General features: G+C 28.9%; 5 protein-coding genes across 6 annotated transcripts; 3 read left to right on the forward strand and 2 right to left on the reverse strand.

Annotated features, from left to right (window-relative positions):
• The first annotated feature begins 512 nt into the window (after positions 1-512).
• Positions 513-5,043, forward strand: LOC132939083 (trehalase-like). Its single transcript, XM_061006101.1, has 9 exons — positions 513-605; positions 1,367-2,024; positions 2,124-2,248; positions 2,319-2,458; positions 2,543-2,709; positions 2,800-3,001; positions 3,236-3,432; positions 3,548-3,677; positions 4,708-5,043. The coding sequence occupies exons 2-9, from the start codon at positions 1,392-1,394 to the stop codon at positions 4,791-4,793; spliced, it is 1,680 nt and encodes a 559-aa protein (XP_060862084.1). The 5' UTR covers positions 513-605; positions 1,367-1,391; the 3' UTR covers positions 4,794-5,043.
• Positions 5,044-6,234: 1,191 nt separating this feature from the next.
• LOC132939082 (ubiquitin carboxyl-terminal hydrolase 43) lies at positions 6,235-14,379 on the reverse strand. The gene is made up of 12 exons (XM_061006100.1): positions 13,548-14,379; positions 11,452-11,746; positions 11,145-11,387; positions 10,260-10,398; positions 10,042-10,186; positions 9,687-9,977; positions 9,508-9,613; positions 9,106-9,284; positions 8,803-9,008; positions 8,528-8,740; positions 6,692-6,792; positions 6,235-6,627 (listed from the first exon to the last, which is right to left on the reverse strand). Exons 1-12 carry the CDS (start codon positions 14,006-14,008, stop codon positions 6,523-6,525), a joined length of 2,484 nt encoding a protein of 827 aa, XP_060862083.1. The 5' UTR covers positions 14,009-14,379; the 3' UTR covers positions 6,235-6,522.
• A 3,503-nt stretch (positions 14,380-17,882) lies between these two features.
• Positions 17,883-26,376, forward strand: LOC132938502 (trehalase-like). 2 transcript variants are annotated; one of them, XM_061005370.1, is made up of 9 exons: positions 17,883-18,118; positions 18,217-18,510; positions 22,463-23,117; positions 23,190-23,314; positions 23,408-23,544; positions 23,622-23,788; positions 24,687-24,888; positions 25,231-25,427; positions 25,591-26,376. In XM_061005370.1, the coding sequence occupies exons 2-9, from the start codon at positions 18,371-18,373 to the stop codon at positions 25,744-25,746; spliced, it is 1,779 nt and encodes a 592-aa protein (XP_060861353.1). In that variant the 5' UTR covers positions 17,883-18,118; positions 18,217-18,370; the 3' UTR covers positions 25,747-26,376. The 2 variants fall into 2 exon arrangements, with proteins under 2 accessions (XP_060861353.1, XP_060861354.1); XM_061005371.1 differs by having other exon boundaries at positions 25,231-25,443; positions 25,591-25,726.
• A 2,349-nt stretch (positions 26,377-28,725) lies between these two features.
• On the forward strand, positions 28,726-39,395 carry LOC132938289 (hepatocyte growth factor-regulated tyrosine kinase substrate). Its single transcript, XM_061005042.1, has 15 exons — positions 28,726-29,016; positions 29,101-29,185; positions 31,255-31,330; positions 31,405-31,593; positions 31,739-31,888; positions 31,970-32,094; positions 33,398-33,470; positions 34,987-35,085; positions 35,215-35,277; positions 35,352-35,483; positions 35,579-35,834; positions 36,266-36,450; positions 36,513-36,675; positions 38,574-38,666; positions 38,725-39,395. The coding sequence occupies exons 1-15, from the start codon at positions 28,986-28,988 to the stop codon at positions 39,237-39,239; spliced, it is 2,235 nt and encodes a 744-aa protein (XP_060861025.1). The 5' UTR covers positions 28,726-28,985; the 3' UTR covers positions 39,240-39,395.
• On the reverse strand, positions 39,304-53,935 carry LOC132938290 (uncharacterized). Its single transcript, XM_061005043.1, has 5 exons — positions 53,536-53,935; positions 40,260-40,347; positions 40,005-40,078; positions 39,781-39,934; positions 39,304-39,695 (listed from the first exon to the last, which is right to left on the reverse strand). Exons 1-5 carry the CDS (start codon positions 53,617-53,619, stop codon positions 39,595-39,597), a joined length of 501 nt encoding a protein of 166 aa, XP_060861026.1. The 5' UTR covers positions 53,620-53,935; the 3' UTR covers positions 39,304-39,594.
• Between the last annotated feature and the right edge of the window lie 722 nt (positions 53,936-54,657).

Genomic DNA, 54,657 nt, shown 5'->3' on the forward strand with positions numbered 1-54,657 from the left:
TGCGAAGACTGGAGGACTGGAACGGTGTATGCTTTCAATGCATTACAGCCAACATGCCTCAGGTATAGAATAATAATATTATATTAAATTGGTTCAATTTGTTGTAAGTAATATGTATTAAATTGGTACCTATTTAAAGTCACCATGTATTCGCGCGTTTCTTCGAAATAATATTTTTAATACTATTAATATTCACACACAAAAAATATTTGTAAAATACGCATATTATTGTCCATCGCCTAATCCTAATGAATACAAGTTAAATACTTCCCGCTGACAAGATGCATAAAAAACAACCGATATCGAGTTCAAGTACTTACTTAATATCAAAACGACTTACATTAATATTGTAAAAGTCGACATAATAATATTATCTATTAGTTTTATTACGCACCTAGGTACTTATATATAAATTAATCATAGAGTCCGAACATAATAGATACATAAATCTTAACTACTTTTTGGTTCAACTAAATAGTCGCTGGCAATTATTTAGTATTAGTGTGTTACCTATAGTTAGTTATACATAATTAGGTACTCCATGAATCCAGTGTTTGAAAAGAACGCGTTCATAGCATTCGCGTTCGTATTTAATGAAAGACTACGTGAGTGTCACTAATTTCTTATAAATAGTGTGAACGTCAACGAAATTCATATTTTTAGAGAACTTGAACGTTTTACAGGCAGTCCAAATTAAATTAATATTTTTTATCTAATTGTATTGTACACTTGTAACTTACATACAAATTAAAAATTAAAAAATGCGAATGATACTTTAAACCTTTATAAGTACCAATGTACCATGTGTTTTTTATAATTTGTTATAGACTCTATAGCAAACTATGAAAATATAAACATCAATCCACTGCGAGTCTGTGTGGTGACTGGTGCCTTATTTCTGTAGACAGTACCTAATTAATTTTTATGCGTGCATTTATTCAATTTTTTCTTTGAAAAAATAATGAATGATGTGAACGCGAACGAGTTTAATTTTTAAGTGAAATTTCTAAATACTGCACGAATCTTATAATAAGACAGCAATAATAATAATTAAACGTTTTTTAAAATGTTTATTTTGTATCGTAATTTTAATCTTACGCAGTACAAATATTTAGTTGAAGTATAATGGTACAATATTAATGTAAATCAAAAAAAAGTTTATTTGTTGTTTATTCATTTTACACCAGTAAACAATTAAAAATATTTAAACCCACAAATCAAAAAAAATATTTTAGGCAAACATTATTTAAACAGAATTATTTTTGCATTTTGGTCTTACAAAAATAAACTAATTATACTTGTATTTTGTATTTTATCTTATATGTATTGTACTTATATATCTATATTTTCGATTGTTTTAATAAAGCAAACTCTACTGTGAAAGTGAATTCATGCATGACGTACAATTAGCACGAATTTATCCAGATTCGAAAACGTTTGTGGATAAGAAACTGAAATGTACTGAGTCTGAAATTTTAACCGATTATAAAACACTAAAAGACGCTAACAGTGGTAACGTGCCTCCACTGACAGAGTTGGTCAAGTTCATTGACGAGCACTTAGAAGACGGCGACGAGTTGGAGGTATGGAATCCTCCCGACTTTCGCGAAAACCCATCGATCGCTAACAGGATCAGAGACCAGAAATACAAACAGTGGGCGTTGGGATTGAACCAGGTGTGGAAAACCCTAGCGAGGAAAGTCAAGGACGACGTGAGAATACATCCCGACCAGTACTCGCTGATATGGGTTCCAAACGGATTTTTCATACCCGGAGGCAGATTTAGAGAGCTTTATTATTGGGACACGTACTGGATTGTTAACGGACTTATGCTATGCGACATGAAGGACACAGCTCGTGGTGTCATCGACAATATCATATCGCTGGTGAATCAATTTGGTTTCATGCCGAATGGTGGGCGATCATACTACCTAAATAGATCGCAACCACCAATGCTCATATTAATGGCATTGAGTTACTATAAAGAAACCAACGACTTTGATTATATTAAAAAAATCCTTCCAGTAAGTTCTGGAAACATTAATAATATCTATATAAATATACGATTTGTAAAAGGCAATAACTGTACACCTATATATTATACACACCAAAAATCGTCTTAGGACTTGGAGAGTGAATTCCATTTTTGGACGGAAAATCGGATGGTGACTTTCGAGAAAGACGGTAAATCGTATAGAATGGCCAGATATAACGCACCATCGAGGGGACCACGACCAGAGTCATATAGGTTTGTATAAAATGAGAGATTGGTGGTGACAAAGATTACTATAAATAGGTACCTATTTATATCGATATAGAGAGGACTACGAAGTTGCTGAAAAGTTTGAAACTGAAAATGAGAAAGATGACATGTATACTAGGCTTAAGTCTGGTGCCGAATCTGGGTGGGACTATTCGAGTAGATGGTTTATAACTACTGACCAACATTCCGAACCGGGTTAGCACTCGCGTCTCATATACTATGAATATCAAATGTTTGAAATCACTAATGTAAAAAATATGTTTTAAAAAAAAAACACAGATCAACTATCGAATGTACATGTGCCAAGTATTGTACCAGTCGAATTAAATAGTATTCTAAACCAAAATGCACGCATATTGAGTACATGGTTTGGCAAGATAGGAAATAAATACAAATCCAATAAATATTGTACCGTCGCACAAGAATTTCTTAATGGCATACAAGAAGTTAGTAACTGTTATAGCAAAAGTATTTTTCTATCTATATAAATCAATAATTTATTATTATCTTCACGAAAAACCAAATTTCTACTGCAGGTCATGTGGAGATCGGACAGAGGTGCATGGTTTGACTGGGATTTAATGAACCATAAACATCGAGAATGTTTTTTTGTATCCAATATCGCGCCTTTGTGGACAGAAAGTTATAACATGCCAAAACATTTTGTGGCCAATGAAGTATTAAGATATTTAAGGGATGAAGGAATTATCGAACCAGATTTCAGCATAAGTTTTCATGGTACAAAATTGTAACACAATTTAAATTTATACCTACCTACTTATATTATTATGTTTAGCTAGGTATATATTACATATTAGGTAATATTCATTTGTGACCGTTATATTATTACTTAACGATTGTTTAATTTTTGAAATTTAAATCGAATATGAGTTTTTGTATACGCCCGATCATATTGTACAGAAGTTACTAAGTCAGGTAGACAGGTAATAATTTCACAATTTCTCCTTAAAGGTACACCTACGTCAATGTACGTATCGTCACAACAATGGGATTATCCAAATGCTTGGCCTCCTCTGCAAGCGTATATTATTCAAGGTCTGGACAGGACAGAACATAGCTGCGCACAACAAGTGGCCGCGAAAATGGCCGAGGTCTGGTTGAGCACTAATTACAAAGGATTTGCAGAAAAATCGACAATGTATGAAAAAGTAAGAATAACTCGCAAGATATTATTGTTATCTACGTACCTAATCTGTTAAATAATTATAATAGTATAATGTTTTTGAAAATATGTTATGATGTCAAAATGTATTGTTTTAATAGTACCACGTCGAACTTCCGGGAGAAACTGGTGGCGGTGGTGAATATATTCCACAGACTGGTTTCGGTTGGTCAAATGGTGTCGTGTTAGAGTTCTTAAACCAATGGTATTCCGTCAAAACTGACACCGATGGTAAAATAAATTATTTAAAACTAGAGGGACTCTATCCCATGTTAGCCAAACCCAGAAACAGAAAATTACCAATAGTTTTCAAAAGCGTCAGAAAAAAAAAAACAAAAATTAAGGAAAAATTGAGATTTTGTTATTTAGTGTAACTTTACTAATAAAATAGGTAATCGTAGATACATGACATTTTCACTGAATGTTTATATTATTAGCAATTTCTATGTACCATACAATTTTCGAAATATTGAAACTCTTTTTGAGTTATTTACAGGCATGAAAAAATTTTGTTTGATTATTTTTTTTTTTAAATTTTTATCGATAAAAAATGTTTGCTCGTTCAAAAAACTTGAAAATGTAATTTAACGTTTCACATAAATTGTTGTTAGTGGAAATTAAAAAAAAGTTGTTCGTAATCTTCAATCATTTTTTATGAGTGTCTGATGATAAAATGTTCACAAAATTCATCAAAATCACGAAAATTGTCACATTATTTCAAGTTAGAAATTCATAAAAATTGTTCTATTTATATCTAAGATTTGAAATGTTCATACAAGAGTCCCCTAAAGTTTTTACATATAACAAAAAAAGGGTACCTGAAAGTCAAATTAAATTTTTACAAGCATTAGTTTGAAGTTAGGTATTGTAAATTTACCCGTAAATTAACAAATTCTCATACATCAATTTTCTTATTTTGTTGTTTTTCAAAAACTATTAACCGTAATTCATTGAAATTTTCTATAAATAATAAAATCTTTTAAATATTTTAACTCGTTATGAGTTATTTATAGATATTTTTAGTTATTTAATTTTATAAATGTCAATAAAATTGTATTTGTTGGGTCAAAAAGTTTGAAAATGTAATTCAAGTTTATAATAGCAGTTGAGAAATATCAAGAGCCATAGGCACAAAATCTCGAAAATTTTCAATTTATTTTGTAGTGAAAAAATTAGTGTTAAATTTTAATAGCTAAGGATTGAAAATAGTACCTTTTATAAACAAACAGAATTATAATTCAAGTTTTTTTTTTATCTTTAGAGCCCTCGAATAATGATGGAGGAAGCAAATCCGTTTTGAAGAGCAGTTTTAAACGTTTCTGTAAATTTTTGGATACTAAAAATTGATATTACCAAAAAATTATAATAATAATAATAAAAAAAAATAACAAACATAATATCCACATTTTTAAACGTTATGAAGAAAAATGTAGCTACCTACGTCCTACACTCTTATTATTTAAATTTTAGGAATTTATTTCATAAATCATAATAATATGATAATATTATTATTATAATATTTTAAGAGGATTACAATAGCAGTATGTGTTATTTCAACCAATATGTAACAATCATTTGTCAATCATACCAATAGTCGTTGGGCACTTGGGCATAGTAATATTATTATACATTTGAAAACTGATATGAATAACTTTTATTATGTCTGCTTGAGTGGGTCCGATCCGCGATCGAGTAACTTTTTAAAATTTCGTTATACAACTTTTATAAATTTGGATTGAATATTTATGAGATTTAAATGATTATTCAAAATTGAAATTAAAAATCTAAAATGTGCCTGGTTGATCAAGTAGACATAATATAATAAATTATTAACGAATTCAAATCAGTTTCCAGAAGTCTTATACTATTTGGACATTTATTATAAGTTATAACAGTAGGATTGACAAAAAGGATTGCCTTCATTCTATACCGTTCAAGAACGTGATGCCGCGATGGTAACTTAGTTCCGTTTCACACACGTCATTAATCATCACTACACACACATTGACCCGCTTGCACGTGCTTAGAAAAATGCCTATATTGAAATCCTTAAAAATGTCCAGGTAGCAAGCAATACCTTGACGCATTTCAATCGTCAAACCATGTTCACATAATGTCAAGGATAGGCCACCAAAAGTACACTACAGGGTAAAAACAATCAATTCGTACTCTATACTATACAGACAGGAATGAGACTAATATTTATTTAACTAATAATTTATAAAGAGTTTTTCCGTGTTTATTCATATTAAACCTGTCAAAATGTCCTATTATATTATAGAATCATTCATTAACAAATCAAAATTTAAAAAAAATTTCAGATGTATCATAATTATTAATATTATTATTATTTCATCACTTTTGTCTATTGCATATAAAATATTATATTATTTTCAAATAACTTTTAACTATATTCCCATAATCTATTGGTTGTAAAGAAAATAATATAAACTTACTTTAATCAGTGTTTTTCAAACATTTTTGGTTGATCAGCAATATTAAATAGTTATTTATTAAAATAGTAAATATTATGTATTAACTTAATTGGTAAAAATAAAATGAGAAAGTAAAAATAACAGTAATACTCACATTTCCTATTAAAGGATGTTTTTAGGTTTTAAAACATTAGATACATTTGTCAAAGTGACATACAAAAACACCAAATATTGGTTTTCCAGTATTTTCCTTTAAAAATTAAAAAACAAACTTTATTTTCTAAAATATTTTATTATCAACATTTTTGAGGGACATATTGTTGAGCATATATTGAAACATTTTCAATATCATATTATTCATATTCAAGATTTTCAATTTATTCAGAATAAAGTATAAAAATCAGAAAACTGTAGTAAGTACAAATTGTGTTCCTCCATATCGATGTATGGAAACTGTAAAAATGTATAAGGAATGTTCCTTTTTATGAGCAAATTAATTACTTTTTGCCAAAATGTTATTGTAATTGTTTATGTGTACCTAACTTAAATATTATAAAAACAATTAATAATTCTTTAATGGTAAGCAATTTGAAATCCTTCAAAATAACAACCTTAAAACAATGATAATATAACTAAAAATTTTAAATACACGATTCTTTAGCATTATGTAAAAGTTTCTTGAAATTTTTTTCAGTATCATCAAGACAAAGATCAGATGGCCTTCTACCATTTACCATAGGTGAACTCTAAATAGAAAAAACAATCAATCATTTTTAATAACTGATTTTTAAAAAACATTAAAATATTTACCGGTCTTGAAAACACCATATCATTTTCAACTGTCGATGACCTGGAAATGGTATGACTTGATGGTGAATCACTTAACTCTGCAATATCATCGTTATTGTGCTCTTAAAAATAATAATGGAAAATTTAATTAAAATATAATTTATAATTAATAAGTATTGAAGTCGTGTGGCACAGTGGTTGGCCGCAGTCATTAACGTGTTCTGAGGTCAAGCATCGGCCAGCGTCACAAGCTCCTGAATGAGTGACCACCCGGGTATTTAGTGACAAACCCTCGCCCCTTATACAAATGTTCCAAAATAATTTTATTCCCCCCTCCCCAACTACAGTAAAAAATGGTTAATATTCAAGCCTTAATAATAAAAAAAAAGTGTTGAAGTAGTTTCCTCTTATTAGACTCACTTTGGAATCAGAGTAATTAAGTATTAACAGAAAGGATCAATAAGGTTAAATTTTTAAGAAAAAAAAAATATATATGTATGTTATAAATATAGATATTAGATAGCAAAAAGATTTATAAATAAAATAAAAAATTAGGGCATATTATGCTTATAAAATATTCGTTATTATTTATCTATCATGTATTTATGATAAAAAGCAAAAAAATTACAATCTTCAAAAATTTACCTAAATTTTAGTTATTTATCCAATTATGTATTCTAATTAACCCAATTAAACGGTGTAGTGAGTCCAATAGACAATTTTTTTCTATGTAGATTGAGTTCAATAGGCAAATAAGTCAGTTAACGGCGAGTTTTATAAGCAACAAATGTTATATTTATTATTATAAAATTATTAGAAACGCATTCTAAACATAATACTTTTATTGAGAGGCTTTTAAAATATTAAAACATTTTAATTATTTACTGCTGTCTTTATCATTGATTGAAAAATTTAATATGTCAATATATTTTTAATTACAATTTACATACTCGTTAAATAATTAAAATAAATTGTTATCAATACTAAATGATACACTAAACAGTAACTATGCTCATCTCCCTGCTCACTCTTAATATTTTTTAATAATACATTTATAGTTAATTCTCAAATATCCGTGGTCTTCCGCGGAACTATCTACCAATACTAAAAATAGTGTTTATACTTTATGTATTTTTGTGAAAAAATAAATATTAATTTTATGTATATTAAATTAATATTAATTAAATAAAAATAAAATATGTACTTAGGTATCTAATTTTCTTTAAATTCTGTTTAATATCACATGCTACAATTATAAGTTTAACTTCAAAATTCACTTATCTGTGGTTGCCACTTGCCGTACTACTCTATTCCGTGAATTAACAAGAGTTTACTATATTATTTAAATTCCGATTTCTGATATTTCTTAATATATTAAAAGATCCGATTTGAAACAGATGTTTAATATAATGTAATGAGTGTAGGATACTGATAACAACTTTTAATGTTCAAATAAGGACCGCTATTTTGGCTTTTAATAGGTATTTTTTTTTAAAGATAGATATATCTAAATTTAAATAAGTAGTTTCTAAGTTATTAAACTGTATTGTATTATTGGTTAAATGGTCCTGCATAATGGTTTTACATAAATAAAAATGTCATCAATAGATTTATTAGAAGAAGAAGTTTATATCACCCAATAGTTCTTAAATAACCTTAAATATCATAAAATATCTCAATTTGAAAAATCCAAAAACCAGAATTAGAATAAATGCATGAATAAAAGAAAAATAGGGGTGAGCATACTTAATGAATCATCCTGTATAATAGATTACAAACAATATACAATTTTTATTTTCATTAGTGTTTAATAAAAACCATTAATGAAAATCATGTTTAAATTAGTTTATAATTTACCTATATTATCAACTATTTGTCCAACCGAATGGCTATTTGATATGTGTGCATGTAACCGTGTGGCCCAATGGTCAGAATTATTGAGAATCATATCTCGTCGTTGGTAAAACAACATATATGCTGATGTCGTGACCAGAGAAGTATCAGGTATTGGTGTAACTTTAGTGTCATCAAAACTGTACCATTGTTTATCATATGGATTTTTGCAAAATGCTAGAAAAATAAAAGTTATGTATTATACTGTTATAAATTAACCATAATCAATGTATATTAACCAGTATAATGTCCACTATGAGGATCTGATCCATGATGATTGCATACAGCATAAAGATCGTATAGGTTACGATCCTGTATAGAAGATAATCGACGAGAAGCTAGAGGCTTCAGTGGTACCCTAACATCCCGACCTATAGCTAAATGTGGGGTCATATCAAAACTAAACAAAGGGAAATCTACAAGTACTGAAAGTTTTGTTGGTTGCCTGAAAATAAAAATAATTATACTAAGTAAATATACCTACAAATAATGAAATGTAATAATTCATTATTATTTTAATATTTTATATTATCATCAAGTACCTATTATTGTGCTGTCGCGATGACGGTAGTGAAAGAGATTGTCTGAACCGTTTTAGATGAACCACCAAAATATCAGGTAAAGTCCATAAGCCAAGCTTCTTCACAACTTCTTGTTTAAGATTACATTGTGGACAATGCCATGCATTTTCTGGACCTAATACCTCTTCTTTTGTATACAGCTAAAATGTTGAAATCAAATATTATAATGTTACATAATACTCAATAGGTACAAATAATTAATTAACTAATAAATCTTATAATGCTTGAATATAATTTTCAATTTTCAATTTTTTTAATATGCCTGTTATTTATTTTATATAAATATTATTAAATATAAAATAAATTATGATAATTTATTGTTATAACTATTTAAGTTCTAAACAAAATAAATGTAAAACTTACATCAAAACACTGTTCAAGCGTAATGGATGTTCCCTTTTCAGAATTTAATTTTAGTTGTTTTACACTGGCATGCTCTTCAACTTGATCACAATGATCAGCAATCGTTCTAAAAATATTATAAACAATGATTAATAGTAACCTCTTCTTCTCCAAATAATTATACTTGTTTGTATACTTACGCTTCCTTAGCATGGAGATTCCACTCAAGAATTAATTTTACATGAGGTTGATCCCCAGACATAGCTAATGCTTGATCAATTGGATCGGTAAAAAGAGGTAATTCAACTGTTGGATCTAAATATTGAGGTAAATCACTTGCATCAGCCAATCGTATACCAAATAATGGTATTTCTTGATCAGTTGTTAATATATCATCATGTAACATCACTGCCATTTCTTTCAATAAAAGTTTTTGAAGGTCCTTATAGGATGTTTCACGACATATTTGCATGGTATAAGCACTTCCAAATCTGATATACAGAAACAAAAATACTTATACAATGAATATACATAGCAATGACTAATATAAACAACCTTGAACATTGATCTTCAACAACAAGAATATTAACCCAACACAGTAATAAGTAAGGTCCACTCTCGTTACTGCAATCATTTAATTTTGGGAGTTCTAAACAGTATAAGGGATCTGATTCTTTTATCATAGATGCTGGCATAGAATCTGAAAAATATAATTTAAATTTGTGTTTACTGTACTAAATAAATATTTATTAAAATAAATAAAGAATAATTACCACAAAATGTTCGATTAAAACCGATATCAGTTATTTCAGTAATTAACATATGCTCTTGATATATACCAGTATAAGACCATAATAACTCTCGAAATTCAGCTATACTACTATCAACTGGAAGAGACAATCCAAGTTTAACCTGTATAAAAAAAATAATTTTATCAATTACTATAATATGAATTTTTGTTAATAGAAAATATATATTATTATAATTTATTTATAACTTGATAGTTTATATTTTGTGTGAACAGGGTGATGAATGATAATTAAGAGAATATTATCCATTTAAAACTTCAAAATATTTCTTTATGTTGAAACTTACTCGGTCTTTTTTTTTAAAAGTGATAAATTCCTTACAGCCTACCTTAGATCAAATACTATGTATGGAGGTACGGCGTATAATTTTGTTACCGATATAGCGACGAGTCACCGAATTGGGTCGATGTGCGCAAGCGCAATGCAACTCCTCGTATAATTATCCATAGGTACAATAGATATCTGTGGATAGATAAGCGAGAAGATACGTTGCGCAAGCGCATATCGACCACCGAATTCGCGACTCGTTTTTTTGTATTGATTTAATACGCTGTGGCTCCATCCATAGTATATGATCTAAGCAGCAAACAATCAATTTATCTAATAGTGAATATTTATAAATAAACAAAAATGTACAGAAAAAATAATCTGTATTTTATTTTGATATGAATAATAGTGATCAATATTTTAAAATCAAATGTTTATTTAGATATTAGAAGATAAGTGAATATTTATAAAAAAATAAATAAAATAAAAATAGTATAATTTTAAACATCTTTATAAACTTTAAAAAGTAAGAATTATAAAAATAATAAAAAGCCACTACTAAACAAGTAGATTTTAACTTACATCTCTTGGTTGTTGGGAAGTATAAATAACAGTAATAAAAACAGGCATTGAATAACATTGTGGTACTGGTATTGATATACACAAAAATGGATCGAATGTATTGGATTGACGCATGCAGCGCGGACATGTAAGTGAGGATTTAAATTGGGCTTGAAATACATCATGTATAAAGGACTCATTGCAACGTATATGATTAGCAAGTGTCTCAGCTGCTACTTGCTCATCAGGCCTCCCAAATGTGTTCTGAGAAAATTAATAATGATAAGAATTATAATAGATAAGAACAATTATTAATTAAGCATCTTACTCTAATTGTTTTATATTTTTTTTTTGTAGCTGTGTTTAAATCTTCATGAACCTTATCCAAAAGCCATAATAAGAATTCTTGTGCGTCATGCTGATTATTTCCTCGATATTGGGTACCATATTTGTCTACAATTGTTTTAAATTGATTTGACATGTCTGGGTCATATTTGCATAGCCATATAGATTTCAATAATAATGCCAGCTGTTCAGTCATCTCTCCGCGTGTACCATATTTTTTTGAGTTTAATTTATTTCTTCGAGTAAGGTCCATTTTGTATTGATCCATAACAAAATATCTACAGTAAAATAAAAACCACAATATTACATTTTTATTTTTTTGGTAATTTAAAATCAATTTATTAAATTTTAAATAATTTCATTAAGTACCAACATAATAAAATAAAATGTTCATAATAATTAAATTTAATGTTCAAAGATAAGATAAGATGTTCATCTATATGATAATTATTTAAGAACTTAAGCATGTATTATATGCGTGAAAAATTAAATTTCTGGTCATTACTCCGATAACAAACAATCATAAGAATGATTTTACACTATAATAATGCCGGACGATAACAAGTGTGTCAACTCTGCTATGTTCAGAGGAGACGCCAAGATTTTTTCCAAGACGAATCTAATTTTTAGTAGGACTGAATGAAATTTGAATATCATAGCTGTGGGTATTTTTAGAAAGCATTGTAAAGTATGAAATATGGTCAGGTGGGGCAAGTGGAGGACTAAAAAATGTCAGTAATGCAATAAGGAACTATCAAAGATTAGAATAGTTATTGCTAGAATCAATAAACGGTAAACATTGTGAGCTACATGTAAATATATGCTCAATCAAGGAAATAATAAAAAACAAATCATTACCTAATAGGTAATAGGTACCCACCCATATTTAACTATCCCACTTTAAAAGTGTAAACAGGCCCAATAAAATCTCAATTTTTTTTTAATATTTATTAAGTACCTATCAAAGTATTAATTGTATAAGATAGTATAAGTTTTACAATGAATAAACATGTTCAAAGTAGTTATTTCGGCACTTTCTGTTAATAGCATTTATATTACGTCTATGATAAATTATTATTAGTTGTCATATAAAAAACTATGTAACAACTATATTTGTCCACAGTTATATTCAAACATAAGTATACAGCAGGTACTTATAGGTAAATACAAAGTGGAATTTTAGAAATGTTTCTAAACATGTTACTTTGATACTAATTAATTCTTTTAGTCAATAAAATAATATTATAAATTTAGAACTTTGGCAATCTCCACCTATTATTTTTTAATGGTTTATGAAATAAGTAAACCATTACACTGAATCATACCATTGTTTTATTTTAATTTGTAATAAGACATTTAGCAATTGTGTGGCGTGTGCACACGTGTGTAACAAAGTAGGTATGTACACATTGTTCCTGATAGGCAATAGCATTGACTTTATGGTGAAGGGAGGGGGGATCAAAGCTAAGATAGTCGGGTTAGAAAAGCACAAATCTAATTTATTTGGATTAAAAAAATGATTTCAATTTTCAACACAATATCATTAAGTACATTAAGAACATACCATTGTAAACATAATATATTATATAATATACACGAACCTACATACTGAATTTAGTGTATTAAAATATCTATAAGGTACTTTCAAATAGGCACAAAAAACATTGACAGAGAATATATTGAGTATTGGATAAATACATCACTACATGGGTAGGTACCTACTTTTTATAAATTTGATTTTTTTGAAAAATAGCTAGGTATTTAAAAAATTGGTAAAAGAACAAATTCTTTAGAAAAATATGTTTAAGTTACTAAGTAATGACAACATTACTTTTAAAATGTGAATAGGTAACATATTATGTTAAAGAATTATTTTTGAAATCAATGCAATTATTAAATAAGGTTAACTTCATATTACCTAATTACCTAATTACCTATTGAAATATGTTTATTTAATAGGTTTAACCATTTATTTATTTTATACATAACTTTTGTTTATGCTATATTTATAACTTAGTACCTGTTAACCCTGTTAACATTTTAATTTAGATAGTAAATACATTTCAAATATGTCATTACCTGGCTAGAACATCGGTATGACTTAAGCACTGTAATACAGCATTTATGAAACATGTATTTCCTTGGTTACGTAGACCAACCACACCCGGAACTTTGTCACCGCTTAAAATTTTTGGAGTTTGATAGGTGTTATCGTTGTAGATGTCTGTTGACGAGCGTGAAACATAAGCATCATACTTGGAACATAGATTGCTCTTGTCTTGTTGTAAACCTAGGTATGACATTTTCTGCAACATTTTCCCAAGTACCTTGTTCCATGATGACGGTTTCCTCAGCATCGACAACTTTAGTCTAGCATCCTCTACATCGCCAGGCTTCACGTGTTTGTTGCGTATCAGGTCACGCTTAAGTGAGAAAGATCGTTTAAGTTTGGACGTCGGTGGGTTGGGGTCCTCATTGCGAGTCATGTTGTGCAGCGCTTCAGCTGAAGTGCGTTTCTTCAGCAACGATATTTCGTCCATTTCGAAACGTAACCGACAGATTTTGGTAACATTAGAACAGTATGTATTACTGTGTGAATAATTAAAAAAAATAATAAAACAATAAAACAAAACAAAACAAATGGGAAGAGTTGTAGTTGAACACACAAAATAGGGGTTTTGCAAGTAATTTTAATATTATGTACACGATTTGGCAAGCTACGTAGCTTCAAGCAGTCTTGAAACGTCTGATGGACGGCGACACATCCGAACCGATCGAACGGCGCGTCGATTAATCGAAAATTCACTATACTTCAAACACTTTAAAGTCTATAATATCAAAATACAAATTAATAATAATATGTAGGTGCCTACAAACTATGTTATATTATGTATTATTATTGTATATCGTTATTCGTTTCACGGGAAAAATTTATCAACTCGTTATCGAAAACCTTCGGACATTACAGTGTTACCGCATAACCGACGGAAAATTATGATTATTATAATATTATGTACTACAATCACGGGATGGTTTGAATTAATTATCTAGCGTGTACCATAAATGTTCAATTTTTGCGCGTACGGTATCGTTGCCGTGTGGCGTGTACTATCTTTAATATAATTCTGTGCTAAATTTAAATGCTAAATTCAAATTTCCACTTGAACTAACTTTTTTCGAACTAAGGTAAAATTTGAAATTTATATCATTGGAATAAATTATGACATTAAAATAAAAATGATGTGGATCAAGAGGTAATGATCCGTTTTTCCCTTTGCAACAGGCCAACTCCACTCCAACTGGCATAGGCGGAAATAGCGGAGGGGCTGAGCCCCCTCAACCATTGTATGTCCCTATATCCCCCTCCCCAATATCACGAACACTATTTGCGCCTATGTGACAACTGTCCACATTTAATACTATACTATATTCCTTTTTTTTTTTTTTTTATTCATTTAACTAATTTACAATCTATACAACATTATGTACAATGAGCAAATAGAATATTTAATATAATATAAAGTAACAGAATTTAACATTTGTGGGCAGGCACTCAGCAGCACCACCCGAATACTATATTCCTATAACAGATTTTATATTTTATTCACAACTCACTGCAATCCTACAATCACGATTTAAAATATATATAATTATACAGTGAGTACTGACTAGGTAGGTAGCCAGGTAGTTGTTACATCTGACATCATAGACATTATGAGAGTCCGAGCTGACCCGTTTTAAGTACAAAAACATGTCTCGCAGGAAATACTGTCTAGTATTCTAGTCAAATAGTTAAATTTCGATCATTATTATTTTGTTTTTAATTTGAAGACTTTAAACAAGTGGATGTTGCTCTGCTGTACAGTAGGTCACAAGTGGGTCACTGTAAAGGATGCTGTCAAATTTGAATTCAATGATATAATAGCATTGTATAAGAAAAACGATTCTGAGCGAAAACGGTCAGTCAGCCAATGATATTACTGGGTATGATACTAGTATTTAGTTGATGATATTATTGTGAATAAAGTAATTTATATATTTACATTTACCTATATTTATGTGAAACCTTGTTTAAAATTTTCAATCCTTAGCTATAAAAGTTGAACATTTTATAAACTTTTAACTACAAAATAATTATTAAATTTTATCAAAATTCGAACTTTAAATGCTTATAAAAAAAATTGTGCCAAAGTATTTTTAATATTTTTCAACTGCTATTCTAACAATATATCAGGAGCCTTGCATTAAATTTTCACGCTTTTTTACCCGACAAATAAAATTTTATTGATATTTATAGAAAATAAACAGCTCAAAGAGTCAAAATATTTTCAAAATGTTATGGTGTATAGAAAATGAAAATATAAACATTCAGTAAAATTTTCATGTATCTACAGTTATTCGTTTTTGAATAACATTAAAATAACAAAACCGCTACATTAGAAATCAAGTGAATATTCAATATTGTAAAAATATGAATTTCAAACGCTCATAAAATAAGGTTTGATTTGCTTGTAGACTTTTTTGTTTTTGATAAAGGTAGACAAACTTATAAGGAATCTTGTACCTATTACATTTTCAAATCATAGAATTAAAAAGAAAAATTATTATGAATTCTCAACTCAAAATAATTAGTTTTCGTGATTTTTCCGTATTTTATCAAGATTTGAACTTTAAATGCTTATAAAGAAAAACTGTGACTAAGGATTCTTAATATTTTTCAAATGTCATAGTAATAATATAGTAGGAGCCTTGCATTAAATTTTTAAGCTTTTTTACACAATAAATATAGTTTTATTGACATTCGTAGAAAAAAAGATTATTAAAATTGGAGACAGAAAATGTTCCTAAACAGTTCAAAACAAATGAAAATATTTTGAAAATTTTTTCGTGTATAGAAAATGCAAATATAAACGACCAGTGAAAATTTCATGTATATACGTTAATTTGTTTTAGATTTACACCAAAAAACAAAATCGATTTTGTGGAAACCGATTTTGCGTAAAAATTCCCGTTATTCCTTAATTTGTATGTTGTTTTTCCCGGCGCTTTTGAAAACTATTGGGAATTTTAAAATTTGACCTTCCAAATGCACCAACTAGATTCATTTTCCCATCGAACAATATACTGTTGAAGAAAATCGAAGCAGTTTTACTGCCCCAAACCGTGATGACACAAAAAATAAATTAAAAATTAAAAATTAAAAAATTAAAAAAAACACACATCATATTGTAAAATCTAATAATTTTGTTGTTAAAATTTTATAAAATGTTCAACTTTTATAGTTAAGGATTGAAAACGTACAACAAAGTTCCACGTAACGTCGTAACCGTAAGTAGGTTATTCTGTAACCAAAAAATCTTAAAAATATAAAAACACAGTTATTTTATGTTCAATTTTGGAGGAAATTACATTTAATAGAACCGAGAATAACAATTTTAGTTATTTTGTTGTAATTTTATGATTTAAATGCAACTTACCGACTACCGTATTATTAATAAGTAGGTATCTAATTACAATATAAATATAATATAAAATATCCACACTAACCATCACCACTCAGAATCGTTTTCGTATGCAATGATATTATATCATTATTCAAATTTAATACCATCCATTAAACAGAGACCCACTGGCCACTTGTAACCTACTGTACAGTAGGGCAACATCCACTTACCCACCTTTTTAATTATATTAGTTTATTTGTTATGAATGTCAATACAATTTTTAGTTGGCTTGAAAATTTAATATTCCTTCTAAAATTTTTTATAAGTTGTTTTAATAACAGAAATATTTAAGAATTAAGATCCATAGAGCACAGTTTTTTTTATAAGTATGTGTAATGTTCAAATGTTGATAAAATTCATCAAAATCTCAAACATTTGCAAATTATTTTGTAGTTAAAAATGTTCAATTTCAAATTTGTATAGCTAAGGATTTAAAATTTTAACCAAGGTTTTTCATAGATCATAAGTTGTTACTGTAACCCAAAAATCTAAAAATTATATCAACACAGTCTTAAAAAATAGATAATTTAAGTTCAAATTTAAACGGAGAATAACGATTTACATTATTTTTTTGTAATTTAAAAAATTATTCATGGGTACTTGAAATTTTTAAAGTATATTATTATATTGTATAACTTTCCCGCCCGGCGTTGCCCTGGCCGAAAATTAGTTTTTTTTTAAATATTTTACTTATAACAATAAGATTTTGCGTTAAACTTTGTGAATAGAGCTAATTTGTAGTTATTATACTCGGTCGACGGTCGAAGGACTAATAATTCATGCTAGAAATTAAATTTAAATGCAATAACAATTTATTTTTGTTTAGAATTTACTTAAAATCTATTATCCTATAGACTATAAGTACTACCTAAGTGATATTCACTATGAGTACAATAACAATATACTGAAGACATGACGTATATATAGGTAGTTCTTAAAACTTTAAAGCGCTGTGTACATATTTTTATAAAGTCAAATTCGCTTATAACTATGACGGATGCCTAAATACAACGATATTCTCGGTATAATGATTTCCAAATAAATTACTATTATACCTACATTTTAGCAGGTATAATTATATAATCATGGTGAATACCCAATTTTCTTTTAGTTGAATTCGTGGAATGTTGGATTACGTCCGATCAGGTAAATATATCATAATGATATTTTTATAACCACTATGTTGGTAGTTGTACAATGCACACTAGTCTTTACATAAACCTATGTTTTTTTTATTTTTTAAGACAGGCTATCACGAAGTCTATGGGTTTAACGATATGATTATCTGGGTCCCTCGAAGATCATTATAAGCAAATCCATCTGACCATCTGCATATTTAAATTACGAATAATATACTTTCATTTGGATATAACTTTCTTATTACCTACGGATATCGATATGAAGTGCTTTTACTTACTTCTTATGCTCTTGCTATTACAAGTTGTGTATTATAAACAGATAATTGCCCGAGACGCTATAATAAATATGAAACAATCATTTTTTCAACCATTGGATGAACTTCTGCCATCGTGTCACAGGTACAGTATTCACTGTTAATGATTCAATTAAGTGTCACAGACGCTAATTTTTTCAAAAAGTCTTAACTTTTTTGAAAATATAAATTTTACATAATTTAATACTTGCAAAAAAATTTAATTTTAAGTTTTATTATTTAAGATAATTTTTGAGATGACTGAAGTTAAAAGATAAAATGGGGGGGCTAATTTTAGTGACTTAAAGAAGCTTGACACAATAAATGTTCTATAATATCTATCATGTGCAGGGGGGTTTGGTGGTATGATTAGTCTTATTAAATGTGACTTAGGTAGTTAGGTTTGAATGATGGCTGATTTTTTTCCAAAATATTGTTTTGTAATAGTTTCGAAAGTTATAAAAAAAAATTATTATTATTAGATAATGAGTGTTTACTGTTAAAAAAACCACTCAGTGTCTGTATACTTTATTTACATTTGATATAATAACAATAATAAATTGTTTATTTAAAATCAATAATAATCATGTATATATGACAGATGTATTTATAGGGGCAAATAGGGGGGCTGGGGGCTTAGCCTCCCTCTAGAATTTCTATAGCCCCCCAAAACCTAATGATTTTACTACTATAATTTAAAAGCATCATAAGAGTATAAAGTATAGACCTGAGGTACAGTCCCCCAAATTTCAAACACTATTTACGCCTATGCCTATATAGTTTAATTAGTTATAATATAAATTACAAAGACTTTCAACTCCCCTATAGGCTATAAGCGTAGCTTGTGTGGGGGGGGGGGGTTATAATTTGAATTCAGTTATTGACAATTAAAAATGTATTTATCAGATATATCTCAATAGGGTAACGTTTTATATACCTAGGATGAGTCCCGTAATAAACAGGTTTTTGAAATCAGCACTCGTCAAACTAATTATTTATGCAATGACCCTATCCAAAGAACCATGCGTATAATTAACTCGGACTCGAGTCTCGTAAATTTTTAGTCCAAGTGAGCGGTGTAGAATAAATCTTGGACTCAGACCACACAATGTTTTGTTTTTAATTTGATTATAATATGTATATTAATAAATTGTATTATTAATTTGCTTGCCTTTCACAATTTTTATTGCATATTATACTATTATTCATAATATTGCATTGCTTATATAATTTAATTGTTGTCTTTAATACTTACCAACATTTATGTATTTTTCTTTGTAAATTGCCGTCAGGTATAGAAACAAATAAAATGTATTTATTATTATTTAAAAATAATAAATAAATGTTACTATTATAACACGACATTTATTGAATGATTAATTTAAAAAGTATAATAATTGATAGATTAATTTACATAATATAGGTATCAACATTCAATATTCAACATTAAACAATGTAAATGCCATATTATTATCATGTAGGTTTCAATTTCAATTTAATATTGTTATGTATACGCGGTATTCAGGTATTGAAGTAATTGTATTTAGGTACTATTTACGTCTTACGAGCTGAAGCACGGAAGTTTATTATAGTGATATAAAATAGTTTAAAAATGTATTAATAATGTATATTCTTTGTTTATTAATAAATTATGTAAGTATATTATAGGTTTATTATATACAGAGAAGTGGTATTGTTCAAACCAGTGGCGTATTTAGGTTTTTGTTATGAGGGGGGGGATATTATCTTGTAGCCCCGCCTTGAAAATAAGAGGCCTTAAGTTAGGACTTCGGCATATTATATACAGTATATGGGGGATTAATCCCCTTGATCCTCCCTCCCCCTTAAAATCACCATTGGTTCAAACAGAGCCTCCTCTGCAATCGGTTAAACAAGAAAAAAAGTTATATTAAGTATATAACAATATAAACATATAGTTATGGTTATTGGTTGCCAAACTTTAGTCTACAAAAGTATTAGATTCAAAATATATTCAATATAAAAATGTAAAAAAGTAGAAGAGCTATTGTATTATTGTTTGATTCTTAAATTATAGACCAATAGTTCAAATAGTATATAAAAATCGTAGGTATTAGTCTACAAGACTAACAATATGTCGTCAAGACTCAAGGTCTTTGGAGTTTGGATTCTTGCCATCTCAAATAAGCACGATTCTCTGATGTATATGACTATGAGGTATGATGTATGAATACATATGACCCTGCATTATAAAAATGCACACTTTCACTGATCGTATTGTCCAGTCTTGGGTAAAATACTTTTTAAAAGTATTTGGAATAAATACTCGAATACTGATGAAAAATAGTATTCCGAATGTGTATTCGAATACACCATAAAAATAGTATTCTGAATAAAGTATTTAGAATACTATAAAAATATTCCAAATACTTTTAAAATATTTTTTGTTAAAGATTTTCATATTTAATCCAAGGAAGACGGTAGTCACTATTTACACTATTTCAAGTTTTATCTGCCATAATTGTGAACTCGCAAATTAATGATTTAACACGTTGTAAACAAAAATACGTAAAATAGTATATAATAGTAATATATTATGTCAGTACTCAGTATAATGTGTGATGTGTCACTGTCCGACTGTTGCACTTTATTCTGCATTTCTAAATGGCTTATTGGCTTGTCATAGAACATAGACCATAATTAGTATGGGTACAACGATGTGCAGACTACAGAGACGTCAGAGACACAGACGTTCAGTTACAGACTTACAGTGGATAAAATGTATAAGATAAGCACCATAAGCCAATACGGAAATACCCATTAGTCTTTAATATACAAATTTATTTATAGCATTCTTGTTATTGCAATCGGTATCGCTGATCGGTAACCACTAATCAGTAAACATGATATGAACCAATACCGGTCATAATTTTATTATTGTATGAATGTATGATATTAAATATTGAGAGATGTTATCAATTACCTACAAATTTCCAACACAAATTATACGTGTTATATTGTATAATCAAAATCCTAAAAAAAATATACTGTTATACTAATAAAGTATTCCGAATATAGTATTTGGAATACTTTCGAAGGTATCCTGAATACTGCATAAAATACTTTTAGGAAAAGTATTTTCAAAAGTATTCTGAATACCTAAATAGTATTCCGAATACTGTATTCGGAATACTTTATTCGGAATACTACCCAAGACTGGTATTGTCTATACCAGGGGTGGCAAATTATTTTGATGCTAAGACTGCTAAGAGCCAAAAATCACCTTTTTTTTCAAGCTTGCCTTTAAATTATGAAATCGGTTAATAACGATTATTCAATTCTATCTGTAAATATTAATAAATACATTAAATATACATTTAATATACATATTTGTGATGTTCCTTATTATTAAAAAGAAAAATAATATAAAATCTAAATATTTTAATTTTTTGCTTGCCGTCAAAACTCAAAAGTGATGGATTTGCGCCTTTCCTGGCCTATAGGTACATGAACATTACCATTCGAATAATTAAAAATGTAAGATGAATTATGAGACACTGTATTACATATATTACAAATATATTATTATCCTAAATTACCTAATTTATGACTGATAAATTATTTCATATTACAGTCGTTAATCGTTATTACTTATTAAGTTATAGTTTATACAATATTAATGTCATTTGAAATGTTATTCAATGTAGCTAATAGCTATGAATATACTACAGACAATACACTATATAAAGTAGCTATACCAAATTGAGACCATAAGTAGGTAAGTGTATAAAATACATCTATCAAATGCCATAATATAATTTAATATCTATAATCTATTGTTATATTAAAGAAAGTAAAATGCATTTTTGGTAATGCTTGTATAGGTACCTATAATTCAATAAATTAATACACTATAGTCTATATATAGACATATATTATTCTATTCTGTGATATAGGTACTGTATGGTAATTTGAATTATAAATGCCTTCCTATAAAAATACTATACTCTATACTCTAGGTATACAATATAAGCTATAATATATTATAATAGGTACTATAAATTCTTTAAATGTTTCAGTAAAATTTACTGCAATAGCGAATTTTTGCACGATGTACAAATATATTGCAATCACCCAAACTGTACAAATTTGATATCTAAAAAACTTAAATATACTGAATCTGAGATTCTGGCAAAGTATGATCAAATGAAACGAAATAATAATAATGTACCATCTGACGAAGATTTAGTCAAGTTTATCGATGAGAATTTTGAAGAAAGTAACGAGTTAATTAAATGGACACCTAAAGATTTCACCGATAAACCATCGATTCTTAATCGAATCAAAGATAAAACTTACATATATTGGGCTAGAGCGTTGAATAATTTATGGATGACCCTAGCAAGGAAGATAAAGGATGACGTAAAAATACATCCAGATAAGTACTCACTGGTGTGGGTACCAAATGGGTTCATAATACCAGGAGGTATATTTAAGGAACTTTACTATTGGGATACTTATTGGATTGTTAATGGATTACTGCAATGTGATATGAGAACCACAGCTCGCGGTATAATTGAAAATATAATATCAATGGTGGATCAGTTTGGTTTCATGCCCAACGGTAACCGAGTTTTCTATCTAAATAGATCACAGCCACCGATGCTTATATTGATGGCATTAAGTTACTATAAAGCAACTAATGACTTTGACTTCATAAAAACCATTATAGGTGTAAGTTGAATAAAAATAGTAATGTGAATAAGCCTATATATATATATTATCATGTATTATTATTTATTTTAGAGTTTGGAAAATGAATATCTATTTTGGTTGAAAAATCGAATGGTTACCTTCGAGAAAGATGGCAAACAATATACAATGGCTAGATATAGCTCACGGTCAAGTGGACCAAGACCCGAATCATACAGGTTTCTAATATATATAATATAAATAAATAACATATGGTATTAAGTAATTGTAATTTTGAAAATAATAATAATAATGTGTATGTATACGCCTAGGAACGATTATAAATTGGCAGAAAAACATCAGAGATCAGAAGATAAAAATGAATTATATATACACATAAAGTCTGCGGCAGAATCTGGTTGGGACTTTTCAAGTAGATGGTTCATAACAGTCAATGGCACTAATAGCGGTAATAACATACATTTAAAACATACATTTAAAACTGTACAATTAAACATAATTTATGGGCTTAGTGTTATAACACAGGTAATTTATCTGACATACAAACGGCAAACATTGTCCCAGTTGACTTAAACAGCATGCTTCATGTAAATGCACTTACATTGAGTACTTGGTTTGATCAAATGGGAGATGAAATAAATTCTGCCAAATACAGAACAATTGCTAATGAGTTTCTCGAAAATATACAAGAAGTAAGGGTATCTAATATTTATGTTACAAATAGTTAAACAAATATATATCTAACATATAATTAGTAGGGACTGGGACCTTTTGATTTTAACGGTACTGGTTCCAGTTCCAGTTTCAGAAACATTTAACAATTCATTATGTTCTGTTCTGTCCTGGTTGAATTGAAAAAAAAATTATGATTCCGGTTTCAAAAATAACGGTTCCGGTTCGATTAAAAATGTTAAATTACATACAGATATACAATAGGTAGGCACGTATAAAATTACAGTGTATGCGTTTTACATAATAAAATAATAATTAATGATACATTTTTCTAACTTATCTTTGGCTGAGAATGAAGCATTATAAAATATGTTATTAAAATAATATAAGCCATATGTGATCTTTTGACAGTCCCTATATCGAGTTCTTTTTCATATATGAATAAATATGTCATATCAATAATAGTAGGAATCCATAAAATAGTGTATACTGTAATAACGTAAAAAACAGTAGGTACCTATAATATATCTTATATGGCCAAATAATATATATGTTTATTTATTTAATTATGGATAATTTATTGATTGCATGTATATATACTTATACTTATTATTTTAGTATGGTATTTTAGATTCTGAGCTTAGCGAATGAATGTATTGAATTTATAAATTTACAATGATGTGTTTTTTTTCATGTCATCGACATTTGTGGTAGTAAAATGTAAAAAATATCACATTTTCGATAACTGTACCCACTTGTCTACCTATTTAGTATTTTTTTTACTACTTTCATATTTTTTATATGTGTTAACATAAATACTAAATACCTAATACCTACCTACCTATATAAACCATAAGGATTTAATAATATAATAAACTTACGATTGCAATATTCTTTGTAGCAAAAATGTGGTTCTAGGTTATGTGGAGACCAAACAAAGGAGCTTGGTTTGATTGGGATTTGATCAACAATAAGAGTCGAGAATATTTTTATGCATCGAATATTGTACCTCTGTGGACGGAAAGCTATAACATGCCAAAAGAAAAAGTGGCCAATGCAGTTCTGAAATATTTGAGTGATCAACGTATAATCGAGCTTGATTACAGTATTAATTACAATGGTATACCAAATACCATTGATTATAAATACTAGTATTACTATATTTATGCTGTAAAATATACTTTATAGTATTTATAATCAATACTAATATCTACCTATCATTTTAATTCAATAATATTATTAATTGAAAAATTAATAAAATTTGTAACTGATGTAGGTACAATACGTAAACACGACGTAAAAATATAGTATGTTGAATGTAGGTACAGCAAAATTTAAGTTAGATACATTACCATCATTACCTATTAATTATTATACATTGATTATTTTATTTTACATATGATTTTAGAGTGTATTTCTCAATATAATTTATGGAAGTTCATTTTATCATTTTTCACAATAGGAATACCTACGTCAATGTACTCATCATCTCAACAATGGGATTTCCCGAATGCGTGGCCTCCTCTCCAAGCTTTTATTATACAAGGTCTGGATAAGACTCAACAAAAAAATGCAAAACAAGTTGCAGTGAAATTGGCCGAGGTGTGGTTGCGCACAAATTATCGCGGATTTACAAATAACGAATCGATGTTCGAAAAAGTATGAAACCATTTAGGTATATCATTATCATTTAACTATTTACGACATATTTCAAATGTTGGTACTATAACAATATTTTAAAATAATAAAATAATAAAATATTAACATAAACAATTTTATGCAAAAGAGACAATTTTTTAACTTTTTAAAAATGATTTTACAGTATGACGCTTTAGCCTTAGGAATAAGTGGTGGTGGCGGCGAATATGCACCACAGTTAGGATTCGGTTGGACAAATGGTGTCGTGTTGGAATTTTTAAATCAATGGGACTATTTATACTACAACACTTCAAAATATGATAATACAACAGACTTATAAAAAATATTACATAGGTAGATACCTAATATTATATTATATAAATAATATATTATTTTTTTTTTAATAGTTATATTTATTTTAAGTTGTAGACCTAGTACCTAGTACCTATATACCTATAAGCATTGATTAGTATTAGTATTTATAATCAATGCTATAAGAGATAAAAATCCCTATATTTATATATAACAAGTAGAGAGGTATTTACTTTAATTAAATTATCTAAATAAAGCTTAAAATCACATTTTAATTTATAAATAAACGATACCTACTGGTAATTTATAAATTATACTGTTGTAAACATGTAAATGTTGTAAATATAAACTATATGAATACATAGCTAGAGAGCTATAATTTGTATCAGTTGGAGCCTGGAGGTTTGCGTCGAACGCACTGGGCTGTCCTGAGATCCGGACCAGGCCCGTCGATAGATATTTTCCGCCCTAAAGCAAACATTTTAATGCCGCTAATATTCTTTACCGATATTTATTTAATTTTGCCGCTTTCAATTTTTTTTAAATTGTATGCCACTCTAAAGCAACACATGGCTTACTTGTGCCCTAACGACAGGCCTGATCTGGACTGGACCTTGATGTTTTATATTGTTAAAATAAAAGAATCGTTCATGTACTATTTGTTATTTTTATTACCTATTTGTTGTATGTGTGTGAATACTTTATTCTCTATAAAAGGAGGAATAGTTAACATTATACTTTTTTTCTTATTATTTACCTATAGTTACCTACCTAGCATATTAATATATTATTTCCTTCTGGCATTCTACGCAGTCAATGTACCTATAACCTACTCATAATAATTATTATTATCCATTAAAAATGTAACTTCAAAGTTCCTAAATTCTGGAAGTAAAACTACTGAGAATTTTGACCTCCCAAATGCACCAACTAGATTCACTTTCCCGTCGAACAAGATCCTGAAATTGAAAATCGAAGCATTATTTCAATTACTTATCGTGTACACGATACAAATAATAAAAAAAAATTTAAAAAAACACGCATCATTGTAAAATCAATTATTCATTCACTGATCCGCTTAGAATCAAAAAACTTGGTAACTAATGTAGTTAAAAAATTATAAAATGTTCAACTTTTATTACTAAGGATTGAAAATTTAAAATAATAGGTTCCACACAAATTATTATATTCACAATAATATCATCAAATATAATTAGTAATATTATAGGTATAGGCTGACTGACCGTCTTCGCTCAGAATCGTTTTTCCCACATAATTATAATATTATATCATTGGATCCAAATTATACACTGTCCATTACAGAAACCGACTTCGCTTATTGTAACCTATTGTACAGCAGAATGACACCTACTATTTTTTATAGCCTACCCTTTTTTTCGTTGCTTTTTTCAGTTACCCATCTTTTTTTCCTATAGATACGTAAATACATTTATATACTTTCAATGTTTATAGGGGGTTGTTGAACCCTCCTAACCCCCTCCCCCTAGTGTATATGGACCTGGTGTTATTGATGAAAATATTTGTAAAAAAATTTGACTTAATAGAATTTGTTGCCAACACTACGACAGTAGTGTAGTAGTGCGTTCGATGTGTGGGCTGGGGACCTTGGTTCTCACTTCTCAGGGTTTGTTTATTTGTTTAATAAAAGGAATTATTACTAAACTGTGTGTTGCGTTTGATGTGCAAAAGAACCTGACAAATTGTTTCAAATTTCAATAATGAATCAATGTAAGCTTTAGTCTTGTTGCCTTGAATCTAACAAATTATGTAAAATGTGGTGTTATACATTTTATCTAAAGTTTGAACTATATCAACAAAGAGTGCCTCAACAAAGAGGATTATGATATTATATTATTATGACCCAAATATTTTTCTTACACAACGATCTTTGACGGTTTGACCAGACAGTGACCACCACCTAGTTTCTCCAATTTTAGATATACATTTGTATTTACTTGTTGTTTCCAACTTATAACTTATTCATTCTAAAGCAGGACTCGTGAATATAACACTGATTCAAAACTTTTTATCGAACTGGCCCAAATCTTTCAAATTTTAAACGACCCACCTGGTTTTGCCCGGTTGCCCGCCGACCCATTCCGGGCTTGCACATGTCGTCATAACCGTGCGCGGACTGGTAAAATAAGGCACAGGCTGCTACACAATGTAAAGGGCAAATAACAAAAATTGTTGGGGCAAATTTAAAACATGTAGATTATTTATAAAATATTAATATATTTTATTTTGTTTTAAATAAATATTGAATACCTACACGTTATAAACGTAAATAAGTACCGAGTTATAACAAACTCTCAATCAAAATTGTACAATATTTTAGATTACAAATAATCGTAAATTGGTAACGATCTGCTGTTCATTAGGTATCTAGTCTTTAAAAATATAATAAATAATATTAGGCAAATATATATTTTAGGGCAAGGGATGCCGTAGCATCCCAGCCAGTCCGTGCTTAGCCATAACCACATGTTATGCCTATAAAATAGGTGAGGTAAATACTTCCATATTACAGTATGTATAGAAATTAGAAAAAATAATAAAATAATAGAAAATTAATAGAATTGTTAATGCATCGGATTCGGGTTTCACGAAACCATAAAACAATATTCAGTAACGAAACCTTCGGAGATTGTATGCAGTGTTGCCGTTTTTTAGACAAAAATATAGCTAGCGTGTTTCATGCGAACAATAATGATTTTGGGTTTTTAATAATAATATAATGTCCATAAACTAAAATCATTTAATTACGATTGGTCAACAAGCAAATTTCCGGTAAATGTACATTGTCATTGTTGTAACAATCGACAATGGTATGCACGATTTACTAATTACTATACCAAATTTATTAGACTACAAAAAAGTCCGTCTGGGCGGTGACAAGACAGTGACCACTGGCTCACTGTTCTTGATAACGAATTGATAAATGACAAGGTTCAGCGAATTAAAAAACGATTCCTGACTCCGCTGTTGTCACTATAATTTCGTGATTTCGTCGCAGACTTCTCGCCTATTGTCTTTTAATCTCTACTCTTTTCTATGTTTATTGTTTAAATATTTTATATTATTACAAATTTTTATTCTTTAGTTTTTTGATACTTAATAGTTTATATACAAAAAAAATAAATATAATTATATAATATCAATTCAGTACACAGATACCGTGGACACTTACAACAATTCCACAATCTATTATAACTAATTTTTTTTTGTTTAATCACGGTCAACAAAATGTTTAAATCAAATTTTGAAAAACTACTCGGTAATTTGAACTATAGGAATCAATAGCATAATAATATTATTGTGTGTGTGTAGTACGGTGCTTACGTTTGATCTAAATTTCCAGATAAAGTTACCAGCAATTTGTTATTAGAAGCGGATTGGCCTACGACATTAGAAATATGTGACACAATACGACAGAAAGATGTCCAGTAAGAAAATTATATTTTACACTAGTTTTAATATATTATTAAGTAGGTAGTATCAATATTAAAACAATAGAAATTTGTTATAAAGTGATAACAACCAACATTTTAAACAACTTTGGAAAATGTCTACTTTTTTTTATACATTGTAGGTATAAATGATTTCCTTAATATAATATAATACTATAGTCATACTCCCTATACATTATAATATATAAAAATAATAGTTTTTTACTTTCATGTTTATATTAAATTTAATGTAAGGCATGGCCTTTGGAAGAAAATAAAAAAATAATGTAGGTATAATTTTGAATTATACATATGTTACCAGCATGAAGGACACAAATGATTTAAGATTTTCAAATTTAAAACTTAATTGTATCATATTTTTGTACATTGAAACGATTCTGATGATGTCACATACTCGGAGGGGGAGGGTACATTAGTCCTAACACTTGAAAGTTTATCTGTTTTATTCCATTCACTTATTTCTTCATTTATTATTTTATAAATTGAAATTTTCCATGGTCCAGTGATAATGTATTTGAAAACTTAAGCTGGTTAAACAACTACGTAGTCTGTTGTGTCATGTTCAAAAGTATGTAACCATACATTTTAGCATTAAAATCTTTAAATTATAAAATGTATAGAAAGATGGATTTTCATTTTGTTTTGCATACATATCTGGGACCTACTAATGAGTAATGAAGAAATTACATAGGTGATTGAAAATTTAGTAGGCTCTTAAATAAAGGCTAATCAGGCTCGGACAACACCTTAAATATGGATGGATGGGTATGGATTGATGAAAAAAAGGACATTTTATAGGTTGCTTTAACAGTATTATGAGAGGTAGGTCACCTAAAATTATTTGAGCAATAACAATTTTTTTTATGATACACTGCTGAGACTAATAGTGTATGCTACGGTTTTAAAGTACCCTTCTAAGGTTGTACACCATCTACTATTAAAGTTAATCGAAATTCAATCTGCCGAATTTGGCCAGTTATAAAATCTGTTATCAGCTGATTAAGCATAATCGAAGTGTAACCGTAGACGGTACAACTGGCCCTTAGTCTGTATTAGATCTTATATAGTGTAAGAATATAATACAAACAATTGTTTTTAAAATACATTTCGAATTGTAGAAAAATAAATTCTGTAACATAGATAATTACATATAAAACTATAAAAGCCAATGGATATTTCATAGTAATGATACCACATAACCACAAATAAATTGAGAAGTATGCTCGATATAGATTAAATTCAAACATTGTATCTTCAAAAATATTTTAGAGTTTTTTAAAATACTGCTGTGATACTAATGAGCTGTACCTAATACCTATTTTATGATAGTTTTGTTAGTAAATAAAATGCTTATTACTAAAGTTTGGATTTGAAGGCAAATGCCTCTTTTTTTGATAACAATAGAAAAATAATTTTTTAATTAAAATGTGTTTCATTTAATTTCTAAGGTAATAGGTGAAATTTTTAATTTATTTAATTTGTATGAGTTTAAATATCAATTGACCTGGTAGTTTTCTATACATATCAACGGACCAAATCGATAATAGCTTGTGAAGACGACGCAATGTCAAAGTTATGTTTAAAATTAGTTTTAATGAGATTTATTATCGGCAAAATCTAAACTAGTTAAATATTAAAATCAACTGAATTCTATTTAATTTTTTTAGTAAATTTTGTGATTGCTTTTTTATATAAATGAAATGCTTTTTTTCTCGTTTTAAATGTTTTTTTTACTAACATTTTGAAAGCCGATGTTGATTTGGTGTGCGCACGCCAGTGGCCGACACAATTTGAACTGCGGGCGACCGTCGCCAATTGTAAAATTAGTAGATTTTACGGAATTGTCAATACAGTTATGAATATCTGATAGAAATTTCAAATGTGTGTGTCCCGGGTGCCCGTTCACTCGTGTCAACTATGGATTGACACCGGCGTTCAACTTGTTAATTATATTGCCTTACAAACCAAATCCCACTTATTACCTACTTTTATCAGATTTTTATTACTCATTGTTAGATATTAAACATATTTAAAATGTCTTTCAGACCAAAATTTGCACTCAATGCCATTAAGAAAAAACTTATTAGTCCAAATCCTCACACAGCTATGTACAGCTTATTGGTGAGTATTTTATTAAAATAAATTAATCATATTTCTTAAAAATAATAATATATTATAAATTATATTATTTTTAGGTTTTAGAATGCTGTGTTAAAAATTGTGGTCAATTAGTACATGATGAAGTTGGCACTAAACCTTTTATGGAACAAATAAGAGAAACAATAAAAACTACTCCACATGAAAATGTTAAAAACAAATTACTTGAACTATTACAGACTTGGGCGTTTGCTTTCCGAGCTATTCCCAAATATTGTGCCGTTCAGGTAAATATATTTTCTTGACCATTAAAAAATAATAATTCATGCTCTATTAATAATTATAATATTTTCTACCTTTTGTATTTTATCTAAAAAAAAGTATTGTTATACATAATGTTTTATTTTGTTGGTTTTTTTTGTTCTTTGACAGGATACAGTTAACATAATGAAAGCTGAAGGTTATACGTTTCCTGCACTTAAAGAAAGTGATGCTATGTTCAGTTCGGATGTAGCTCCTGGTTGGGAAGATTCTGATTGCTGTCATAGATGCCGTGTTAAATTTGGAATGGTTCAACGCAAAGTAAATTGTTTTGTTTCAAGCTATTATTGAAAATAGTATATAAGTTAATATTGCTGTTAAAATAATTTTTCTTTTTATTAGCACCATTGTCGTGCTTGTGGACAAGTTTTCTGTGCGCAATGTTCGTCACGCTCTTGTACATTACCAAAATTTGGTATTGAGAAACCAGTGCGTGTTTGTGAAGCTTGCTTTGAAAAATCACAAAAGTATAAAATTTTATTTTATTTTTATTTATAACGTATATTTTATAGAGATATTCTGGGTACCTTTCAATAACTTGATTGCTATGTACCAGTTATGATTTTAATACCTAACTAAAACCTATTGGTATTACTTGGTATCCATTTTTCAAGACATATTCTCTCATCCAATACTCAGTACTTGGTTTTTTGGTTCTGGTTTAGTTGATGCCCGCCTATAAAGTATTCTTCCACCACTCAGGTTTAATAGATGCCCACCACTTATGCCTCTTATATTTCAATATGTTTTAATCAATTGTTATACAATTTAAACTACAAATAAAAAAGGGTGCAAATATATTTTATGATTATATTCACTTATTGGATATTTTAAGAATATTATTTGGTGAAATCCATGTATATACATACATTATCGCCATTAATTTGTGAAAGTATAAGAGTTTGATCAACCATTATAGCTGATTCCTGACAAGCTTATAATAATATTCAACAAACTGGCCTTTATAATCACTCTACAGTAAACCGCAAATTTAACTTTGTGGAGCTCATACACAGAATGTTGATGTGGGCAAATACTAAATGGGCATACAAGAAACAAAGATGTACTAAGAAAAACTTAGTACTTTTATATTTGGCAGTTTATGAGGCAAAGTACACTAAACAGATGTGTTCTGTTTAATGAAGGACACTTGCATAATTTCATCTATTTTTATTTGTTAATGTATTTTGTATATGTACTTTCTACGATTCATAGTATATTTTTCATTTTTTGTATTTAGTACTATTTTATTTTAAATGTATAAATATAGTATGATGATTAGCACTTTGAAAATATGAGAGTTATAAATGGCAGGAGAATACTTTCTGGGTAGCTCAACTAAACCAGTACCAATTTTTAAATTATATTATTACTCGGCTAATATTAATTGTTACCTTGCTAGACATGTTAAACAACAAATACTCAATTGTTTTGTAAATACATTACTTAGCTGATACGATTGATATTAAAAATACACAGATAAGTCATATCATAGGAGTTACCTACCTTTCAATGACTAAAAATATGCTGTCAGCTGCCAGGTTTGTTGTATAATTATGTTGGCATAATCACAATGTAAACAGATACAGAAAACCTAGAGCTAATACTATATAATATCTGATTTGTTATAAATTATCTACCTGGAACATCTCTAAATTATTTTATATATAACCAACTATGAATATTGCATTCAAAGATTTTATATTTTATTTCATAGATTATATTATTGTTTAAATTAAATTATTATTTTACCTATAATTTTTATTTTAGACCACAAATAAACAAAGGATCAGAAGATTTACCTATAGAATATCTTACCAGTTCTTTGGCTCAACAAAATCAAGTAAGCTCTATTTATTATTTCAGTGTTCTCCTTGGGATGGTGAACTAACAAGTTAAGGTCTATTATCAAACAAAACACAACATTGCATAAGATCTGTATTTCTTTTTTTCGTCCTATGCAATCTTTCAATTATATCATATACCAATACTGTGATAGGATTTTACATTTTAAGAGGACCCTCATGTTTTATTTCTGTCTTTAAACTATTTAACACATACAATATGTGTTCAGCAGAACATTTGTGTTGTTAGCTTTAACATTATAGTAAACCTAGATATTATCTAACTTAAATGTACGATCTACAAACATTATATTATGTGTTTGTATATCAGATTTTTCACAATATTTAAATTTTTTAAGTGAGTTATGAGTATGTGAAATACTGTTATTTAAAAATGCTTATAACTTACTTGAAAAATATAAATTAAAGTATCATAAAAAAGCGATATATATCTTAAGTAATTCCAACTCTCTTTTGGGCCACCATACGAGTTTTCCTCAGTGAGGCCCAGTAATCTTTCGATATTAATTTAAATAAATAAATAAATAAAATAAAAATAACTCGACCATAAGTAACCAATAATGTTTTTTACCTATAAATAGAACCAATGTCCAACACCATTTGTCAATAAATGGAAAACAAAGTGTGATTGATAATGTAGACAATGTTTATCTGAAAAATGACTATATTCTATCTACTCTGCATTGTACCAAAGAAATATCTTTAAATTTGTATAATCTGCCAACACCCTATAATCCAATGACTCATCAGTATTATAGTATGCGTCCACTTAAATATGTCACTGCTTCATGGATTTAATGATTTTGGCATCATTGAATCTATGAATTTAATCTTGTTTTTTTTTTTTAAATAAATAATAAAATTGTATAGAAAACTGAAAATTATTTTCTGATAATTTAATCTAAAATATTCTTATTATGCTTTTCATTATAAATTTCAGATTTTTTCTATTACCTAACTTTAATCAAATGTAAAACTAGAGTTTAAGCAATCTGTAAAATGTTATCTTCTACAATTAAATTGAAAAAAAAAATAGCAAGTAATATTAGGTTGACAGAGTTATCTCTAATCTTATTTCTTTTCAGTATTTTCCACCACTAGTTTTTTAAATCAAAAATAAATAATTATATGACAGGTAATTTACTATCTATTAAGTTAAAAACAATAACTAATTTTTGTATGGAATTACAAAAATCTGATGATCTTTGTCTATTCTAACCTAACCACAAGTTACCATTTATTTTGCTCTATTTTTTACTGTAAATTATTAGCTTCTAAAATTGAAGCAAATTCTAAGAGACTTTGCATTCTAATTTTGAATATAAATTTAGGACCTATTATAGCCGTACATATTAATCAGTTTATTTATAGTCAAAATTAATTTATGAATTATAACTGAGTTTGATATTAAAAAAATTTCAAAATAATACATTTGTTCACAAAACATTTTATTTTTATATGAAATGTTTTGAATAAAGTATATTAATATTTTAGATACCAGCAGCCAATAGAAAAACAGAAGAAGAACTAAGAGAAGATGAAGAATTACAATTGGCTTTGGCTTTATCCCAATCTGAAGCAGAACAACAAAAAGTAATATAACTTTAAAATAATCAATTTTTAATTATTTAATATTTATTATTTTATTTAGTAAAAATCAAAATTTATTATAGAGTCTTATAATATTATGTATATTGTATAATAAATTGTACTTGCCAATAGGGGATACCTTTTATGAATTCTACTTCAATACCTGCAACAAGATTATATTCTTCACCACCAGTAGTAAGATAACAAGTTTTTCATTCAATTATTTTTATAATTTGGTGAATATTAATTATCTAACGTTCCTTTCACAGAATGAAAAAAAGGTTGAGGTTGAGGCTGAAGATGATCCAGAATTGGCACGTTATTTAAATCGTTCATATTGGGAAAGTCTGAAAATGGGAAATGTAACTAAAACAATGCAAACAAAAATGGCTTCAACCAATGTATGTTTTCAATGATGTTTTATAATTACAATTTATAGATAATATTAATTTTTCATATTAATTATATTAATTAAGTTATCAATTAAATAATTTAGGTGAATACCATTGAGTCACCAAACAATGAAATTAGTCCTGCCATGAATAATGAACAGCCTGATGACTCTGAGGAAATGGAATTGTTTATTACTTCTGTTAAATCACAGTTAGAAATTTTTGTTAATCGAATCAAATCAAATTTAAGTAGAGGTAGAACCGTTATTAATGGTGGTTCATTGGAGACATTTTACTCAAAGATAACACCTATGCACCAAAAGTTATTGCAATATATTCAACAACAAGATGAGAAAAGATGTAAGTATAGATAATTGTTATTTACTGGAAATTATAAAAGTATTATTTGGTCAATGCAGAATTGTAATGAACAATAACACTAGTTATTAATTTGTAAGTTCAATGTTTTTTTAAACAAATTAAAATAATTATGACTTACTAATACTTTAACACTCTATAAACCTTTATATACGAATAATTCATAGTCATTTAATGCCATAATTATTGATAGTATTATAAAATATAAATACATAATATAAAAAGATAAAATAATAAGTTAGTATGGCCACATAGACTGTATATTAGTGCATGGACAGTATAACAGTTTTCATCAATTTAAGTAGATGTGTTTTTAAATAAAATTAAATTAAACTTTGAGGTGTATAAACAAAATATATGAAATACATAAAAAAAAATTTAATTTGTAATTAAAAAAAAATATCTCTTTTTAGTATATTTTGAAAGGTTGCAAGACAAATTGGTTCAAGTTAAAGACACGCGGGCTGCACTGGATGCGATGAGAGATGATCATAAAGCTGCAATTCAACAAGAAGCTGCGTTTGCTGAACAACAAAGGCAGATTCAGTTAGCTATGAAATTGGATGTATTAAGACAGAGAAAACAACAGTACCAACAAGTAATTACCTATTAGCTTTTATTTGAATTAAAATGATTTATTATTAACTTCGTGTCTTGTAGTATCAACATCAAATGACTCTTCAACAAGTGCAACAACAAGAACAAGAAATGGCTATGAGAATGGAACATCAGAGGCAAAACTATCTTAATAGTAATATGTACGGCCCTAATTCTTTGCCAAGTATGCCCACTGCACCTAATCCTTACATGTCGCCTGGTCCTAGTAAGTAACAGAAACAGTTTTTTTTTGTTGGCTTATTTAGATTTTAGACACATGATGCCTCGCCACGCATTTATCGGATAGAGTATCCAACCTTACCCTTTCTCTATTCCTGGTTCATAGGAATTTCAAGTCTTCTCTGACTCAGTTGCTCCACCGCTTCCACCTTGTGACTTTGTTAACTATCATAATCTATGCTCTCCGCACATTTCCTGCTCAGGACTTATCATAAATTAGTTAACATTTAACATATCATAGTTCTTGAATAGTTTAGTTATTTTTAATAAGAAATTAAATTAATTTAAATAATAGTAGAAAATGTTTATAATAACATTCAAGGGACCAGTAAAAATTGGTCATAATCAGGGTTGGGATTTTATAGCACTTAAAATTGCATAAATATGCGCTATAATATTACCTTAAATATCGCAAAATATGCGATAAAAATATGCAATAAAAACAACAAAATATGCAAAAAAAAAAGGAAATTTATTAATTAATAATTTTTTAATCACTTACAAATTATGATAGGTAGTTACTTGAGATTTGAAATTATTCAGTCACTCTGATCAGAATCCAAATTAATTGACTATACAACGCATTCAACGCTTGTTCGTTGATAATCGGTGATTAATAATCGCAGTAGAAATCGATAAAAAAAAACCAACAAAATCAGCAGATAACAAAAATTAAAACCATATACCTAACACGAAATTATGCTAATAATTCGATTGACAAAAATCTAAAAACACGTTTACTAAAATATAATTTCATAAAATATGTCCGATTTTGATTCAAAAACAGGTAAAATTGCAAAAAAAGTAAAATAAAATTTTTAATTTGAGTTTTCTGTAATAAGAAATACATTTTTAGCTTACTCTGCTATTTTTTAAGCATCTCATAAGAAATATGCAAATGCTATAAAATCCCAACCCTGGTCATAATAACCGATAGTTATTATAAAAAAAAAAAAAAAAATATATGTATACAATTTAGGGTGATTACGTAAATTCATTAGCTATGTGCTGTATTAAATTTTCCCCCTTCTTTTTTTAAACAAAAAATTACATTTGCATTTTTTTCATTAATTGTGAATTGCTTTTGTTTGATCATTTTGAATCAATTCAACACTGAACACACAATTTACATCAGTGGCGCCGAACCCGTTTTTTATGGTTCACCCTAGTATTTGATTTGTGATAGTTGAATTTACAATATAATCATGTGGGTGGTAGGTGCTAACTAATTTTTATACTTTGCCCCACCAAATGAAAAACAAGTCAGCCCCTTTGATTTACACTAAACTTTCGGTTGATTATGATCGAGTATAAGTCATTATATAGATATTTGAGGCCTGCCACAAGTGCTATGGCTGGTCTTGAGAGAGATATCTGGAATTAAATGAAAAAAATATGCACTATACAGAATTTGAACCCACGCCAGATTGCAGAGTGAGCCACCACAATTTTATCATATTATTTATCTCGATATTCTCCTACTTGGGACAGAGTGACAGTATATATGATTGAGGAAAGAATGCAGGTGCTAGGGCCGGCCGTGCCATGTCATAATTATCGATACAAAATTAGTGCATTTAGTTTAGGAGTTTGGCCGGAGCCTTCAATTTTTAAGTGATTGAACCTAGTTTATCACTAACCGGTATTATAAACGGTTTCTACTGTATTTAATGAAACCAAAATTTGTCATATAAAATGTTTAGCAAGGTAAAATTAGAAATATATTTGTTGGTTTATAATGTGTACCCGCGTGTACCCTCCACTACACCACTGCCTATAAGAACTGTTCACATTATAATTCACCAAATATGTTTTACATGGATAGAATGTATTGCTTATTCTTTATTTATACAAATACTAATAGTTTACCTTAATTTTTTATAGATTCATTGATGTCTTCTCAAATGCAAGATAATGGTATACGGTATCCTCAGTCAACAGAATCGGCTCATTTTCAACATATTTCTCAACCTCAAGGTATAAAGTATTAGATAGAGTAAATAATAATAATAAAACAATATGTTTGTACTTGTAGGCTTTGTTACGAGACACATGATACCTCAAAATCCAAGTTCAATCACAAACAACCAACCAGTGAATTTACCTTCCAATGAGCCCAATAACATGTCACAAGTCAATTCAAACATTCCTCAGCCTATTTATCAACCCCGAATGGCGCCTATGACAAGCACAATTAATTCAGGGGTTTCTGTTAGTCCATCAATGAATTCCATGCACCAACAGTCACTTCCTGGTGTTAGCTCTCACACTCAGTCCATGATGCCTGGCCATCAACAACCTCAAATGCAAAATATGGGTCCACCACAACACACGCTTCCAGTAGGACAGCCAATGATACCCAGTCAACATCAGCAGCCAATGATGGGTCAGATGTCTGCTATGCCTTATGGTGGACCTGTCCACATGGGACAGTATGGTACACACCAAATACCTAGTCAGCAAGTAAATCCACAGCCGTCCGCTCCAAACCAAGTAGAACAGCCCAAAGTTGAGCAACCCCAGGTTGCAGAGTTAATAAGTTTTGATTAATTAATTTAATGTTTCGCATTCCAAATATACACATTTTTAACATTTATTTAAAACTAATATTATATTATTTTAACTTTGTGGGTATATTATTTAATTGTTTATTATATACATATTATAAATATTATAAATTAAAAAAAAAATATATATATATATAAATAGTGCATTAAAATATTAACATGAAAAACAACCTTGTTAAACTACTTAATACTATAACTTGTACACACACATTCAATGTTATTATATACAATGTCGAGGATTAATCATTTCATCATGTCTAGAAAAATCTTATTGGCAATAACATTGCATGATTATCGTACAAACATTCATCATTGTGAAAATAATTTAGTTAAATGGTTCAGCCGTAGTAAGGTGTTCTAGTGTATGGAGTCCGGTTATCTTCTTCTTTGATTTTTTGATAATAACTGTAAGTCACCCACCACATGTACACGTAAATACCTGTAAAATATAATTATGAGTCGTGGCATGGTAATGTATCTATACTAAATTTAGTATTGTATAACTTAATTTATATTATACTTACCCACGCATAGCAAGCCAATCACTAAAACCCCAAAGCTAGTGAAATAGAATTTATGAATCAAGAAGTCAATAGAAGTGTATATCACAGATATCACTAGTCCAATGCATAACATGATTGTAAGTACTATCCAAGGAAGCATCAATATCTTCTTTCGCTAAAATAAAATCATCACAATGAAAGTACATTCTGCCAATAATTTTTTTTTTGCATTAGCAAGTGCTTACCTTAAAAATCCCGACCAAAAGCAGAACCGATATTAATACTGTCATAAGCAGGTTGATGGAGACAATGATTTGTACTGAAAATAAAATTGTAATAAAAATTATTTGGTCATGGTAGAGACCTAGTAAAGAAGTGTTTATGAGTAGACAAACCTAATTACAAGTTACCCACGGGCCACGAGAAGAAATATTTTTAACTACAATTTCATAGTGTATACCATAGTTACTATAGTTAGTTATTTGAAAATATAGACTTACCGACAGCTTTGGGTAAGAAATCTATGACAATGGTCTGTATTCTGATGTCACATATCAGAATGATTAATAGAGTGACTATGGCAATCACCTGAAAAAAAAAAACAGAAAGTAAACCGTTGGTCATGTGATGTGCTTCTGTCAGATGTCGATATGGTACCTAAGTGTTGTACAAACTACAATTAATACAAATATGTTATCAATTAGCATACGGATATAAGTATGTAACGCTTGGAACCTTCGCAGAATTTCAGGTTCAGGTAATCTGGACATCTGGTCCGCTATTTAAGGGGTTTAGTATAGGCAATTTTAGTAACGTCTCTATAATAACTTAATTTTATGTACTTACGCCTCCAAGTTATTACTTTTCTACATTATTTTTAGGGCACCTGCCTATATAATAGTGTCAATGGTGTTCTGGTAAATCTTAACGACCTTTATGTATTAGACAGGACGTGTAGCACAGTCGGGGAGGACTAATAATTAACGATTTGGTTTATCCGGTGAAGGTTTTTTATTCCTTATTGATATTATATACCTATATTAATCCGCAGCTGGTCGTCAAACATTGTAATAATTGGTTTAATCAATAACAAGAAGCGCATGTTCGGTTCATATAACTATTTATGCATAATATTATAATATTTAGTTACATATAGTCAAGGCTGGGCAAGTTAATGATTTTTTTTTTAACTCAGTTAAGTTAAGTTAATATGCACCAATAACAAAAAGTTAAAAGTTAATTTAACTATAGGTTAACTCAGTTAAGTTAAAAGTTAATACACACTTTTTGTTAACTTTTATTAAGTTAAAAAAAAGTTAATTTGTTTATACAACGCTATCGTACTTAATTTTTTCCAACCCAAAACTAAATTATAGAATATAGTGTTAATACTTCATACAGTATTTCCATATAAGTTAGATTCGAATGATATACATTTTTAACTTAAAACTATTTACGATACATATTTCTTGACATGAAAACGAAATAGACTGAAATAGTGAAATATTATAAAATTAAAAACAAAATACGAGTAAGTGTAAGTGGTGACAACTTTGAAAAACAAAATTCCCTTCGTCCTACACAGCCCTTGTAACCTTACTTTCTGGACGTCCCTCGTAAATTAACTTAACTTACTTCCTAAAATGAAAAATTAACTCGTTAATTTCACGTTAGTTAAGAAAGAAATTTAGTAAGTTAACAGTTAAGTTAGTGAAAAGCCAAAAGTAACTAGTCAAGTTAAAAAGTTAAAATAAAATTAACTTAACTTAACTTTAAATTTTCAACTCGTTAATGCCCAGCCTTGCATATAGTGCCTATATACTTCCACATTACGATGAATATTAAATAATTCAAGCCAACTCGCATCGATGTGTAAATATTGCGATAATATGTTTTAATGATTTATTTCAACGAAACATAATAATATTACATGGTCGTTCTTTTGATGTCTGCAGCAGTGAGGTGCCAAAAAGTGTCAAGCGCGTATATTATAATAGTATTTTATCGGTAATTTAAATAATTATATTATGTGACGTGTAATCCGCGTGTAATAATAATATAATTGTCGTAGCTTACAAAATGTAACGAATGTTGTACAGTTCAAATGGTAATAAGTAAGTACCTTTACGTCTGCTTACATCATGTATTCACCGTTTACCGTACCTATATTATGATAAAAAAATGTTTATTTTAATGCATTTTTTATAATTTATAACGTCATGTGCAATTGTTTTAACCGAAATGTATACCAATCTTTGGTCAATCATACCGATGGACCTGATAACGCGGTAAGACTTCAGAGAACTGATTTGAATTCGTTAATATGTCTACTTAAAATCTATCGGGCAACTTTTTTAAAATTTTGTTCATAAAGTTCTATACATTTTGTTTGAATATTTAAATTTTTTCAAATTTTAAATGTCGATTATTTGAAAATTAAATTCAAATCAGTTTTCAGAAATCATATCACGTTGTCAGGTCCATCGGTAGGATTGACAAAAAGCACATACGAACGAGCATAAATGTTGTTCACGCGCGCAACGCCGTATCGGTGACTTGTACGCGCGAGCCGCTATTTTATTTACACCCAAGTCACACACTCACACAACTAATGATCGTTTACTACGCACACATTTACATGCAAACAATTTGAAAAATGCCTTTTTTGAACTGTCTCCTTAAAAACTGTCCGTTTGCATTCCCCATAATCTGAAATATAATGCATTCTATATTATACTAGGTAGGTCAACATTTGGTAAGTCTACTGCGAATTCTGTCTGGCGCAAAACAATTTATTGGATAAATTACGGGCGGCGTGGCGTCCTCTAAAAGTTACAGGACAAATGGTTCTGGTTCTAGTTTTAGGGATTTACCCATATGATGCGCAACTAGATTTCTAAAACGTGGGGTGCTATAATTTTGTAAATGCCTCACAGACTCACGGGGGACTAGTCTGCCCTCCACACCATCTATTACCAAAATTACACGATCTTACAAGTTACAAATAATATTTGAAACTTTATACAAATTTTAACACGCTTTACATTAATGATAAAAACAAAATATACATATGTACCCACATAGATGTGCGCAGACTGTTGGTTCCAGGGGCGCACACTAAAATTTAGGGCCCACAATAATTTTGAAAACAATTATAGATACAGACAAATGTATTAAAGATATCAAATGCACTAAAAATATTTATTTTATTTTATTATTCATTCTAATAAATATTACATAACAATATATAGATATACAATCTTATAATGATAATGGACGTTTAAAAGAGACAACATTTTAGATTTCATCTATAATTTCATTAATTTAATTTACACTTAATAATAATTAGGGCCCTTGTCGTTTTTGGTGAAGGGTCCGGGGGTGCCCAGGCACCCCCTGCACCCCCTGTGTGCACGACTATGTGTACCCATATTAGGTACTATTTATAAATAAATACTATAAATATTAAGATTTGGCCGATGGGACTTATGAGGATTTACCAGTAATATACAGTAGTCCACCATACCATATAATATCTATTTAGTGCTTTTTGATGTGACCTATTAGCTAAAAAGAACTCCTGTTTTACTGCTGTTTTTCGATAGTAGTTTATCCCAAATATTTTAAAAGGTATAAGTTATTAATCATTTTTAAATATTATGAACTCGATTAATGAAGCCACAAAAAACCAACAACAATGTTGAAGATTAAAGCATTTTCCTGCTGAAAAACGTGACGACTAACACAAAAAACACACACACACACACGTCATTGTCAAAACAATACGTTCGTGTCTCGTTCTGCTCAGATTATTGTAATATTTGCTTTATTTCGACTGAAACAGGTCCCTGCAAGAAGCATATACCTACGCTAAGGCAGGTGCACAGTTATTAATGTGTGTGGAGGCACAGGCACACCACCACGACGAAATATACGATCACAGAATACTGAAAGTATTTGTTAAAAAATTGTCCTAAAATATCTGGGGCTACAACCCCTAACCACCTACCCTGTTTGAGAATTATTAGTTTTTTTCATTATTAATCCAATCAGCAGAGCGAAATTTTTGCAATTTTCAGATTTGTACAAACTTAAAATTTCAATACTTCATGAGGTAGTCACCAGCTATAGTACCCGGCAGCAGACAACTTTGTAAGAATGGACTTTTCCCCCTTTCTGCGCAATTTATAGCGATTTTTTTGACTATATATACCATGAAAACTATATAATATTCCGTTAGTTTTGCTGTCAATATTTTTAACATGTTAAACTACTAAACTACATAATATAATATTTTTAATACTATATGAATAATATGATAAAGTTAATTAATTTAATTTTTTGCAGTGTGGTTTGAATTTCTCAAATTGAGTAATAAATTTAATGAATATTATCTTCGTAAATAATATTATTTGATGAGAACGTTACGATATTACTCGAAATATCTATGACATGAAACATTATATTATTATTGTCGTCGAGAATATTATAATTTGTTTGCGAGCTTGCAACCAGCCCGAACATAATAAGTGAGAAAAATTCAACGAAAATAAAATCAATAATAATAAAATTGTCGGAATTAATTGACTGCGCAACAACGTTCAGATAGTTCGTGAAAATATTGGCCAAGGTTTTCTTCGGGCGTTAAACACGAATTGATCGCCCGAAAGGGAAAATATTTACATTTTTGCGCGTCATCGTAGCTAGGTACCTATTATATTAATATTATTATCGTTAAGTGTTGCGTCACAGACGTTTAATAAACGTTTCTATAATATTGTAATATTTAACATAGCAGGAAACTAATTAGGCACCTATTTAAAATGTGTTAGTCGATTTTAAAATTTTGAAATTGTATACGTAAGACTCACTTATAGGTGTGGTGTTTGCGGTAGGCCTTTTATTTGTTTTTTATATACGTAGGTGACGCAGGACACCTTTTTGTAGTGCTATTATATTATATCATTAATATTGTAGCTAGAAAACGAACAACCAGTAAGAATATATTTGAAGGATATTTTTCATCTGTTGAATTTGTACGGTAAATTTAATCAAATGTACGTGTACCCACTATAATAGGTAAACCCTATTTTTTTCTAGAATAATAAATTGTTCAAGCATAATGTAACGCTAAGATTATAAAGTTAAAAATGTTCTACTTTAATGAAACTTTTAAGGAATATATTTATTAGTTATTGCATATAATTAATATACTAATATAGGTACTGTATAGTATAGTATATCATTATGATGTTGAACTTTACATAAATATACCATTTAGTTAATATTAAAATATTTCAATATTTAGATTATGCAGATCTTTCGGTTTAAATGTAAATAAAATGTCGTTATTTAATTTATTATTTTAATATTCGTTTATTTGGGAGGTACCTAGTTGCTAGTTCCACAATATGTCAATATTGCATTATTGCTTACTGATGCAAACATATAGGAAGTGCATAACTGATTAGATATTCAATTTAAATACGTCGGGAGTTGGGATATAAGATACAATGGAAATAAATGCAATGACACTAGTTTTGCGTTTTTCAAGATCAAACTTGTTTTGTTTTTATTTTTAATGGCGTAAAAATAATAATTTTACTATTTAAAGATGTAATAAAACATGCTTAACGATCCACATAAAGCGCCTATAATAGCACACTAACTTGCACGTATACAATAAACGACATTTAGCATTCTATCATTAAACACGCGATAAAATCAGATAGCAACAGCGATAATTAACTACGACTATCTTATACAGTAATCGACCAAACTTTAAGTTCATCTAAATATTATTACAACGATTTCCATACGATATTATAGAATATTTGATGGATCTATATGGTTATACATTATATTATATACATCGATTACGTCGATTTTATAACGCACAATGGAGTTGTATTGAATTCACAATATTTGTCTGCACCAGAAACTTATTTTTGACTTAACGGTTGAAAATTCGGGGATTGAATTAACGCAACAATTACATTTTGAAAATATTTGCATTAAGTCGGGAGAGGGGTCAACCTAATTGGGTACCTGATTCTATATCGATTTTTATTCCAATACTGTTCATAATATAATAATGGTACCTACCAATCGACGACGCCGGCGATTTATTTCGAATTAACATTAGGTACAGATAGTAGTGAATTCAGAATTTTTTTTTCAGCGGGGCTTAAATACATTTTTGACAAATTTTATCTGAAAATTATTTATTAATAAAAATTTTGTTATTTATCAAATTTCGGGGGAGGTTACAGATGGAGGATATAGAATAATATTGATAATCGATGGAGTAAACGATATTGAATTTTCGATTGTCTATTATTATTAGCTCTACCTATAATATTGATGGCTTGCCAGCAATACGAGTTTCTTTCTGGAAATATTAACGAGTAACTAAATTAAATTATATTATATTACGTTCTATGGAACTGCTTGGTCGTATGTTAGAATAGACATTTCCATCGTCCTAAATATATTGTAACATTCTATAAGTGAATATGTGCCAAGGAAAATTATTATTAATACATCTGGTATGGTTGACCTTTTATTATTAATATTATAACTCAAAATATTTGATTCCAGACGTCAGATTCCCTCGTAAAAATTCGTTAAAAAAATAACTTTTTATGGGTCGGCGGCGTAAGAGCACGTGCCCATATAATATAAGTGTTTGATCGAGTGTTCTGTCTTGTACACATCCATATTGTATACGAGAAACCATCATCTGCTAATCACTAAATTATATTGGTTTCGTCGTTAGTATAATAGAACCTAAATGATAAATAAATAAACATAATATATAATATACGTATATTGAACAAACAATTTCTCGTTTATACATTCGCTCACACCATCGACGTGCTTACTATGCTAAATATATATACTTGTTATCGTCTCGCAGAGCAACTGGCAGAATATCGAAATGCGCAGTAATGTATGTGGATATAAAAAAAAACGTGCTGTACTGCTGTAACACGTCATAATATACAAATTTACACATACCTATAACTTAAGTCTAACAAATAGTTGTCTCGAATAAAAAATGTTTATATGCACGCGTATCAGAGCAATGTCTGAGAACGATTTTGGAGTGAAATAAGTGTTGTAATGTTCACGTGTCTAATCTATGTGTCTAATACTATACCTAATATTATATTGTAATTACATTCGAGCCTCAGTAACTCAAAAACCTCGATAATTATTCGAATTTTTTTCTTGCCCCTTGAAGTGTTTTTAAATTGTGTGTTGAGGTAATTTTATTATAACTCGAAAAATACATATATAAAATTTATTTTTATTCCCTTTCAGATTCCAGTTATTGAGGATTATTAAGCTACGTAGGTCCTCTATAATTATTGGGCATAACCGTTTTCGACCAAAATCGTATCCTTTCATTTTCAGCCAAACAAAAATGTTCAACATTTTTACTTTATGCTATAAATATAAAGAGAAGTATACAAAATATAATTTATTTACAAATTATATCTACAATATATCATTTTTTTTTCAATAATTATCTATTTGATCAGTTGTCAGTACTATACATACTATTATAATACGTCTGTACAGTTACCAAGCATGCTGCATGCCCATCTTGTCTACATTTAGGGTTTTTATCATGTTATACGTCATATAGAAAATTATTAAAAATATAAGTACCTATTGTATAAAAATTATTTATTTTTGTCTTGGTACTTAAATGGTAGTTGCCGTCACTGCGATCAAACTCGACAACCACCGATAAAATAATTAATAGCAACAATAATAATTATTGTATAAGTATGTATTTGTAATTTATTATTATTTCATAATTTTTATATACAACTTATATCTTGAATAATTATCAGTTTTCTATATGTTTAACATAAAGTAAATACTAAAATTTTTGGTTTGGCTGAAAAGCTGCATATCGGCCGAACAGGGTTTTACTCGATCTATTAGTAAGAAGTTTACAACAGACGTAAAGTATATGTATACTATATCTACGACCTACTTATATTTTTAGTAATCCATCGATTCCGCCACCTATAGCAATTTTTACTCGTGGTCATCCTGGGTACTTCATGGCTTTATTAAATAATTGAAAAATAAATTTATATTTGATTTAATTTATTTATATTATATTATTATGTTTAAAAATTGATAATTGCTTATTTCAAGTTCAGCCAAGTTCAGCAATGACGTGAGGACAAATCGGCACTTAAGTCTACTGATTAGCTTAGATTATTTAGAACGTGTCATTCTTTACGACTATCCTGCAACCAGCCATAAGTATAATTGAGAAACATTAAAAGTCAGTATTTCACATAAAATAATAGTATAGTAGGTAGGTGCTATATATAGTATACAAGGTGATTTACCAAGGATGATTGATCACCTCATTTTTTTTTATCTTTATTCAAATTCAGATTTTTAGAACTTTTGTATACACAAGGACTATATTTTCAATAACTTATATTTTGTATACCATACCTAATATAATGACTAGTGAGATCCTGATGCTATACAAACATCTTTTTTTTAAATTAGAACCAACCTTTTTTACTGTAAATTGTTTATCAGATAATTATTTAAGTATCTAAATCAAACTTCGAACTATAGTAGTTTCAGATATATTAAAATTGAGGTACTAAGGATAATAATTCTTAAATATGGTTTTACATAGAAATGTAAAATAAGTAGATTTAATATTGAATCTTTAGTATTAATTGTAGGTAGGTACTCCGTACTTGGACAATTTTAACATAACTATAAAATACTTTGATAAATCACTATCAATTAATTAAGTACCTACTATAATTTTCAAAACCATTTCTTCCAAACCCATTATCATGACCCTATATTATATTATCCTAAATACAGAAAGTTAACTATCTCAAAAAATCATTTACAAGAAAAAAGGGTTATTCTCATATGAAAAATGAACTTAGTATCACAACATTGCCACAGAACGCACCTTAAATTGTATAAAAATCTAAAGAATTGAAAATATATTCATAGTAAGTAAACTTAAAAACGTCAAGAATTTGAATTTGAATAAATTCATTATTAAAGGGGAAAATGGGGGTAATCACGCTGGGTGCATCGCCCTGTATACATAGCTATTTAGATAAAATAAAACTGTATAATATTATATTATTATTAATAGTGTTTATGTAATTTATAACAATTGACTGAAATAACAATTTGTAAAGGAAGTATACATTTTTCAAATAAATCCTAGTTTGACACGTTTGCGAATTGGCTGACTCGATAGGTTATTTGCCCTATTAAAAAGGGTCGGCTGAATCGATAGGTGGTTGCCCTAATAAAAAAGAGTGTGTCGGAATCGAAGAAATCCTATATTTTTGTATTAGTACAAGCGAATGTTTGGATTTGCTTCTATATATTATATTGAGTTTATGTTCTTGTAGCTCAAATTCATCAACATATTTTCTACCTTTTAGTCTTAAAATTGATAAATCTTAGTACCTATATAAATGACAAAATAATATGTTGTGTTTGATACTTTCAAGCAGATACATTAAAAATCGATTGATACCATGTCACCAAATAACAAGACAAATCGATTACTATAATGACAGAAAATGTGAGGTTTCCGCTTAATGTCCCATTCTTATATTATAATATTATTATCTAAATAACAAGTACAACGCGCGAGACCGGTTTGTAGCAGGCTCGAAAATCAGATAATTTGAGGCACTGAATTTTCCTCGTAATTGTTGGTTAATTAAACAGTATACAAGAATACAATACTACTAGGTATATATAGGTAATATAAATGCACAAATCAAAACCAATTACTATAAGTAGAGTGCTAAATACTAAATAAAATAAGAATATGATATTCGCTCAATCAGAAGACTAATTATACTGTTTTTTTAAACTTAAAACTGTGAGCTAGTGTAGTTGAAAGTTATAGTACATAGTTACTCATTATACATCCTGGTACACAGGGAATTGAGCTGATTACAAATAAATCTCAATAATATGTAGTTACCTATAATCTTTATATGTTTATATTTCTTTAATTAATATTGTTTATAAAATTATATATAGGTACTATCTTTAATGCTATCTTGGTTATTACAATGACTAGAATTTAATTGGGTTTCGAGTAGACGTCGCATTAATCGATTTGTAGGTGTAGGTACAGGAAGTATGAACTGTTATTTATTGTTATTTGTTAATGTACCAAAGTAGACTTTTTGGTTACCTATATAGATGTGCTGTAAGTATATAGTCAATTTTATTTTATTAGTCTTATTTTATTTATTTATAACGTACCTACTTTTCTGTAAATTCATTATACTGATAGTGACATTTATGTTTAGAATTTAATTATTAAAACCAAATATTCAGCTTACACAATAAAAGTTTAAAAAAGCTTTTTTGATTATTAAGACCTTAAAAAACGGTGTTACTAACTACATGTACGTATAGTTAACTTTATTGTCATCAGCGTTATTATTTTATCTCGTATAATATATGATACCTATGTTGAATTGTTGGAATACTTTTTTAAACATTTTAATTACCTAATAGGGTATAACGTATTCTTCAAAGTGAGTTATTAAATTAATTAAAATATGCGCACTTTTCCACATGGTCGTGAATTACATTTTATGTACATAATATTATATATATATTACTTTTATTACATGGGTTATACGTTCTGAGAGTATTTATTAAAACATTTTAAGTGGTGAGCTAAAAGCTGTTTCTAAATAATAACAAGTGGCATAATATTATAATTTATATTATGACTCGTAAGTCTAACCATCAACGGCTTAAAGCTTTTAATAAAATTCGTTAGCACAATTTAAAATAATCATAGGTTTTAAGCACGATATTTAAAAAGTTTTTTAGATGTCGTTCTGAGATATATCCTTAACGAGCGTTAGCCGTTGGAGCCACGGCACAAGTATAGTTAAAATTTATTAGATGGTTATAAGAACCACGGCAAGAGCTTAAACGTTAAAAGTTCAAAACTACAAAAAGTTTCGTCGGCGTAATTACCTAATCACACTACGATTAAAAGAATATTTTTAATGATCTACCTATATCTATATATATCTTACCGGTGCCTAATGGCTGTTGCATACAAAATAATTATTCTGCAAAATTACGATACAAATATATGAAATACCTACATGCGGTTGCCACCTGTTGGACTAAACTGCAATCGGTCTTTGTCCCTTTCAAGCAATCAAGGCGCATTATTGTTTCAACATTGATTTGTGAACAATATTGTTCAAATCATATTATAGTATCTTTGCAGTATTGCGTTTTATCCTCTTATTTTTTTTTGTTTTCAATATTATTCATCAAACATTTTTTACTTCTACCATATGTATTCATATAATGTAGATAATGACGCGTATAATATTTCGTGTTATTAATTTGAATAAAGCATTAAAAAAAAAAAAAAAAAATAATAATATCGGCATGAATTGATATGAAATCTATTTAAAAACGTACAAAAGTGCAACTGTGTTTGATATACCGATATGATATTATAATACGATTAGTAATTTATGGATACAGATTATTTTGTTTCGTGTAATTTTAATATTTTATCACGTTATTACTATGTTCGGTTTTCATTGAAACAACCCACGGGCGTCATAATAATATGTTCAATCAAATATTTGGTTCTATATAATTTTATCGTTATAGTAGTTGTACCTATAACATCTACGCGTAACATATTATTATTGATTAGGTACATTCACCAATTACATAGAATTAGCGTAGTTTTACTATTTTTTAGTAGTTCAGTTAATTAATAATTATTTAAAGATTTAACTGATATAAGTGCAACCCATAATTTAATATATAATACATAGTGAATAACTTAGGTGGAATTTTGAAAATAAATCTAATTAATAATACATTAATTTGGCACCGATTTGCTTTACCATGGAAATATTTGATTATCGAATAAACAACGAAACATTAGCGTAATCATTAAATATAAACAACGAAATTGGTTTTCTATGAATATTATTTTCGTTAACTGCGACGTGTATTATACATTTATACCTTTCATACAACTACGGTTTTCGGTCTGAATATATAAGACATTATGTAATAAAACATAAAACCCTACTTACTGAACAGCTAGAAATATTGTATTGGTTTGGTGTTAGTTACACTTTTATTTTCCCTGTCTATTAAAAGTTGCAGGTATAATATTATATTTACAATTTAAAACCCATGAAAAGTCAAAACTGTATGTAAATTAGTAAATACCTAGGTAGGTAGGTTTATAATCGGTGAGTTGGCGAATACCGAAAAATGTCATAAGCATTATGATTTAATTATTATATATCAATATCAAATTTTACATTAACTTTAGATGCGTTGTTCGTACCTACCTACTGTAAACAATATAAAACAAAGAATTGTTAAACAAATTACTGTTATGTATACGAGTAGTTAAATTTGTGGCAAAACAACGAGTATAATAAGATTGTTTTGAATAAAATAATTTTGAGTGAACTTTTCGTGTGAGTAAAAATACAATAATGTTAGGGGTGGTTCCTAAGTAAATTTTAATTATATTTTAGAAACATGATATTGTATTGTTGATTATAAATTAATAAATTATTGAATTTGTTGGAATAGCATTATCAATTTTAATATAATAATTCTAATCGAATAAGAATGGACTTTAATCTCATGTGCAAAGATAATGATCAATACGTCAATAACTATAATTGAAAAAAAACTTTTTTAATTAAATAATTAGGTTAATTACAACGATATAAAACTATTACGTGTGGTGTAGGTGTGATTGAATTATTTATGTTAAAAGTGTTTAAAGAAGAACAGTTGATTTACAAATTTAAACAGAGACGTTTTGTCGATGTGTCAAGCTCGGGACATGGTGATTTTTATAAGAATATATCTAATCTAATGAGTAATTAGTAATACACTAACCTAACCTAACCTAACCTATATCGTATTCGTATATAATATGATAGACAACTAATAATCGGTGGCCACCGTTTTCGTAACGTAATATTAATAATTTTACATTCTAATTTTAAAATCAACTTATACAAAAAAGAATTAAGAGCGTTAAGAACATACGTATTATGTATAAACTATAAATGTTTAATGCATACCAAGTTAGATAAATAAAATCGTATGGATATTGGATGGATCTTCACTTATTCAATAATAATGATGTTTATGAGCGTACGAATTAAAAGTGTTTGCACGTAATATCATAAACAGAAAATGTGTAAAAGCGTTTTTATTAAAGATAGTGTTTACGATAAATTGAGTATCCTTATTTTTTTTTTTCTATCTAGGTCATAAAAACTATTTTTCTGTTTAACTGGAACGAGCTCAAACCATGGTCATGCTAACAGACGCTGCTGTCACTGGCTGCAGTGCCCTTTATTAGTGACTAATATATATTACCAGTGCCGCCCTTGAACTTTAGGCGTAACCTAAACGGTATTAACGACTTTTGGTGCTGTGACAAGTTTAATAATACGATGATGATTAATAATAAACACACTACCGGAAAGCGGTGTAGCGTATGATGTATCTATACGACAGGTATATTAATCCTAATATAAGTTTTGTAGTGTATTTTAGGCACACTATAATATTATAATATTATACATTATAATATGTACCTAACTACCTACTTGTACCGTGAATAACGTCATATAACGTCATAATAACTTGTATAAACGAGGGAAACTTATAATTACTATTATTATTATTTCTGTTATTTACTATTCCGTAGACGCCGCTGATGATGGCTCCGGTCTTGAGCGGGAAACCCAAAAACGAAGTGGTCAACGGGAACTTTCGACCCATCTCGGAGCCTAAGTTTACCGTGAAAAACTTAGGTGGAATACGACGGCACACGTTGCACGTCTATCGGAAGTTTTTTAATCGACTTGCACTGCACCGGCGTGACTGCAGCACTCGGCCGCGGAGATAAAAATATAATAATATTCGATTATAAGATTCTTATATTAAATTTTTTACTACCAACGGTGTGTGTTTATGGAATTTGTTGTATTGTTATTATTGTTATTATTGTTATAGTATTTTTACCACACGACTTGTGAACACCGTGTGCACACGCGACAAGCTCGCCGGCCGCTCGAAACACAACTGCACACTATATTATACGAGTGAGTAGGTATACGACACTCCACCGCCACCGCCACCGTGCGCGGCTGGTTATGCCACCACGGACCTTGTAGCGAGTGGCCCATAAATAGACTTGACCGTTGGCGAAAAAACGCGCTCGCCGCCCGGACCTACCTCTCCGGACTTCGTTTACATGCTAATAACAATACAATATGATATTATATAATAACAACAACATCACCACGAGGCGATGATAACGCTTAGGTATTATAGTGTGTTATGATCGGAATCTGTACGTTTTACTTTTTAATGATAAAAAAACGTTTTCACAATAGACTTTGCGCACGTTTAATCAAAATATTATGATCTTGGACATCTCCGCCTGGAATGCCCTCTCCCCCGGCCGAAAAATAGGTCACGAGACTGACGGTAACTCGTTTGATGGTAGGTACAGGTACAATATGTACACCCAAGTACTCGAGTACCCCCAATCAGCTGCCCATCAGCCAGAGTTTAAACTTTCAGAGATGTATGAAAGTGAACTCACGCTTCGCTTAATAACATGCCAATCGATTTTAGTAAAAGCATAATATTATTTTGTTTATTAATATTTATAATTTTTAGGTACCTATATAATTTTGTGTGCAATATACAATAATTAATAATATAATTACGAGCCCGCTCAGAGCTGCAGATTTCTAGAAACTGGTACTTTCTTACGTACCGATCAGGATTTAAAATAATAGGTATATACCA

This window comes from Metopolophium dirhodum, chromosome 2 (genome assembly GCF_019925205.1).
Source record: "Metopolophium dirhodum isolate CAU chromosome 2, ASM1992520v1, whole genome shotgun sequence".
Taxonomy (NCBI): Eukaryota; Metazoa; Arthropoda; class Insecta; order Hemiptera; family Aphididae; genus Metopolophium; species Metopolophium dirhodum.

Excerpts from the sequence above, each read along its gene's own strand:
- LOC132939082 (XM_061006100.1), bottom strand. The coding sequence starts at position 14,008 with ATGGACGAAATATCGTTGCTGAAGAAACGCACTTCAGCTGAAGCGCTG. Across the intron at positions 11,388-11,451 it reads AAAAATATAAAACAATTAGA|AACACATTTGGGAGGCCTGA; the intron begins GTAAGATGCTTA and ends TAATTTTCTCAG. Across the intron at positions 9,614-9,686 it reads AATCTCCATGCTAAGGAAGC|AACGATTGCTGATCATTGTG; the intron begins GTAAGTATACAA and ends TAATATTTTTAG.
- LOC132938290 (XM_061005043.1), bottom strand. The coding sequence starts at position 53,619 with ATGGGTCGAAAGTTCCCGTTGACCACTTCGTTTTTGGGTTTCCCGCTC. Across the intron at positions 40,079-40,259 it reads TTTCTTACCCAAAGCTGTCG|TACAAATCATTGTCTCCATC; the intron begins GTAAGTCTATAT and ends TTTTATTTTCAG. Across the intron at positions 39,935-40,004 it reads TTTTGGTCGGGATTTTTAAG|CGAAAGAAGATATTGATGCT; the intron begins GTAAGCACTTGC and ends ATTTTATTTTAG.
- LOC132938502 (XM_061005370.1), top strand. The coding sequence starts at position 18,371 with ATGAAGTGCTTTTACTTACTTCTTATGCTCTTGCTATTACAAGTTGTG. Across the intron at positions 23,118-23,189 it reads TCATAAAAACCATTATAGGT|AGTTTGGAAAATGAATATCT; the intron begins GTAAGTTGAATA and ends TATTTATTTTAG. Across the intron at positions 24,889-25,230 it reads TTACAGTATTAATTACAATG|GAATACCTACGTCAATGTAC; the intron begins GTATACCAAATA and ends TTTTCACAATAG.
- LOC132938289 (XM_061005042.1), top strand. The coding sequence starts at position 28,986 with ATGTTTAAATCAAATTTTGAAAAACTACTCG. Across the intron at positions 29,017-29,100 it reads AAATTTTGAAAAACTACTCG|ATAAAGTTACCAGCAATTTG; the intron begins GTAATTTGAACT and ends CTAAATTTCCAG. Across the intron at positions 32,095-33,397 it reads TGCTTTGAAAAATCACAAAA|ACCACAAATAAACAAAGGAT; the intron begins GTATAAAATTTT and ends TTTTTATTTTAG.
- LOC132939083 (XM_061006101.1), top strand. The coding sequence starts at position 1,392 with ATGCATGACGTACAATTAGCACGAATTTATCCAGATTCGAAAACGTTT. Across the intron at positions 2,025-2,123 it reads ATATTAAAAAAATCCTTCCA|GACTTGGAGAGTGAATTCCA; the intron begins GTAAGTTCTGGA and ends AAATCGTCTTAG. Across the intron at positions 3,002-3,235 it reads TTTCAGCATAAGTTTTCATG|GTACACCTACGTCAATGTAC; the intron begins GTACAAAATTGT and ends TTCTCCTTAAAG.